Source organism: Astyanax mexicanus, unplaced genomic scaffold, assembly GCF_023375975.1.
Source record: "Astyanax mexicanus isolate ESR-SI-001 unplaced genomic scaffold, AstMex3_surface scaffold_59, whole genome shotgun sequence".
NCBI lineage: Eukaryota > Metazoa > Chordata > Actinopteri > Characiformes > Acestrorhamphidae > Astyanax > Astyanax mexicanus.
In genome coordinates this window covers 72233-142786 of record NW_026040069.1, presented here as the reverse complement: position 1 = coordinate 142786, position 70554 = coordinate 72233, and the positions used below count along the sequence as shown (strand labels likewise).

The window sequence follows — 70554 nt, the reverse complement described above, 5'->3', positions numbered from 1 at the left end:
ATATGTTGTCCAAATGTCATCTTTGGGGTTGTCTGTAAAGTTTCGTGTTACTGAAGTCAACGTAGGCCAAACTCCTTACCCCGACATCCCAGAAGTATAATTGTAATATGTTGTCCAAATCATACCTTTGGTGTGGCCTGTAAAGTGTCGTGCCACAGAATTCATCGTAGGCCAAACTGCTTCCCCTGACAACGCATAGGTCTGTAATTGAAATATGTTGTCCAAATGTCATCTTTGGGTTTTCTGTAAAGTTTCGTGTTGCTGAAGTCAACGTAGGCCAAACTACTTCCTCCGACAACCCAGAGGTCTGAAATTGAAATATGTTGTCCAAATGGCACCTCTGGTGTTGCTTGTAAAGTTTCGTGTTACTGAAGTCAACGTAGGCCAATCTCCTTCCCCCGACATCCCAGAAGTATGAAATTAAAATGTGTTGTCCAAATTGCACCTTTGGTGTTGCTTGTAAAGTTTCGTGTTGCTGAAGTCAACGTAGACCAAACTTCTTCCCCTAACCGCTCAGATATCTGATATTGTAATATGTTGTCCAAAATGGCACCTCTTGTGTTGCTTGTAAAGTTTCGTGTTACTGAAGTCAACGTAGGCCAAACTCCTTCCCCCGACATCCCAGAGGTATGAAATTGAAATGTGTTGTCCAAATTGCACCTGTGGTGTTGCTTGTAAAGTTTCGTGTTGCTGAAGTCAACGTAGGCCAAACTTCTTCCCCTAACAGCTCAGATATCTGATATTGTAATATGTTGTCCAAATGGCACCTCTTGTGTTGCTTGTAAAGTTTCGTGTTACTGAAGTCAACGTAGGCCAAACTCCTTCCCCCGACATCCCAGAGGTATAAAATTGAAATATGTTGTCCAAATTGCACCTTTGGTGTTGCTTGTAAAGTTTCGTGTTACTGAAGTCAACGTAGGCCAAACTCCTTCCCCCGACATCCCAGAGGTATGAAATTTAAATATGTTGTCCAAATGGCACCTTTGGTGTTGCTTGTAAAGTTTCGTGTTGCTGAAGTCAACGTAGGCCAAACTTCTTCCCCTAACAACCCAGAGGTCTGAAATTGTAATATGTTGTCCAAATCATACCTTTGGTGTGGCCTGTAAAGTGTCGTGCCACAGAAGTCAACGTAGGCCAACCTCCTTCCTCCGACAACCCAGAGGTCTGAAATTGAAATATTTTGTCCAATTGGCACCTCTGGTGTTGCTTGTAAAGTTTCGTGTTACTGAAGTCAACGTAGGCCAAACTCCTTCCCCCGACATCCCAGAAGTATGAAATTAAAATGTGTTGTCCAAATTGCACCTTTGGTGTTGCTTGTAAAGTTTCGTGTTGCTGAAGTCAACGTAGGCCAAACTTTTTCCCCTAACAACCCAGATGTCTGATTTTGTAATATGTTGTCCAAATCACACCTTTGGTGTTGCCTGTAAAGTTTCGTGCCACAAAAGTCAACGTAGGCCAAACTCCTTCCCCTGACAACACAGAGGTATGAAATTGAAATATGTTGTCCAAATTGCACCTTTGGTGTTGCTTGCAAAGTTTCGTGTTACTGAAGTCAACGTAGGCCAAACTCTTTCCCCTTACAACCCAGAGGTCTGAAATCGTAATATGTTGTCCGAATAGCACAGTTGAGGTTGCCTGGAAAGTTTCGTGCCACAGAATTCATCGTAGGCCAAACTGCTTCCCCTGACAACGCATAGGTCTGAAATTGAAATATGTTGTCCAAATGTCATCTTTGGGGTTGTCTGTAAAGTTTCGTGTTACTGAAGTCAACGTAGGCCAAACTCCTTAACCCGACATCCCAGAAGTATGAAATTAAAATGTGTTGTCCAAATTGCACCTTTGGTGTTGCTTGTAAAGTTTCGTGTTGCTGAAGTCAACGTAGGCCAAACTCCTTCCCCCGACATCCCAGAGATATGAAATTGAAATATGTTGTCCAAATGGCACCTGTGGTGTTGCTTGTAAAGTTTCGTGTTACTGAAGTCAACGTAGGCCAAACTCCTTCCTCCGACAACTCAGAGGTCTGAAATTGAAATATGTTGTCCAAATTGCACCTTTGGTGTTGCTTGCAAAGTTTCGTGTTACTGAAGTCAACGTAGGCCAAACTCCTTCCCCCGACATCCCAGAGGTATGAAATTGAAATATGTTGTCCAAATTGCAACTTTGGTGTTGCTTGTAAAGTTTCGTGTTACTGAAGTCAACGTAGGCCAAACTCCTTCCCCCGACATCCCAGAGGTATGAAATTTAAATATGTTGTCCAAATGGCACCTTTGGTGTTGCTTGTAAAGTTTCGTGTTGCTGAAGTCAACGTAGGCCAAACTTCTTCCCCTAACAACCCAGAGGTCTGAAATTGTAATATGTTGTTCAAATCATACCTTTGGTGTGACATGTAAAGTGTCGTGCCACAGAAGTCAACGTAGGCCAAACTCCTTCCTCCGACAGCCCAGAGGTCTGAAATTGAAATATTTTGTCCAATTGGCACCTCTGGTGTTGCTTGTAAAGTTTCGTGTTACTGAAGTCAACGTAGGCCAAACTCCTTCCCCCGACATCCCAGAGGTATGAAATTGAAATATGTTGTCCAAATGGCACCTTTGGTGTTGCTTGTAAAGTTTCGTGTTGCTGAAGTCAACTTAGGCCAAACTTCTTCCCCTAACAACCCAGAGGTCTGAAATTGTAATATGTTGTCCAAATCATACCTTTGGTGTGGCCTGTAAAGTGTCGTGCCACAGAAGTCAACGTAGGCCAAACTCCTTCCTCCGACAACCCAGAGGTCTGAAATTTAAATATTTTGTCCAATTGGCACCTCTGGTGTTGCTTGTAAAGTTTCGTGTTACTGAAGTCAACGTAGGCCAAACTCCTTCCCCCGACATCCCAGAGGTATGAAATTGAAATATGTTGTCCAAATGGCACCTTTGGTGTTGCTTGTAAAGTTTCGTGTTGCTGAAGTCAACGTAGGCCAAACTTCTTCCCCTAACAACCCAGAGGTCTGAAATTGTAATATGTTGTCCAAATCATACCTTTGGTGTGGCCTGTAAAGTGTCGTGCCACAGAAGTCAACGTAGGCCAAACTCCTTCCTCCGACATCCCAGAGGTATGAAATTGAAATATGTTGTCCAAATGGCACCTTTGGTGTTGCTTGTAAAGTTTCGTGTTGCTGAAGTCAACGTAGGCCAAACTTCTTCCCCTAACAACCCAGAGGTCTGAAATTGTAATATGTTGTCCAAATCATACCTTTGGTGTGGCCTGTAAAGTGTCGTGCCACAGAAGTCAACGTAGGCCAAACTCCTTCCCCCGACATCCCAGAATTATGAAATTAAAATGTGTTGTCCAAATTGCACCTTTGGTGTTGCTTGTAAAGTTTCGTGTTGCTGAAGTCAACGTAGGCCAAACTTTTTCCCCTAACAACCCAGATGTCTGATATTGTAATATGTTGTCCAAATCACACCTTTGGTGTTGCCTGTAAAGTTTCGTGCCACAAAAGTCAACGTAGGCCAAACTCCTTCCCCTGACAACACAGAGGTCTGAAATTGAAATATGTTGTCCAAATTGCACCTTTGGTGTTGCTTGCAAAGTTTCGTGTTACTGAAGTCAACGTAGGCCAAACTCTTTCCCCTTACAACCCAGAGGTCTGAAATCGTAATATGTTGTCCGAATAGCACAGTTGAGGTTGCCTGGAAAGTTTCGTGCCACAGAATTCATCGTAGGCCAAACTGCTTCCCCTGACAACGCATAGGTCTGAAATTGAAATATGTTGTCCAAATGTCATCTTTGGGGTTGTCTGTAAAGTTTCGTGTTACTGAAGTCAACGTAGGCCAAACTCCTTACCCCGACATCCCAGAAGTATGAAATTAAAATGTGTTGTCCAAATTGCACCTTTGGTGTTGCTTGTAAAGTTTCGTGTTGCTGAAGTCAACGTAGGCCAAACTCCTTCCCCCGACATCCCAGAGATATGAAATTGAAATATGTTGTCCAAATGGCACCTGTGGTGTTGCTTGTAAAGTTTCGTGTTACTGAAGTCAACGTAGGCCAAACTCCTTCCTCCGACAACCCAGAGGTCTGAAATTGAAATATGTTGTCCAAATGGCACCTCTGGTGTTGCTTGTAAAGTTTCGTGTTACTGAAGTCAACGTAGGCCAAACTCCTTCCCCCGACATCCCGGAAGTATGAAATTAAAATGTGTTGTCCAAATGGCACCTGTGGTGTTGCTTGTAAAGTTTCGTGTTGCTGAAGTCAACGTAGGCCAAACTTCTTCCCCTAACAGCTCAGATATCTGATATTGTAATATGTTGTCCAAATCGCACCTTTGGTGTTGCTTGCAAAGTTTCGTGTTACTGAAGTCAACGTAGGCCAAACTCCTTCCCCCGACATCCCAGAGGTATGAAATTGAAATATGTTGTCCAAATTGCACCTTTGGTGTTGCTTGCAAAGTTTCGTGTTACTGAAGTCAACGTAGGCCAAACTTCTTCCCCTAACAACCCAGAGGTCTGAAATTGTAATATGTTGTCCAAATCATACCTTTGGTGTGGCCTGTAAAGTGTCGTGCCACAGAAGTCAACGTAGGCCAAACTCCTTCCTCCGACAACCCAGAGGTCTGAAATTGAAATATTTTGTCCAATTGGCACCTCTGGTGTTGCTTGTAAAGTTTCGTGTTACTGAAGTCAACGTAGGCCAAACTCCTTCCCCCGACATCCCAGAGGTATGAAATTGAAATATGTTGTCCAAATGGCACCTTTGGTGTTGCTTGTAAAGTTTCGTGTTGCTGAAGTCAACGTAGGCCAAACTTCTTCCCCTAACAACCCAGAGGTCTGAAATTGTAATATGTTGTCCAAATCATACCTTTGGTGTGGCCTGTAAAGTGTCGTGCCACAGAAGTCAACGTAGGCCAAACTCCTTCCTCCAACAACCCAGAGGTCTGAAATTTAAATATTTTGTCCAATTGGCACCTGTGGTGTTGCTTGTAAAGTTTCGTGTTACTGAAGTCAACGTAGGCCAAACTCTTTCCCCCGACATCCCAGAGGTATGAAATTGAAATATGTTGTCCAAATTGTACCTTTGGTGTTGCTTGCAAAGTTTCGTGTTACTGAAGTCAACGTAGGCCAAACTCCTTCCCCCGACATCCCAGAAGTATGAAATTAAAATGTGTTGTCCAAATTGCACCTTTGGTGTTGCTTTTAAAGTTTCGTGTTGCTGAAGTCAACGTAGGCCAAACTTTTTCCCCTAACAACCCAGATGTCTGATATTGTAATATGTTGTCCAAATCACACCTTTGGTGTTGCCTGTAAAGTTTCGTGCCACAAAAGTCAACGTAGGCCAAACTCCTTCCCCTGACAACACAGAGGTCTGAAATTGAAATATGTTGTCCAAATTGCACCTTTGGTGTTGCTTGCAAAGTTTCGTGTTACTGAAGTCAACGTAGGCCAAACTCTTTCCCCTTACAACCCAGAGGTCTGAAATCGTAATATGTTGTCCGAATAGCACAGTTGAGGTTGCCTGGAAAGTTTCGTGCCACAGAATTCATCGTAGGCCAAACTGCTTCCCCTGACAACGCATAGGTCTGAAATTGAAATATGTTGTCCAAATGTCATCTTTGGGGTTGTCTGTAAAGTTTCGTGTTACTGAAGTCAACGTAGGCCAAACTCCTTACCCCGACATCCCAGAAGTATGAAATTAAAATGTGTTGTCCAAATTGCACCTTTGGTGTTGCTTGTAAAGTTTCGTGTTGCTGAAGTCAACGTAGGCCAAACTCCTTCCCCCGACATCCCAGAGATATGAAATTGAAATATGTTGTCCAAATGGCACCTGTGGTGTTGCTTGTAAAGTTTCGTGTTACTGAAGTCAACGTAGGCCAAACTCCTTCCTCCGACAACCCAGAGGTCTGAAATTGAAATATGTTGTCCAAATGGCACCTCTGGTGTTGCTTGTAAAGTTTCGTGTTACTGAAGTCAACGTAGGCCAAACTCCTTCCCCCGACATCCCGGAAGTATGAAATTAAAATGTGTTGTCCAAATTGCACCTTTGGTGTTGCTTGTAAAGTTTCGTGTTGCTGAAGTCAACGTAGGCCAAACTTCTTCCCCTAACAGCTCAGATATCTGATATTGTAATATGTTATCCAAATGGCACCTTTGGTGTTGCTTGCAAAGTTTCGTGTTACTGAAGTCAACGTAGGCCAAACTCCTTCCCCCGACATCCCAGAGGTATGAAATTGAAATATGTTGTCCAAATTGCACCTTTGGTGTTGCTTGCAAAGTTTCGTGTTACTGAAGTCAACGTAGGCCAAACTTCTTCCCCTAACAACCCAGAGGTCTGAAATTGTAATATGTTGTCCAAATCATACCTTTGGTGTGGCCTGTAAAGTGTCGTGCCACAGAAGTCAACGTAGGCCAAACTCCTTCCTCCGACAACCCAGAGGTCTGAAATTGAAATATTTTGTCCAATTGGCACCTCTGGTGTTGCTTGTAAAGTTTCGTGTTACTGAAGTCAACGTAGGCCAAACTCCTTCCCCCGACATCCCAGAGGTATGAAATTGAAATATGTTGTCCAAATTGCACCTTTGGTGTTGCTTGCAAAGTTTCGTGTTACTGAAGTCAACGTAGGCCAAACTCCTTCCCCCGACATCCCAGAAGTATGAAATTAAAATGTGTTGTCCAAATTGCACCTTTGGTGTTGCTTGTAAAGTTTCGTGTTGCTGAAGTCAACGTAGGCCAAACTTTTTCCCCTAACAACCCAGATGTCTGATATTGTAATATGTTGTCCAAATCACACCTTTGGTGTTGCCTGTAAAGTTTCGTGCCACAAAAGTCAACGTAGGCCAAACTCCTTCCCCTGACAACACAGAGGTCTGAAATTGAAATATGTTGTCCGAATAGCACAGTTGAGGTTGCCTGGAAAGTTTCGTGCCACAGAATTCATCGTAGGCCAAACTGCTTCCCCTGACAACGCATAGGTCTGAAATTGAAATATGTTGTCCAAATGTCATCTTTGGGGTTGTCTGTAAAGTTTCGTGTTACTGAAGTCAACGTAGGCCAAACTCCTTACCCCGACATCCCAGAAGTATGAAATTAAAATGTGTTGTCCAAATTGCACCTTTGGTGTTGCTTGTAAAGTTTCGTGTTGCTTAAGTCAACGTAGGCCAAACTCCTTCCCCCGACATCCCAGAGATATGAAATTGAAATGTGTTGTCCAAATGGCACCTGTGGTGTTGCTTGTAAAGTTTCGTGTTACTGAAGTCAACGTAGGCCAAACTCCTTCCTCCGACAACCCAGAGGTCTGAAATTGAAATATGTTGTCCAAATGGCACCTCTGGTGTTGCTTGTAAAGTTTCGTGTTACTGAAGTCAACGTAGGCCAAACTCCTTCCCCCGACATCCCGGAAGTATGAAATTAAAATGTGTTGTCCAAATTGCACATTTGGTGTTGCTTGTAAAGTTTCGTGTTGCTGAAGTCAACGTAGGCCAAACTTCTTCCCCTAACAGCTCAGATATCTGATATTGTAATATGTTGTCCAAATGGCACCTTTGGTGTTGCTTGCAAAGTTTCGTGTTACTGAAGTCAACGTAGGCCAAACTCCTTCCCCCGACATCCCAGAGGTATGAAATTGAAATATGTTGTCCAAATTGCACCTTTGGTGTTGCTTGCAAAGTTTCGTGTTACTGAAGTCAACGTAGGCCAAACTCTTTCCCCTTCCAACCCAGAGGTCTGAAATCGTAATATGTTGTCCGAATAGCACAGTTGAGGTTGCCTGGAAAGTTTCGTGCCACAGAATTCATCGTAGGCCAAACTGCTTCCCCTGACAACGCAGAGGTCTGAAATTGAAATATGTTGTCCAAATGTCATCTTTGGGGTTGTCTGTAAAGTTTCGTGTTACTGAAGTCAACGTAGGCCAAACTCCTTCCCCCGACATCCCAGAAGTATGAAATTAAAATGTGTTGTCCAAATTGCACCTTTGGTGTTGCTTGTAAAGTTTCGTGTTGCTGAAGTCAACGTAGGCCAAACTCCTTCCCCCGACATCCCAGAGATATGAAATTGAAATATTTTGTCCAAATGGCACCTGTGGTGTTGCTTGTAAAGTTTCGTGTTACTGAAGTCAACGTAGGCCAAACTCCTTCCTCCGACAACCCAGAGGTCTGAAACTGAAATATGTTGTCCAAATGGCACCTCTGGTGTTGCTTGTAAAGTTTCGTGTTACTGAAGTCAACGTAGGCCAAACTCCTTCCCCCGACATCCCAGAAGTATGAAATTAAAATGTGTTGGCCAAATTGCACCTTTGGTGTTGCTTGTAAAGTTTCGTGTTGCTGAAGTCAACGTAGGCCAAACTTCTTCCCCTAACAGCTCAGATATCTGAAATTGAAATATGTTGTCCAAAAGGCACCTGTGGTGTTGCTTGTAACGTTTCGTGTTACTGAAGTCAACGTAGGCCAAACTCCTTCCTCCGACATCCCAGAGGTCTGAAATTGAAATATGTTGTCCAAATTGCACCTTTGGTGTTGCTTGCAAAGTTTCGTGTTACTGAAGTCAATGTAGGCCAAACTCTTTCCCCTTACAACCCAGAGGTCTGAAATCGTAATATGTTGTCCGAATAGCACAGTTGAGGTTGCCTGGAAAGTTTCGTGCCACAGAATTCATCGTAGGCCAAACTGCTTCTCCTGACAACGCATAGGTCTGAAATTGAAATATGTTGTCCAAATGTCATCTTTTGGGTTGTCTGTAAAGTTTCGTGTTACTGAAGTCAACGTAGGCCAAACTCCTTCCCCCGACATCCCAGAGATATGAAATTGAAATATGTTGTCCAAATGGCACCTGTGGTGTTGCTTGTAAAGTTTCGTGTTACTGAAGTCAACGTAGGCCAAACTCCTTCCTCCGACAACCCAGAGGTCTGAAATTGAAATATGTTGTCCAAATGGCACCTCTGGTGTTGCTTGTAAAGTTTCGTGTTACTGAAGTCAACGTAGGCCAAACTCCTTCCCCCGACATCCCAGAAGTATGAAATTAAAATGTGTTGTCCAAATTGCACCTTTGGTGTTGCTTGTAAAGTTTCGTGTTGCTGAAGTCAACGTAGGCCAAACTTCTTCCCCTAACAGCTCAGATGTCTGATATTGTAATATGTTGTCCAAATGGCACCTCTTGTGTTGCTTGTAAAGTTTCATGTTACTGAAGTCAACGTAGGCCAAACTCCTTCCCCCGACATCCCAGAGGTCTGAAATTGAAATATTTTGTCCAAATGGCACCTCTGGTGTTGCTTGTAAAGTTTCGTGTTGCTGAAGTCAACGTAGGCCAAACTCCTTCCCCTGACAATCCAGAGGTCTGAAATTGAAATATGTTGTCCAAATTGCACCTTTGGTGTTGCTTGTAAAGTTTCGTGTTACTGAAGTCATCGTAGGCCAAACTCCTTCCCCCGACATCCCAGAGGTATGAAATTGAAATATGTTGTCCAAATTGCACCTTTGGTGTTGCTTGTAAAGTTTCGTGTTACTGAAGTCAACGTAGGCCAAACTCCTTCCCCTGACAATCCAGAGGTCTTCTTCCTCATCTTCAAGCATCTTCACATCAAAGAGACAGCGATATATGGCAGATTCAATGTCAGTGTTCAACACTAATTGATGCTTGTTAGGTAGTGTTAAATAAAAGTTGTTTTAATGTTATTTTATCCATCATGAACTTTAAAAAATGGAATGCAACCAAACAATTAATAGTTATGCAAGGTTCTTTGCTATCAGGGAGAACACTGGGTTTAAGTTTCTGACACTTATATAATATGAAAAAGAATAGATTTAGTTAAACTGAATTAAAGTAAATTCAGATTCTTACCTGTTAAACTTGCTCTATCCTCTTATCCAGTTCAGTAACTCTGGATTCACTTCGCTGTTTGTTTGTTTGTTTTTAATTATCCATTAATAACTAACTACCTTCTACTACCAGATCAGGAGAATCTCTCACTATCTTTAATAAACTCCTGAAGACTGAGCTCTTCAAACAGCTCTTACTCTCCTAACACCTCTAACTAACTACCTTCCACTACCAGATCAGGAGAATCTCTCACTATCTTTAATAAACTCCTGAAGACAGAGCTCTTCAAAGAGCACTTACTCTCCTAACACCTCTAACTAACTACCTTCTACTACCAGATCAGGAGAATCTCTCACTATCTTTAATAAACTCCTGAAGACAGAGCTCTTCAAAGAACACTTACTCTCCTAACACCTCTAACACACTAACTACTCTAACCTCATTTCCTATATCGCATTTCCCTTTGACCTCCTTTAGGCCTTATCTAAAATGTTTTTTACCTTAAACTTATATTACTCTATTTCTAATAATAATTTTTAATAATGTACATTATTATAAGTCCCTTTTGTCAAAAGCGTATGCCAAATGTAATGTAATGTAAACTGTACTGCGAAACAAAATACCTATTATATAATATATAAAATAATAACCCCACTTGTAAAGAAAGTGTGAGAAGAAAAGCACTGAGTCTCTTAGAGCAAAGACAGAAACACACTTCATCCATGTCTTGGCTGATTAACTGCACTTACCGGGCAAATATTCTCTTTACACTGATGTAATAGCAAACCCTTGGCCACATGCTGGCGTTGTTTAACTACTGCTGAGCAGCACACGTTTTTTATTACTTATTCAGGAAGCAAGTATACAATTTACATCAGACAAATACCATAATATTCATGTTATTTGGTAGACTAAAGTATTTATGGATACAACCAAGGGCGTAGGAGCAGGCTTGATATTGGGGGGGACACATTTGCCAATATGAACCCTAGCCCACCCAATAGTTTCCTAGAACAACATTTGTGGAAATTACTTTTAATCATAAATAATCATAATAAAGGTGATTTTACAATCTAAACATATTACTCCACATTACAGTTACTATTGTTAGAAGAAAATATGCATGCAATGTCTGAATTATATACATATGACAAAAATGATCAGTTATCACCTAATATTTAAAATAATATAATAGATTTGGTTATTATTATTATTTTTATTATTAATAATATTATTATTATTATGTATTGGCATGTCAATTCTGTTGTATATTTACATTTTCTCCACTCTTTTTTCGTTCATTATAGCTCACAATAAGTCCTGTAATTCTAAATTAATAAACACAGTTTGAAAATGTAATAGTGATTAGCTGATCACAGGGCAAGTTGAACATTACATATATAATTTTTTTTTCTTTAACCCTGACTCCCAATCTAGCTAATTGCAAAGTTAAGCTAACTCATTAACACAGCTGCAGTTTATTAATCACAGTGGTTTTGATCTGTGTTTTAATTCAGTGACGTGTCTTTTTAACCAGCTATCAGAAACATATCATCACAGTTTACGTGGTTAGCCTACCATTACCTTTCTTTTAGAAAAATCTCCGTATATCCAGATCTGTTTTTAATCAGCTGAAGCTGCTGCAGCCCGATCCCGCTGCTAAATCTCACGGCGGGGGGCGGGGGGCGGGGCTTCTCCCACCAGCACACCGCGCGCCGTAAATCCAGCAAGCTGATTGGCTGTTTCTACTGGGAGGCGGGACTTAATACCTGAACCGGCTCCGTGATTGGTCCGGTCTGTCTCCTCATTAATAGAACAGCTGATCTGAGCGAAACGATATCATTTTTGGGGGGGATAAATCCACCTGTTTCTAATATTTGGTGGGACATGTCCCCCCCATCCCCCCGGTTCCTACGCCAATGGATACAACATACTCATGAAACAGGATAAATTCACAAAATAAGACAACATAATTGAACAAAGTGCAATAATAATAATAATAATAATAATAATAATAATAATAATAATAATAATAATAATATGCAATATTTCTGCTGGACTTTTTGGATTTGATGTATATTGAATTTTTTTATATTTAATTATTTCCCACTGTTCCTTTTATTTATTTCTTGTTTACTCTAATGACGCTGCTGGAATAATTTTTACCTTATTTACCAGCCACTTGTTGAAAAAAAAAAAATCCCAATCAGCCATAACATTACCACCACTCATGGGTAAAGTGAAAAACCTTAATCAGGGTGTCTCTTTGATGTGAAGATGCTTGAAGATGAGGAAGAAGACACCGCAGGCATTGCCTTAGGTGTAATACAATTATTTATTACAAAGACTAAGACAATATCTACAAGCTGGTCCTCGGCCGCCCTGGAGAGAGATTCCAAGTCCAATTCCTGCTCTCTCCCCTCACCGGACTTGGGGAGCTGTTTATACAGGGTGTTATGGTAAACATCTGGAAACACTTAAGACATACTCTTGACCAGGGGTATTTTATTAGAATTCAGTACGGTCCAGTTGGAGAAAATTTTGTCATATTTTTGTTTTATATATATATATATATATATATATATATATATATATTCTGTCTTTCTGTGTGTGTGTGTGTGTGTGTATGTATATATTCTAATTTTTCCGCCAGTTCTCGGGCTCCCTATCTCTTTGTTAAGGCGCTTTTTCCTGGCCGCGCCCCAATTCACTAGATGGGTCAGTGGTCTGCACAGATCTTATTGGCAGAGGGGGGCATTTGGTGATTGGTCTGTGCGTTTACTGCACAGATAAAAAAGAACAGCATCTCGTTCATACACAGCACTGAACTACAACTCCAGGCATTCTTGCTGGTGGCAGTTAAACTGCTTGGTTTCAGGAGACATGCCCCAAAGCGGCGAGTGAAAGGCGGAGAAAGCGATTAGAAGCGATGCCGCGTTGCTGCAGTGTGAACAATTAAATTTCCGCCACTTTAAAATTAAATCCTTCTCTGTAGTTTATCGGTTTGGGGTTCGCATTGGACAACGTCTGGGTCCGGACCCGGACTGCGGTCTGCCTATTAGTGACCCTTGCTCTAGACATAGGCTGCGTCCGAAATCGCGTACTTCCATACTAAACAGTATGCAAAAGCAGTATGCGAGATGGGGTAGTGTGTCCGAATGCGCAGTAGGCGAGTTTGAGGACGCGAAAAGTTCCCGGATGACGTACTGCACCGGGAGACATTTTTAAGTATACAAGCCCAGCACACTCCACCCGCTAATATTTCCCACAATCCACCGGGAGCCGCGCTGAGCTGAGAGACCCGGCAGTGAGCGGGGTAGCGGCAGAGGGGAGGAGAGAGGCACAGAGAGAGAAGTTTATAAGGTGAGAGGATAGTCAGATATCCAAACTATTTTGGTTGTTTGTGATATCAGGCTGTAAATGAAAGATTTATGAGGGTTAGTTTAAGTTAAAGTAGCGAGTTATAGGGGTGTGGGTTTATTATTAATGCTGTTGCAGACACAATAACTTTATTTTCGTATCTGAACTGCTTTACTGAGCAGCGTTAGCCCTGTGCTACTGAGATAAGTTAGCTTAGATAAGAGTTATCAAACTTATCACAACTCTTTATTAATCTTCTGTTCTACAACACCAGCGTTTACTAACTCACTACAGCCCTGTATACTGCTGCAGTGCTGAGGAGCTGGAGCAGGTTTCATTTAATACCGATCAGTCTGTATAAACTCATCTGAGGAAAAAGGCTGCTGATATCAGAGAGGCTTTTCAACAGACAGACAGACAGACTGGTTGCCAAAAATCACATTAATAAATTATAACCCAAATCTGACCATTTTATTTAGTTTTATTAAATAGCTAGCTAACCAGCCAGGATGGTAAGACTTTTATGTTGTTCTGAATTTATATTTTATTTGTTTAATGCCCAAGCTAAACTTTATGATTTAATCTGTGTGTTTTTCAGATTCAACTATCCTTCCTACTGGAGAGGATGAAGATGAAGAGAGGGAGAAAAATGAACAATAACGAATAAAAAAATAAATAAAATCACTTAAAAGACTTGTCATTCTTGTATTTTGTGGGAAATGTATTTGTGTAAATATGCACGTGAGGGAAAAATATTAAATAAAATTACTAAAATATTTTTTTAATTTACATTTTATTGCCAAATCTGACTGCTTCTAGCATATTTTATTTAAATCAGAAATGCATATATGTTGGCCTTTATGTTTAATGCAGTCAGTAAAAGATAATGTATAACAATAAGGATCATGTGTTTAAATATTTATGCTACAAAAGGGAATTCTGAGGTGAAATGGAAAAGCAGGAATTAATTAACATTTTGGTATTTATCTTTGAAACTTTTTGATAGTTGTTTTGTTGCATAAGCAAGTATTATTAATATACTTCATGAATGTTAAACAATCTGTTCATATTTATTATTAAATATTTCACATTTGAGGAAATATTAAGTTTTATTTACAATCAGTGTTTATTAGATAGAACTGGTTGGGGGTTTATTTATTAATAAGAGCTGATTAATTAGGTGATTTTAATGAAATTAATTAGGGTAAAGCTCTGTAAAGTGTGCCGCTGGTAGAGAGGGGTGAGAGGTGAAAGGGCGTCTAAGGTAAGATGGTGGATGTAGTGCGTCCGAGGCTGCGTGCGTACTGCGGTCTGGCGTACTGAAAAAGCGTACTGCTTTGCTCGACAAGCAGTGCGTACTCACCCCAATCCAGTACGTACTGCTTAAGTACGCGATTTCGGACGCAGCCATAGAGACAGCCATAGGATGGGTCTTCCTAGAAGAGTGGTTACATACATTAGTGAGAAAAATAAAGAGAAAATATAAGCTGAAAATTTACGACAACAGCTAAAGAAAACAGCTAAAATTAGAGTCTGACCAGCAGAGAGCCTGTTCTTACTGGGGTTTGATCAAGTATGTGACTCAAATCAAACGCTACATACACTGCAGTATGCTGAGTGGGTGGAGCTAAACTGCTGTAGGTTGAATGGGTGGGGTTAAATTGAGGAGGCTGAATAAATGGGTGGAGCTAAACTGCTGTAGTTTAAATGAAAGAGAAAAAGGGAATGACAAGAGACTCACTGATTAGTTTATTTCACAATTCACCTAAAACACACCCATAATTAACACACCGACACACCTTAAATCCAGTTTCATGATGCACTATAGATCACTAAAATAAGTCCCTTACTCACCAATTTACTAATTTCTGTAATCAATCACCCCCCCCCCCCAAAAAAAAACTTTTTCTGCTATGTAAAATAGGTAAGTGGGTGTGGTTTAGAATTGGTCTACAAACACTGTAGTGTGTATATAGCGTGTGTGTGTGTGTGTGTGTGTATGGTGTGTGTAATTGTGTGTGCATGTATTGTGTGTACCTGCAGCAGGGGGCTGGTGTGTGTATGTACACACAAGGACAAAATTGTTGGCCCCCCTCAGTTAATGAAAGAAAAATCCGGAATAGTCACAGAAATTTACTTGAATCTGACAAATGTTTATTACACAGTAAATAGTAATAAATAAAACTTCTATGAAAACAAACAAATGAAAATCCGACACTGATTCTGAACCGTGCTAAAACAAAATTATTTAAAAAAATTAACTCATTAAACAGGACTGGACAATAATGATGGTACCCCTGAAAATAATGTGATCAAAGGGAGGTGTTAAATCAAGGTGTGTCACGAATGAGCATCACAGGTGTCTTGTAATCAGTCAGTGGGGCTGTATTATATTATATTATATTATAGTATTATTTTATTATAGTGGGTCTATATATAGAGCTACAGGTCGTTACTGTGTTTGGTGAGGAACATGAACCAGAGGAAGTGAAGGAAAGAGTTTCTGAGGAGATCAGAAGGAGAATTATAAAGAAGCATATTTAAAGTTCAAGGCTATCAGACCATCTTAAAGATGCTTGATGTTCCTGTAATGGTTGTAGGAGGAGGAGTTGGTTGGAGGAGGAGCTGATTGGAGGAGGAGCTGATTGGAGGAGGAGCTGATTGGAGGAGGAGGAGCAGGTTGGAGGAGGAGGAGCTGATCGGAGGAGGAGGAGCTGGTTGGAGGAGGAGGAGCTTGTTGGAGGAGGAGCTGATTGGAGGAGGAGGAGCTGGTTGGAGGAGGAGGAGCTTGTTGGAGGAGGAGGAGCTTGTTGGAGGAGGAGCTGATTGGAGGAGGAGGAGCTGGTTGGAGGAGGAGGAGCTTGTTGGAGGAGGAGCTGATTGGAGGAGGAGGAGCTGGTTGGAGGAGGAGGAGGAGCTGATTGGAGGAGGAGGAGGAGGAGGAGGTGGTTGGAGGAGGAGAAGGAGGAGCTGGTTAGAGAGCACTAGGCAGATGAGAGACGCGATGTCGGCGCTGAGCACCGGGCGGGCGGAGGGAGGGAGGGGTTGAGGCCGGGTGGTGGAGGTGGATGTAGCGGGATCTGATCGCTGTATATTTTTATATTAAGGTTATAATTTGGAGCTGTTCTGACCGGAAGCTCTGCATCTCTGTAGCCGCGCAGTGCAGCGGGCAGGCCGGCCGCCACAGCAGCTCAAATACACAGTTTTGGGTCTTTTGTTGTCGTGATTTTTCACCCCCGGCGTCGTTAAGGGGTTCCAGAAGATTGTTCTGCTATTTTGTATTTTTTGCCTGTTTATTACCGGACGCGCGCGCTGAGGATGATCAGCCTCCGTATCTTAATCCGCTCGAGCTTTCCCGGCTAAAATATTCTCTCAGGCTTTTTCTGACGTGGTTTTAATAACCCCAGCATCGACAAGGGTTTCCAGAACACCGAGACTGAACCCTTTTAACCCTTTATCCTCGAGTTTTATCCCGGCCTGAGTTTCTGGGGAGCCGGATGCTCCGGACCAGCAGGATGGAGGAGTTTGTGACCGAGGAGGAAGAGCCCTGGTACGACCAGAGAGACCTGGAGCAGGGTGAGTCCTCCACACATTTACAATTTAAAAATAAAAGCGTGATGTGAGGAAGAAACAGCTATCTGTAGCCTTCAGCACAATGGCTACAGATACAGATGTGTGTTAGCCTGAAGCTAAAGGATTTAAACAGCAAATCCTCGCATCTCCACCCATTGTTAGGATTCTCCATCCTCGGTTGATGCCCCTCTAACAGCACAGTAGAACACAAATGGCGTCTTTAGCGCGTCTTCAGCATGAACTCAGCATTCATTAGGGAGCTGGTGTTGAGGGAGTGAGGTTGGTAACAGGCCTGGATACTCCAGTGTGTAACTAACACTTTACAGCTCAGTGTAATAAAGAGACCACACACAATTAGACATTACTGAAGGACTCAAATATATAACTTACAGGTCTATATCTATAAAATTTCCACTGGGTTGAAGGTACATAGAAGACCCATGATCAACATAAATCTCGAGTAAAGCTGATAAACACATGGCCAAAAGTTTGGGAGACCTAATTATTCATTGTTTATTGAGTCCCGGGTATAAAGGCTATGTTGTCAGTTTGCTGAGGTGTAGCTGTGATTAGATCTGATAATTAGAGCTGGTTAATTTTTTTTTTTTTTTTTGTAGGTAGGTTTTCATGTTTGCTCCGGACATTAACATGTGATTTTATATATTCAGCCACAGCAGCAGAATTAATTTAGACTATTCAGTACTCCAGTTTTCGACAGTGCCTTGGTTTATCATGTCCAAACGATACGCAATGCCTGATTCAGGCCAGTCTATAAAACCAAATAGCTTGAGTTTGCTTGGTTTCGTGCAATGGCCTCAATGTTTCTCTGTCATTTTCAACCACAGCCTGTCAGACTGTGTTATTCTCCAGTCTGCTTTATTTAAACTGCCTCCCTCCCCCAACCTTCTCTCTTCAGCTCTCTACCTTCAGCATCTCCATCACTTCTCCTCCTCTCCTCTTTTCTTATCTCTGCTCCTCAATCCTGAATACCTATTATTTCAATCTTGTCAAAACAGACACAGAAATGGACTTACAAATTAATCTATTTCTCTCTGTCTCGCTCTCTCTCTTTCTCTTTCTCCCTTGTTTAAATGATGTCATTGCCTTTTGTCTGCCCTCTGCTTATAGTGCTTTGTCATAAAGTGCAGGGTTACAGGACAGCCTGCCTCTGGTTTCAGTGCTGACTATGGGAAAACTAAGAGTCTTTTTTGTGTTTTTGTCTAATTTCACACAAATTAAAAGCAGTGAAGTATTATGTTCTCTTTATATGCAGCACTCAGCTTAAAGAAACAGAGGCCAGTCTGATCTAGTAGAAAAAGCAATGGAATGTTTGGGGAGGGAATTCTCATCATTTGTGGATTTTCTGGGCTAAGAAAGACATTCTTGGCTCTGAATGTCTGCGGAGGAGTTGGGAGAAAAGTCAACTTGTTTTTAACAGCTGTGTGAACAGATCAGAACAGTGCTGAATTGTTGATGCTTCATTGCTTATTTATTGTGTTTATGCATATAAAGGGGTCATCTGTATTCTTATGGATATCTGTAGGGGTGTACCAAGTCACAATAGCTCACTATATAAATGTTTTTTTTCTTCATTAAGTACATTCATGACACTGATCTAATGATAATAAAAAACTAAATACTTCAGTTATGTGTTTTTTTTTTTAAAACAACAACAAACTTTTAATTAGTAAGATTATTTAGACATTGGAATTTAAATATAAAAAGCTTTCATTTTCGACATACCAGCTCATTCACACAATGGGCATTTTTGCCAAGTATACATAATGGGCGATATTGAGGTCAGTAAAATGATGAATATTGTAATTATTGTGATCATTGTGATGGGCCTAACCATACAATAATCCCAAAATAACATGCAAATCATGCAAAAATCTGCGTTATGCAATTATAATTACAAATCTCTACTAAGGACTTTTAATTTAACAAGAGGGCTACAGGAAGTGCACAAAAGGGGGAAATGAAAAAGAGATTACCTTAACTCAAACTAGATAACATTAAGTCAAGTTAAGAAAAAGATTGATGTGAAGTACAGGCGCTTTATGACTGAGCACTCTTCCGTTCCTCAGGTGAAAGTGAAAGGGGAGAGAAGAAAGAGGGACAAATTGCAAAAGGAGAGAAAAACATACCTGTTTTTAAATCATTTATTTTCCATTTACATGCTCATTACATTACTCAATCTCAACTAAGTTTAATATTAAAGTTTCATGCTTCAAAAATTAGGAAAATATTTTTTACAACTTATATACAATTATTTTCAAAGCCAATATTTTGCAGATCACCCAACATAACAGGAGGGTTTAGCATCATGTAATAACCAAAACAAAAAAAATCAAGGCTATTATCATATATTAGGGAAATTTTGTCTTGTTAATTATTACACCAAAAGTAGTGTTATATAATTATTGTTTTTCCTATTTCAGACATCTGGGTACTGCAGTAGAAATGCATCATAAAATTACTGATTTTAGGCACACTTGTTTTTTTGTTGAAATACGTTCACTTTATAGTTAGCTGCTTTAATCTTTGTCATGGTGTCAAATTTGGTATCAAGAATTGTAGAATTTTAGTGGTATTACTTTTGACTACCTGATACTGTCTTATATTATCACATCCCTTGTATAAACTCCCTTGTATAATCTAGAGGGCAGGATCATAATTTCATTATTTACACATTAAATCACAGTTACAGATGAATCTAGAGTTATTCTGTTAAACCTTCTACACTGTACGACCGCCTGACACTGCTAGTGTGCTAGTGGAGGTTAGCTTAGCGTTCCAGCTGCGTTTGATACTCTTCCTTAGTGAATCGGCTAACCGCTAAGCTAACGGTAATTTCACCCGGTCAGGTCTTACTTTAAATAAAGTACAGGCAAAACCAACCCTGAAAAACAACTTAAATCAGTGTAAAATGTGGTAGTTTGATAAATACAGGGAGCAGTGAGTGGAAATAAAATTAAAAAAAAGAAAATTACTTTGTACAGAAACTCCCCCGCAGTATCGACTCCGTCCGCCATGTTTTTAAATCTAAGTGCTGAAACTCTGATCTGGTGAAATGTGTTACATCTCATCCTGCTTCAGAATCAGGGGAAAATAAGGACGCTGACCATGAAGATCATATGCTGCTCTCGGAATGGAACAGTTATTTTCTCAGGAGCACAAAATACTGTCCCAGTCCGGCGGCTGCCGTCAGAAAGGAACGCAGCTCTTGTCTCCTCCTATGGAAAATTGATATCGATCTGGCTCTGGTGCTCCCTGCACTCGCAGGAGAGGAAGAGGGGGAGGAATCAGTCAGAGGGAAATGGCAGTTTTATTGCCTGTGGAGGGAAATCCAGTTCAGTGGTTAAAGTAGGTCAGTATAGAAGAGAAGAAGACGGCAGATATCTGGAATTTCACTCCAAAACAAAGTAGCTGCTCTGAAAAGTGTTGCTCGGTCTGGATCTAAAGAACCACAGTCCAAACCAAGGTTCATGTGTTTGTTACATTATGTAATTTTCTTCTTGTTAGTTTCAGTTTCACACTGCAGTTTAGTAACTGAAAGCAAATTTACTACAACGTGTCATAATTATTTACCTATGTGGGCGGAGTTTCACCATGCTCAACACTGAATGGGTTGTAGAATGTTGTTGATTCAGTGAACTGTGTTTGGAAGTGTTATGTCGAATTTTGTCTCACTGCAAGAATTGGGTTCTATTTCATGTGCATGACAAACCTGCACTCCAAGAATAGAGACACAATTTAGCAAAACACCTGCTGAAAAGCAACTCCCTTTCACAAACCAATCAGTGTAAAGTATAGTGAGACTCCGCCCATGTAGGTGAGTAATGATGACTGAATGTAATAAAGTTGTTTATTCGCTCAGTCACTAAACTGCAGTGGGAAACTAAAACTTAAATAAACATAATAAATACAGAACAGAACAGTTTCAGGACTTTCAGGTGTAAAAACGCCTCGGTTGTGGGGTTCAGTTTGGTGAGCTTTAACTGGATGATCATGATTTTGCCCTGAAGTTGGATTTACCTGCTGATGGAGGAAACAGAGCTGCTTAGTCTCATCATTTCCAGCCTCTGGAGACAGAAGAGTGGGAGATCATGCAGTCGGCGTGGCTTAGCATCTCTCTCTGCCTCTGCATTATTCAGTATCTGATTAAGTGGCATTAAGGCTGGGTTGATCTGATTACAGACGGTGGGGATTAAGTCTGTAGGGATGGTGGGTGGGAGTGATTGGCTGCGTCCATGTCCAGCAAGACAACACCACAAAAACCTTCTCACTAAGAGCATAAAATCACAGGATATGTGAGAACAGGATCGAGATGGTGTTGAAATACTTGCATCAGAGACGCTGTGGCTCTTAATTACAGTTTAACAGTTAAAGTGTTTTTAAAATCCGCTGCAAATATGCTGTTTATTCTGACGCACAATTGCTTAAAATAAAGGATATAGACGACATTATATTATATACTGTACTGTTTCTATAGGGTTACAGAAGTAGCTCAGTGTTATGCTAATGTTCTGGGCTGCTCTTCTAGAGTACAGTTAGTATCATTTATCAGATTGAACTCTGCTGTGAGTGTGTGTGAGTGTGTGTAGATAGATAGATAGATAGATAGATAGATAGATAGATAGATAGATAGATAGATAGATAGATAGATAGTCAGTAATTCTGTTATTGATGATGTGTGTTATTGTGTTGTTGGAACATTAACAGTATAAAAAGTTCTTTACAGTTTTAGTAAAGTCTGATGTCTGATGTTGGTGTTAAATGGTCAGTGAGATCTTATTCGCTGTCAGCTAACACTACTGTAGTTATATAGAGCTGGGGGCGGGCCTATAAGTAAGTTATATATAAATATAAAATATAAATTACACACACACACACACACACACATTATGTGTATTATTTTTTTTTTCATATCGCCAAGAGTACCATTATCGCTATAATATCATGAAATATCGTGATATTATTTTAGGGCCACCCCTAGTTTTTATATGTTTTGATGTGATAAATGATGTATTCTAATTTTGTGGAGCAAGTCAGCTTCACTGTGACGGAGAACAGGCCGAGTGTGACCCACTTCCGTCTCTGAGGTCAGATCAGCTCACATTAATCAGTGTGAAGATTAAAATAACCTGCTTATGGGGAATTAAATCATCTCCTATAGGGAACATCACATCCAGAATCCTCAGCCTCCGTCTTAAAAAGAGCTTTTTACTTTTACAACATAAAAAAATCTAACGTTAAGGGTTAACATGATGTTGAAATGTGTCTTTATGATCATTTTTCTCGACAGCAGCTTTAAATACGATACAGAATTTAATATAAACTTTAACACACAGCCTGTACTAACAGTCTCTTAAAAGGGGGCGTGGCCAAATGAGGTGGATACAGGTAAATATGGAGAAATTGGGGTGTGAAATCCGTCTGCTGTTGAATTATTAATGTTGCTGTTCTGTTTCCCATCATGCTTTGCGTGTCTGTGTGCAGATCTGCACTTGGCGGCGGAGTTGGGGAAAACGCTGCTGGAGAGAAACAAGGAGCTGGAAGATTCTCTGCAGCAGATGTACATCAACAACGAGGAGCAGGTGCAGGAGATCGAGGTACGCCAGGCCACGCCCTAATGTTTAGAAACCACACTGATCATGTGATCAGAAGGAGAGTGTTGATTGGGTTGTTTGTGATCATGTGATCAGAAGGAGAGTGTTGATTGGGTTGTTTGTGATCATGTGATCAGAAGGAGCGTGCTGATTGGGTTGTTTGTGATCATGTGATCAGAAGGAGAGTGTTGATTGGGTTGTTTGTGATCATGTGATCAGAAGGAGAGTGTTGATTGGGTTGTTTGTGATCATGTGATCAGAAGGAGAGTGTTGATTAAGTTGTTTGTGATCATGTGATCAGAAGGAGAGTGTTGATTGGGTTGTTTGTGATCATGTGATCAGAAGGAGAGTGTTGATTGGGTTGTTTGTGATCATGTGATCAGAAGGAGAGTAGGCTTGTTCGAGATGCGGCTGCAGAGATTTTTTTGCAGACCAGCTTTTCTGTCCTTTGTTCTTGGAAATAAATACATCATGCTCATTTACACAGCTTTAATTGTTTAGCGCATTTCACAACACAAAAACAATAGAAGAAAAGAAAAGTAGATCTCAGTATAATAGTTATGTAGGTTTAAAGATAATTAATAAGAGCAGTTCAGGGCGCTTTATAAAACAGTAAAAATGATAGCAGTTGAGTTTTAATATGATATAAAATGCAGATTATGAACAAATAAATATTTTTGAATACTGCATGAAAATGAACTGTCTTGCTACTAGATATGACAGTGTAAATACTGTGTTTTTTAAGGGGTTTTAGAGGAGATATATATTTTAAAATAAAAAGATTCACACGTGATAGGTGTCGGTGGATCTTCTAACCAATGGGGATTAAGCTCTGTCGTCATCAGGGCGGCTCTAGGCTCCCGCAGTTGGTGGGAAGCAACTGCAGCGCCTGGGTCAGACGGCTGCAGGCAGATTTCACTCGCGGGACTATAATGCCGGAAGTCATCGTCACGTGATGAAGGCGCAGACGCAAGTCGGACAAAAAAACGAACCAGCATGCACCATACCGAGCCAGGCGGCGATCGGACTGCGCAGCGCCGGGTTAAGTCGAACAAGCCTAGTGTTGATTAGGTTGTTTGTGATCATGTGATCAGAAAGAGCGTGCTGATTGGGTTGTTTGTGATCATGTGATCAGAAGGAGCGTGCTGATTGGGTTGTTTGTGATCATGTGATCAGAAGGAGCGTGCTGATTGGGTTGTTTGTGATCATGTGATCAGAAGGAAAGTGTTGATTGGGTTGTTTGTGTGCAGTATTTGTCGAAGCAGCTGGAGATGCTGCGTGAGATGAACGAGCAGCACGCGAAAGTGTACGAGCAGCTGGACGTGACGGCGCGAGAGCTGGAGATCACCAACGAGAAACTGGTGCTGGAGAGCAAAACCTCGCAGCAGAAAATCGACAGGTGAGTCTCAACACAATACTTCTCGTTTTAATAAAAAAAATAATAATAAAAAGAGTTTATGTAGATATTGAGCAGCTAAACCCCGGCTCACGCTGTCTTTACCCTGCTGCTCTCTATGTTGTCATTTTGAAATACGGTAATTTTTGTTTTTTGTTTCCGCTCGGCTCGGCGCTGGCTGTGCTGCTGCTGATAAAAAGCATGTTTTCTAAAACAGATCTGAGATCAGCGTTTTGTTGTGTAGTGTATCTACAGCGTCTCTGAACGTCAGATTAAAGCTCTGAATTCTGTTATCTGTATAAGATCAGGGGATTCGCTAATCGTTAATCAAGTCGTCTTTTTGTTTGCACTACAGTTTTTTTTCTGTTTGTTTCTCAGAGCTGAACTTGGTAAGGCGTAAGAGGTAGCACAGCAGAGGCGTGGCTGTGGGCGTGGCTGTGGGCGTGGTAACGCAGGGCTTTCAGCACCAGGAGGAATCTGCTCTAAGAGATAAATGTGGTTCAGCGTTCGGCGGCGGCGCTACAGCCTGTAAAAACACCTTTACTGTTCAACCTGGACTCGACCTGCAGCCGTCAGCAGAATATATATATATATATATATGCTGAGCCTGAGAGGAAACACACATACAGTTGTGCTTAAAAGTTGGACCCATTTAGAATTTTCAATATTTTTGCATAAATTTGACCTAAAAATTTATCAAAAAGCTAAGGCTGAAATATCAAATGTCATTCAATAAGAGCAAAATAAATCTGGCATATCTTCATTGTCTTAATACACATTTTCCACAAGGGGGCAGTGTTAGCCTTTATTTCTGTGGCCCTGAATGAAGAAAAAATGTAAATAAGCACTAAAGCACTAAATAAGAAGACTTATTTATGTACACTACCCTCAGACGTTTGGGATCACTTACAGATTTCTGTCTTTTCCAAAGAAAACTTATTTTTATGCAATTCACAAACAATTGTGTCCATTGCACAACCAGTTTTATTTTATCAGATTTTTAAAGAAAGAAAAAGTTTAAAAAGTCTAATTTGTGTAGAGGCATATTTTGCTTATTGTTTTGGTGCTGATAAGTGAGCATAGAAGTGATGCCAATATTCTAGGTTAGTTAAGTATATGGAGCATCAGCAGTTGTCAGGATGCTTATAGGCTCAAAATGGTCAAAAAATAACAACTTTCTTTAGAGAGTCGTCAGGAAGATATCAGCTAAAAATGAATGAAAATATCTTTTCATGCTGTTAACTACTTCCTTTAGAGAGTAACTCTGAGTGAGGCTCCAACAAGGAGAGAATAAGGAGTGGGAGGCCCTGATGCACAACTGTGCAAGAAGATAAATATCTTAGAATGCAGTTTGAGACAAAGACACCTCATCAGATTGTCAACAGACAGCTGCACTAAATGGAATGCATCAAAATCACAATCAAAGACTAAGTGGTGCCTTTAGGGTGCTGGACTTCATAGCAGAATTGTCAATAAAAATAAAAGTCTGCAATGGGTTAAAGAGAAAAGATATTGGACACTTGAAGACTGGAAGAAGGTGTTATGAACTGTACGTTTTTTGGTTCAGATAAGAATATGTGAGTAGCAAGAACAATGTAAAGATACAAGATCAATGCTTGGTGCCATCTGTGAAGCATGGTGGAGACAGCATGATGGTCTGGTGATGCTTTGGAGGTAGTAAAATAGATTTATATAGGGAGGACAGACCCTTAAGTAGGAAGACTTCCACGCCGTACTCTGGACAGAGCCTGATTTGGGCCAATGAGTCAGCAGAGTTCTGACTGTAATGGAGTGAAACTCTGAAGTTCAACCCTATTGAGATGTTGTGGGAGGAGCTTAACTGTTTGGTACAGAGGAAGCTGATCCATGTTGTGGAAGGCTTTTCTGGAAGACAGGGATGAAATTACATCAGATTACCTCCAAAAAATTAACAGCTAGAATGCAGAGGGTCTGGCTTTTTGATGAAGAAATGTGCATATATATATATATATATATATATATATATATATATATATATATATGCAGACTAAACTTAATAAATAATATATTTGAAATAGTTAACTCTTCAGCATCCTGAAGATATCTTACTTTCTGTTTGATTTGCTAAAAAAAACTTGCTAAAACGACACTGCTGACATTTTACTCCAGCCACTCTGAGAGAGAAACTGTCTGATTGATGTAAAAGCTGGATGTCTGGAGTAAAGGCTGGATGTCTGGAGTAAAGGCTGGATGTCTGGAGTAAAGGCTGGATGTCTGGAGTAAAGGCTGGATGTCTGTGTTTGTGTGCAGGTTAACCGGTACGATGGAAATGCTGCAGGGTCAGGTGGACATGCTGACGGCTCGAGTGGAGGAGCTGCGGACTCTGGAGGAGCTTCGGGTTCGGCGAGAGAAGAAAGAGAGGAGGAAGACGGTTCATTCGTTCCCCTGCCTGAAAGAGCTCTGCACCGCCCCCAGGTACCGACCCCTCACTGGAAACCTCCCTCATTTCTGTCTTTCTCTTCTCAACAAATCTCTCAGCATCACATAAAAAAACACACCTGACATATTTTCCGTTTAAGGACAATGATCAGATTTGGGTCACATTTACACGATGTGTAGACGTAGCTTTAAGACAGCAGTTAAAAAGTAATAGTAAATGACCTGCAGGTGCTAAATCGACTGAACTGAATGTACCGTTAGCTGATCTGTTTTTTGTCCAGGTACGAGGATGGCTTCGTTGTGTCGGACCCAGGCAGCGATGACCTGCAGGTGCAGAACTCTGCAGACGAGGAAAACGAGCGTCTGCGCGGCGCGGTCGCGTCTCTCCGGGCGACCGTCGCGGCCGAGCGGAGTCGCCGGGAAAACGCAGAACGCGAGTGTGCCGCTGTGCTGCAGGAGTTCGAGCGGCTGGAGCAGAGGCTGCTGGGAGCCGAGGGCTGCCAGCGACGGGTACACGAGCTCGAGGCCGAGCTGCAAGAGATGCAACAGCTGCGCAGGTCGCGCGCCCGACTCCTCACCGGCGAGGACGGCCTGGAGCAGACGCTGCTCAGCAGCGCTCCGGAGACCGACACGCCAGAGGACGCAACCGCTGCGGCACAAGAGGACGGAGGGTCTGGGGAGACGCCGGTGCGTAAAAGCTGTAGTGACACAGCTCTGGACGTCATCTCCGCCGTGGACGCCTCGGGCAGACGCAAGGGCAGTTACGCGCTGCATGCCAACGGCGTTCGCAAGCGCGGAATGTCCATTCTGCGTGAGGTGGACGAACAGTACCACGCGCTGCTGGAAAAGTATGAGGAGCTGCTGGGTAAGTGCAGGCGCCACGAAGAAAGCCTGCGGCACGCCGAGGTGCAGACATCCCGACCCGTATCCAGAGACCCGTCTATGAAGGAGTGCCGAGCCGCCGAGTCCCGGGAGCCGCCGCAGACGCCACCCTCCACGCCTGAGGCCATGGAGGGCATCAGCAGACAGGTGGAGGCTGTGGACAAGCGGCTGAGCCAGAACACCCCTGAGTACAAAGCCCTGTTCAAGGAGATCTTCTCCCGCCTGCAGAAGACCAAGACCGATATCAACTCCACCAAAGGGAGAAAGAGTGGAAAATAACCGAATAACTGCGGATTTTGCGAAACATAACGCGCCACAAGTTTTACTTTCTAACCCAGGGGTTCTTTACTCCATGGGCACCCACTGTCCTCTATACCTTTCCCTGCTCCAACTGCTGATGAGGAAGATCAGCTGATGAGGAAGATCAGCTGGGTGGGGAAAACTGTATATTGTTTCAGTCAGTGGGTCCTCATAAGTACACAGGATGGGGGACTTCCTTCTAACCAACGGTGACTCTGTTTACACCTGATTCAGGTTCAAAAGTCAATGTTAAAATTCAGATGTACGAATTACACTAATAAATTATCTGAAACAGTTAATGAAATGATTTTCATTCATTTGGTTTCAGACAAAAAGTGTTATTTCTACTAAAGCTTTAAAATTGTGTAGCAGAAACTCTTTTACAGCACAGGAAGCGGCTAAACGGATACATAACTACTTTCCGCATAACGAGTAGATTTGCATATTACGCTGCACACAGATTTTAGTCCTGTTTTAAAACAAAAGTGGCTAAAAATCTTATCAGGATAAAATTCAGAACCTAATCACATTGGTGTGATTAAAAAGTGGTTAAACAGGTATAAACAGAGTCTTCTGTTGTGTTCTGTTTTAACTCCAGCAGGGCGGATTTATAACTCAGAGCCCCACAATCCCAAATTTTGAATCCAACATGGCCACCCTGCATCTCAACAGTAATAAAGCAGTATTAATATTATTACACAGTTTATTATCATTACTGTATAATTATAATCTATCCACTATTAAATCAGTCCAACAAACAGTACTGTACTACTCAAGTCTGTGATTATATGGGGTTTAATATCTGCTAAAAAAAATGCTTTAGCTAAAAACGCTATTTTGGGACAATGATAATCTGGGACATAAAAGTGGAAATGTGTTGGTTAGATTCACCATAAGACACTGGAAAGGAATTAAAACACCTGTATGACGTAGTGTAAAATGATATGAATGTTTATCTGGTTAAATTTAGCTATGATGTCACTCCAACTCCAGCATTTGAATTCTGATGTAAACAGAACCCAACATTTAATAATAACTATAAAAATTCAGAAAAGCTCATTAAAAGTTAATTTTACTGCAGTGCACAGTGGCTATAGCTAGATTAGCATACTGTTGCTGCATCTCAGATCAGGAAGCGAGTTATCAGAGTTCAGGTCTTTGGTTGTTCATGTTGGTTTGAGTTGTGTTTCCAGTTCATTGTTACTCTTACTGGAAATTAACTGGGCAAGTTCTGAAAAGATACAGCAGTTCTCTGCTGAAAATTTCCTCTCTTTTCACACTGTATCTGAATCTGCACGACTGTGTTTAACTACGCCTCACTTCTGTACTCGGATCTTTCCAATATTAAAGACGCTTTGCTTATAAAGAGTTGTGTGTTTTTTACTTGGAGAATGACTGAATGAGAAGCAAAATAAATAGTAAAAATGGGAGGAATGTCCACGACCAGTGACTGTATATAAACATCAACAGTGTAGCGCCTCTGCTGACTGGTAGCTCCACCCATCCCATATATTCACTTCCATCTCTTCTAAACTCTCCTACACTCGGTAGTATTAGTACTCGTCCGTATTAATACGTTCTTTTGGATCAGACCAGAACATATTTAAATGCGAGGAGAGCCCTGATCAACAGTGTTTAAAACTTGATTCATTTTATTGATCGCTGGAGAAGATCCTCTCTGCTGCTGAGGCTTTAGGATGCACTACAAACTCATAGAGTGGGTGAGTCTGGCCTTTACTCCACTGACTGATTATAAAATGAAAAACACTGATTTGGATTTTCCTAAATTTGTATTAAACTGAAGGGAACAGAACCTCAGTGTTTAAATACAGTCACTGCGCCACAACAAGCAATGAATGTAAACAGAAAAAAAACACACACAATCCAAACACACTCCATTCTGAACACTTTTAATGTTGACACAGATGAACAGTAATCTCCAACAACACAGTGATCGCAGTACAGAAAGACCAACTGAAGAGAAGAAGCAGCAGCAAAACAAATCTCCACCCGACGCTTCGGGCAAGGCCGTTTAGAGAAAGTAAGAAAAACAAAGACAAATAAAAGTAAAAGGAGTGTATAAATAAAACACCGGGCACATCTTTACTTTACTGATCCCAGTTTAAACCTGGAGGAGATCCACGGCCGGACTGGAGGGTCGAGAGGATTCGGATCGTTCAGATTCGAGTTTAGACTCGCGAACCTCGTTCCTCTCAATCTTCACTAAAGCAGGAGCGTCCAGTCTTATCAGGAAAGGGCCGGAGTTCATTCCACCCAATCAGAAGCTCAATTAATCCCTACAAACAAATATTCTCAAATTTATCCTTTCTTCAATTTTAAATTATTTAAATGCCTTAATGAACAATGAAATAAATCAGTTTAGAACCAAAACCTGCAACACTCCGGCCCTCAGCCGAAAAGACTGAACAGAAACTTACGGCCTCGCGGATTTCCTGCGGAGACGCCGTCCGGAAGCGAACGCAACTCTCGAGAACTCGCAGGACGAACGCCGAGGCCTTTAAAGTTCTGACTTCAGGTCAGACGCCTCTCAGGTTCCACAGATGTTTGTAAGCAGCTTGTGATTGTACATGGAGGAGGCACAGTCAGTGATGTCTGTAATTCGTCGGTGGTGCAGTAAGTTTAAGGTCTGCGAGTGAAAACAGCCCTTTCTGCTTTGAGTAAACTCAACAGCACTTGCTGACCACAAGGCGAAGAGCACATTCCACAGATTTAAACTCCTGCCTTTTGTAGAATCGGGAAATGTTCATAAAAATAACAAGAACAAACCAAAAAGAATAAAGGTGTGGTTGGTGTGGTGCAGCGGATAACACCGCTAACGGCGATACTGCACTACACCAATACGACGAGTCCACTGACTCCGAACACTAAACTCCGCACCTTCAATCACTCTGGATAAGAGGCTCAGCTGGACGCCGGAAGGAGGGGCTGAAAGTGTTTTTCAGAATCACGGTTTTACTTCTACTGGCCTTTATAATTGGTCCATCCTGAATCAAGCCAATTGGACGACGAGGCACCGAACGAAACGGTCGATAAGAGCCGAGTGTTTCCGACGAGGAGCAGCATTATGAGCCGGGGGCTCCGGGGGCGGGGCTTCAGCGATCTCATACCGTTTTTTTTTTACACTTTAAAAAAGGCAAAGAGCTCCTCAAAATCACGCTACCAGGAATTATATTAAGGCCACATGGCGAAATAAACGGTCACGGGAGAACACACACACACACACACACACACACACACACACACACACACACACACACACACACACACACACACACACACACACATTACTAATGATGGCAAGAGGCTGATCATACACCCTATACGTAAAAAAAATCACGTACAAACGTACATCCTCACGTTTCCATTTCAGCCAAACACAAACAGGACCCGCACGCCGTCGTCAGCCCAACGTATATTAATACACAGTTCTACAGACGTCAGCTTCACCACTGTACACAGATCATCATCATTATCATCTTCATCATCATCATCTCAAAAGGCATAAAGACAAGACATGTTCAGTACTGTTCCTCCGGGTGGAGGAGGAACGCCGCCGGATCCGAGCGAACGCCAGCGACATGTTAGCATTATTATCGGCACCATTACTCCACATTACTCTCATCACAAGGCAGATCATGGTAATAATGTAATTAATATACTTAAAAAAGAACGAAAAATTAACGAAAAGGAAAGGAATGTTGACGACAAGGAAGAAAAGGATAAAAAGAGCACGAGAGTGGAGAGGGGAGGAAATCTGGGTAATTTTGGATTTAGGAAACGGGAGGGAAAGGAAGTGTTTAGTGAAGCATGTGAAGAAGATTACTAATAACAGCCATGTCAAAAGCGTCCAGGTATTTTCGTTCAGTTTTTGAATACGTTTTCCTCTCTCTTTTTTTTCTTTTTATATTTTTATATAACAAACAAACCAAAAACACAAAAATTGGATTGTGCACGTTTTGTTTGCTTTTTACATATATATTTTTCAAAGCCTCAATACTCAAATGTAGGTGGTGGATGGGAGAACGAGGGAGAAAGGGGCGGGGCAAAGGGATAACGAGGGAGAAGATGACATGGAAGGTAGGAAGGTGGACGGAGTGAGAGAAGAGAGAAAGAGAGCATTTTGATTTTTTGTTGAATAACCAGATAATCCATTATGATGATGAATGATGGAGGCATACTGACGAAGAGGAGGAGAGGAGGAGGAAGAGGAGGAGGGAAGTCAGAGAGGAAAAAAAACTAAAGAAAAAGTGAAGCGGCTGGAATTCAGGAACGGCTCATTCCTTCCAGTCCTTCTTGATGTTCAGGTTCCATTCCCAGGACAGGTGGTCGTGCTTGTCGTCGTCGGTGAACTTGGACTTGATGTTGTAGGTCCCGCGGGCCAGCATGCCCTTCGGCGCCTCCTCCAGCGGGGTCAGGAACTCGTACTCGGCCGGTCGAGGCCCGTAGCTTCCCACCATGTAGTCGGACTTGTCAACTAAAGGAGTGAAAATGTGAGAAAATCAATCTAAAGGCTTTTTAAAGAACAACTCACTACTAAAGCTGCATAAATCAGACCTGTTCACAGAACAGAAAACAGATCAGATATTTCAAAGTAAGAAACAACTAGAAACGCCAGATTGAAGCATGTTTCAGAGACACAAAGCTAAACCACATACTGCACTCGTTACAACAGCTCAGCTTTACAGAGGAATTGACCTTCCACCAATAAAAAAACAAATTCACTAAAGAACTGAGATCAGCTAAAACCCCACCCACTGCTGATCAATAGACATAACAGTTCTATATGAGTTCATGTTTTTCATTAAAAAATTAAATGTCTCACTTTCAACATCTACTGTATATTTTATTGTGAAAAATATGAAAAATATAATGTTCCAACTTGAAAGTGTAACTAAAGGGAAGTAAAGGGAGTAAAACTGGGCCAAACTTACGCTTCACTCCTTTCCTGTACGTCTGCTGTACGTACTTCAGTCCTGAGACGATCTCTTTATTCACCTGAAAAGATTTTCACAGAACAGAACATGAGCTTTACGTAACCCACCGGACTCGCCCCTCAAAAGTGGAATCTCGGGTTCAGTAACAGCGGCGAGTGGAGATACACAGGAAGTAATTCTACAACTGGATAAATTACCAGCTAAACTCAGTAGCATGAAACTGGGATTAGCGAGTTTAATAAACCTGTTAAACATGTTCAAACCCCATCAGCTCCTCTTTCTACAGCAGAAATCACTTAAGATAAAGAATCCAGGAAAAATACTGGTTACTGTGGGGAAAAACAACAGACTGAGTCTCACCTTGAAGCTGATCTTTATCCTGTATTCCACTCCTTCTTTCAGTATAAACGACTGTTTCTTAAAGCTCTCCAAGTCTCCTGAGGAAACACAAACAAAACATGATCAATTCAGAGTGGAATATTACCTTCTAGACATACTGAATCAGATCTCAGGCATCTAAATAAAGATCATTTTCAGCTTTAAAAAGAGAAAAGTAGCTGCTGCACTTCCCCCTCTGGCCACCGGAGGGCAGTACTATATATCTCTGTAGATTAAAGTAAATCATTAACTCCTTCAGGAACCAGAACTTCACTCTGATTCTCAGGCCAATCCAGGAACTGTTAACTCCTGAAGCTTTTCAGCAGAAGAGTGTGTTAAATTCATCATCAGCAGCACCTACCCCTCCTCTTTCACTGTTCACAGAACAGAACAACAGACTGATTAACCCTACCTGCAGCCTCTGCTGTGTTCTAACAGTGCTAGCTAACATTTCTGGAGAACATTAGTTCCTTAATTATGAAGTTTTATACTTTATATACAAAAAATGTGACCAAGTGTAGGTCTTTGGTACTGCAGTACTAACACAGAAGATTCTGATTAGTTCTGCCTTTAAATTTGACTTTGATTAGAGATCTCGGGTTTGGGTCGTATCAGTTCGGTTGTAGGCTGAAGAAACGGGTGGTAAATTCACTGAATTCAATCTTCGAGCCGGGTCAAGCGTACGGCCGTATGTTTCCCTCTGGTGGTTCAGAGTGATTGAAGAGGCCGTGGTGAGTCAGTGTGGGATTCAGGATCAGTATAATGCTGATTATATACCCAGCATGCTTTACAGCTCAGTGAGGACTAATGATGGGTAATCTAATAATGACGCTTAATAGATAATATTGCCTCCAGTTGAGGGTGAAGCTAAACTGAGTGCCTCTTTACATTAGACCAGACCAGCCCACCTCACATCACTTACCCTGAAGGTCGAGGGTCAGAGGAGCAGGAGCAGTTTCACACATCAGAGTTAGCCGTGTCACCTGGACGTTGGGCGCGGAGGGATCTGAAACAGAAAGTCTAAAATTACAATCAGTTTTTATTTCATGTGTTACAGGCAGATATTTTTGGGTAAATCTAAAAATAATTGAGCAGCTCCAACAGCTTCAAACAGAGACGCACTGAGGATCTGCTTCTAGCAGCTTCTGGAAGCTCCGGTCACCTTCTGTACTTCTGCTCCACACCAAACTCCAGGAGGTGTTTAATCATGAGTCCTGTTCACGTGCAGGTTTCTACACCATTACCTTCTCCAGCGCTCTTAAAGGGGAAGCGCTCTAACGCCTCCGAGAGAGCGTCTAACGCCTCCGAGAGAGCGTCTAACGCCTCCGAGAGAGCGTCTAAAGCATCCGCGAGAACGTCTAACGTCTCCGCGAGAACGTCTAACGTCTCCGCGAGAACGTCTAACGCCTCAGAGAGAGCGTCTAACGCCTCCGCGAGAACATCTCTAGGGGTGTGATCTCCTTTTGGAGTTGATGACCTGCCATCCACAGATACGGATGTGTTCAGGAACAGAACCCCGTCTGAACAGCGCTGCCCAGAGTCTGCAGCTCCGCAGATCAACAAAACCAGGTCATATAATCAGCACAGCACTCCAGACTAGAACACTCACTACACACACACACACACACACACTACACACACCCCTCGCTCTCTGTCCAGTTTGTCTCTCAAATTAATGGGAGTATTAATTTTTTTACCAATATTTGTAATGTAGTGTGAATGTAGCTGCAGGTCTGGAGACAGCAGAGACACTGAGCTGCTCTATACAGTACAGGTTTAGAGATGGCCAGTAAAGATTAGCTGATCAATATTGACCGATTGATCGATCGATCGATATTGATTAAAATTATCGATCAATATTGACCTGGGGTGGGTTCATGCTCTGATTTTTCTGTGTTCGATGTTTCCGCTCTACACTGAATGGGGTGGAGTCATGTGACTACACACTGTAGTGTTTTATAGTAAATATGTTTTTGTAAATTACAGTAAATATTAAAATACTCAGGCTGAGAATTCTGTCCAAATCTAAATCTCATTCTCTGCAGAAATTCACACTCTTTTCACTTTACTCACTACAATAATGAACACTTCTAACAGTGGTGAACTATATTTAACTATTGCAATATCATTCCAATTTAATAATAAAAAAAGGAACATGCAATGATCATGTGGAAAATAGTGAAAAAGGTGACTGAATAGTATATTGTGTGTGTGTGTGTGTGTATTTCACAGTGATACTTACCTATATCTACAGATGCTGCGCCCAACAAAGCCTCCTTGTATTTGCGGAGGCTCTCGTCGTCCTTGTCCAGCTCCTGGATCTCCTGCAGGCTCTTCTGTGCCGGGGGCTTGTAGTTCACAGCCTCGCTCTCCTCGTTCTCGGCAGCGATGGCCGCTAGCTGCTCGGGGGTGGGTTCATGCTCAGCCATGATCTAGACTGAACACAACAAAAGAAACCGTCACACAGATGATTAAATAACTATAATAAACATAAATGTTTGCTCTTTCACTTTCTCTACTTTCTGCTCCGTTTTCCTGCTTTTGCACTACAGGGGAATCTGATTTAAGGAAGAACGGTAGAAGAGGCACAATTTATTCAAATATTCTGTCCTTTCTTCACTCAACACAACTGCTTTTAATTTAAAGAAAGAATTCTTTGAGACTGCAGTTTACTACCAGATCAGGAGAATCTCTCACTATCTTTAATAAACTCCTGAAGACAGAGCTCTTCAAAGAGCACTTACTCTCCTAACACCTCTAACTAACTAACTACTAACTACATCTAACCTCATTTCCTTCTTCCCCTCCTTCATTCCTCTATCCCATTATTTCCATTTGACCTCCTTTAAGCCCTATCTGAAGATGTTTTTACCTTCTATTACTTTTGTACTTCACTTTTGTAAGTCGCTTTGGACAAAAGCGTCTGCCGAATGTAATGTAATGTAATGTAACGGTAGTCAACCGTCAGGCATGAATAGTAAAACTTTGAGTAATGTTTGTGTACTTTGTTGTTGGTTCTTTGCATTCTAATATCGACAGTAGCCAGATATTTTCAGCAACAGCTGGAATTCATGAATTTCCAATGAATTAATTTTGCAATCTGCTCAACTAACTACTATTCGTTCTGCTCAACGGTTGATTTATTGTGACTTAAGTCAAGTCAAGTCGTGTTATTGTCAATACTGCATATGTACAGGACATACAGAGAATTGAAATTAAATTTAAGATGGCAGCACTCTGAGATGTATCTACACTATGGGATGTAAGCAGTGTTTTTTATAAGCTTCTTGTGCAGTTTTAAAGTTCGAAATGCCTCGTTTTAAATGTCAGGGTTCTCCGGATTTTACCAATGAAGTGTGGAGCTACTTTAAGCTGAATAATGGTGGAAAAAGTTTGCTTTGCTTTTTTCTGCAGGGGAAAAATATGCCCTGTATCACTCAATACAAAGCCTGTTTGGGCAAAGTGCACAAAATACTGGATCTCAGAAAGCTGCAAGAGTTAAATAGCACAGAGGAAATCCCATAATGCTGATATTCAGATCCTGATTTAATGACAGCAAGTGTTTTTACACTGCAAAAGCTGAACCAGACTGTGGTGCCTTTCACATCTGGTATTTTGATATTTTGATTTGGATCAAGCAAAAAAAGTCGAAAGACCTGGACCAACAAACAGGCCTCAAAAAAGAAACCAAAACAGTATTAAAGCATCAGATTACATGTTCTGCCAGGTCACCAACTCTAAATCCTGAGAGGGGAAAGGTCTGCACAAACTTCAGCCTGGCATGTGATTTCATTTCCACTGATCCACAAAAAAAGAAGAGAGTGATATGAATAAATAAAGAATCGAGGCATAAAGCTCACTGCTGCAATACTCTGCTGCAATGCAGTTCCCTCACACTGTTCACTGCTTCCTCAATAAAGTACAGTGGAGCAAAATAAAATGAAATGGAGTAGAGTACAGTAGAGTATAGTGAAGTAGAGTATAGTAGAGAAAAGTAGAGTAGAGTATAGTGAAGTAGAGTATAGTAGAGAAAAGTAGAGTAGAGTATAGTGAAGTAGAGTATAGTAGAGAAAAGTAGAGTACAGTAGAGTAGAGTGAAGTAGAGTATAGTAGAGAAAAGTAGAGTAGAGTATAGTGAAGTAGAGTATAGTAGAGAAAAGTAGAGTAGAGTAGAGTATAGTGAAGTAGAGTATAGTAGAGAAAAGTAGAGTAGAGTATAGTGAAGTAGAGTATAGTAGAGAAAAGTAGAGTAGAGTAGAGTATAGTGAAGTAGAGTATAGTAGAGAAAAGTAGAGTAGAGTAGATTAGAGTAGAGTGAAGTAGAGTGCCACTGTTCCACACAAAATATAATTTTAGCATCACAGCAACAATGAACTGACTTATGGGACAAAATCGAGAATTTTGATTTAACATCACAATATTTATCACAAAACAACTAAATATCTGTATTTTTTCCCCCAGTATGGTGCAGCCCAGAGCTGGATTTAAGAGGTTTTGCCTCTCGTCTGCAGTTTCCTGTACTGTGGTTGCATCACTGCTTTTGCTCAGAGCAGCTCGCAGGCGTGCTCTCTTTGCCTTACATGGTATACGCTTTTAACACACTCAACTCCATCACTTTCAGAGCTCAGTTCACAGGATGTGCAGAGACACTGCCGACGTAAAATTCAGAAGAAAGGTGCCTTAATTATACATACATACAAAAATACATATTATTTCTATTTCTTTTCTAGTCCATTAATTTAACAACTAATTCATTACTGTAAATGGCTTATGTTCGATTTGAGCAGAAACATTTGAAAGATTTGTAACCATAAAAATTACAAAAATAAAATGTATAATTTACCTTTTTTTTAGGGACTGGGCCAATTGACACTTATGCAAACATTTTTCCGTTAAGTAGGGTGTACGTTACATTGACGAGTCACTCCAGATTTTTGCAGATTTTAATCTCAGCCACACAAACAGTATTTATTCATTCGTTTTAAACACTGTGTCTGAATGTCACAATGAATAGAAACAATTAAATTTTTCCACTGACTTCCAATAAACTGAGATATTTAATAGTAGTACATGTAGTGATTTTATTTCCCAACAGGCAATTCAACAACAAAAAAGCAGGAATATAAAGTAAGTTTTGTTTTAGCATTACTGTGGAGTTATGTGAGAGAGCTGACCTCACTGCAGCAGGAAGAGACGCCAGGAGAATTACACCGTGTTCCAGAAGACGTACCAGATGCTTCACTACTGCAACTGGCTGCTATTCAAGTCTTCAAGAGAAGAAATTAGAGAATCCAATGAGCAAATAAACCCATAAATCTGCAGCACTGCTGTGCCAGCGTAAGTTACAAACAGATGTAGGCACTACTACAGAAGAATGCCACCTGTAAAATCAGTGCCTATACCTCAACAAAAACCTGAAATTCCTCAGATAACCAGTATAGATGTGATCTGTGCGCTCGGAGCACACACACTCCCATCAAACCTTGGCCAATCATCTCAGCTTCTCCAAAACATGGATGGGAGGGTGGGGAGCTGGAGCAGAGCCAGACAAGAACTACGATTGCAGCATTTTTCCATCTAGGCCTCGGCGTTCCCATACGAGAAGAAAATCCTGTTCGGCCTGCAGCGATCTTCAGCCTCAGAGCCTCAGGGTGCATTTTACAGCTGAGGGGTTTAAAGAGACTGCAGTCCAAGACTAGGCTTAATCCCCGTCTGAAAAACTGACCCTAATTTGACTCAATTTATCTACAACTGCGATTAAACTTTGGCACTGGATGACAATTTAGCACATACTGGTCATTTAAATGTCAGAAGACAGGATACTGCTACATACTAACTGCTGCCCTCCACTGCATCACCAAGTTTACTGACACCGACCCACACTAGAGTCCAACAGCTGGCAGCCTGGCACTGTTAAAGGATTGGCACAGCGCAGAGGGAGGGGGGAGGGGGGGGGGGGGTTAGATTGAGGAGAGAGAACATGCCCATAATAATAATAATAATAAACAAAGAATCTGTGCAAGCTTTAATAAAAGACCTCCAGAACATGTCAGCTGAACTCATTCCTCAAAAACCACAAGCAAAACAGGACACTGCTGCATCCACACTCTAAACTGGGTGCTGGCAGATCAATGTATTGATCAGGCTGACTCGTTTTGGATGAACTGAAGCCTAGAACTGATATATAAGCTGATGATGATGCAGCTGCTTCTGTACTTGATTTCGCAAAGAACAGACTCAGATCAGCCGTCGTTCATTCATAAAGTCTTCACAGACAGGAACTTCTCACAAGCTGCCAGGAAAACTATAAATATTAGCTTCAACATTTGGCAGCTTCTCGGATTTGCAATTTGCAAGTCAATTTCACCTCTACCCTACTATTAAACTCCGCAGGACACTGAACTGTTCTCCAGCGTCGCTCCTGCGTAAAGCTCTTAAAATTCTCCCACAGGCTGGTGCTCTGTAACTGTAAATAACTGCCTGAAGAATCTCATGGACCTATAAACAGCAACACTTACCTATAAGAACCTGACCTGGCTTCTGCACTCCAGAGCCATTACACACAGTTCACGCGCTCACCATGAAGGAGAATACATTAACTATTGTGCACCCCCCCCCCCACCCCACCCAAAAAAAAAAAAAAACAGATTAGGGTCTGTTCCTTAGCAACACCTACTAAAAAAGATTAATACAGGATTATAGCTAATAAAGATTGTGAGGAAGAAAGTAATGGGACAGACTGAAACACAAGACCAGCCATCTGATGAGCCTCAAGAGACGCAATTATTCTCATAAAGCATTGTGGGGTGTCGTGTCTCTAAATGCAGGGTATCAGTTTTGTGTAAAGCCTCTGTCACAAAGTTCTGCTCGTCACACCCGATACGTCCGGAACAGCCCCGAGTCACATTAAACAACCAATCCCAATATAACACTCTATACTCCCAGTCCTTCCCCATACTACCCCATACTTTTTCTGCATCATTTTTAGACACATTAAGGTACATCAAACCATCCAAACATCGCACAAAATTAGTCTAGTGTTCATTATAGGGCTCTAAGTTTAGTTCCCTGCATTTAGACTGAGCACAGACAGCAGAACACTATAGGCTTTCATCTCTCAGTGCATAATGGCGTACATCTCAGGTTTTTGTTCCTATGGATATTAAAATGTTCCTGTATTAAAAGACATTACAAAAATATGATATGAATTCTGGCTATTGTCCAGCCCAAACTGTCTCCATACAGTACTGATAAGCAGCTTCTATTGTCATTTTATTTTTACTGAAACAGCAGAAACAACCCATGGATGGTTTCCTGTCCATAAAGAAGTGAAGTGAAGAGGGAAACAGAATCCCTTCCTCATAAGTCCACTGGAACATCAGGGCTTCATTTGAGGACAGAGAATAAAAATAAGTACCAGCAGTCACTCTGACCTTTCATCCGACTCCCCGAATCCCTGCTGATCTTCACCTTTAGAATTAGGACACTTTAAAAGAGCACCATGACAGAGAGACGGACAAAAAAGGCAGAGGATGAAGAGAACGGGCCGGCGGATGAGATCTGAGAGCCCGTATCAGTCAGCTGCACCGTGAAAGTCAATCGACAATTAGCCCAGCTCTCCGTCAGAGCAGAGTGCGGGAGAATAACAGTCCAGCAGAATGGAGCTACTCAGTGTAATGAGCCATTATATAATCAGAGCTCCATCCTCAGCGTGGGCCGAGGTAGACTGACCTTAATTACTACAGAAACTCCAGGAGTGCACCTCAACACACTACCGGCCTGATACGCTGAGGAAAACAATACTACTGGACCAGACTTACAGCATTAGGGACTAGCTGACCTAATGAAGGGGGTGAATGAAGGGGCATTTCAGAGACAGCTAGTTTTACAGTTAGAAACCTGCTGTCTGTCTCTGTCTCTCGTTCAGAAATTAAAGTGGACTGCAAATAAGGAATCAGTGTTTCTGCTACACTGATTATTGCTGCCGCTGCTTTAACACACAAAACACAGTTCTAACACATCAGATCAGTCAGTGCACCCCGCGCCGTATCCACAGTAATACACCAAATTAAATATGGAGATACAGAAATGAGTAAACTGTTACAGAGCCTGATCATTTTACAATTAGCACAGCCTGCTCTCTCCCAATTAAACGTGTTTTAATAAGATTTTTTTATTAAACCCCAAAGTTAAAGTTCAGGTTCAACCAGTGCTGTTTCTCTGAAGCTAAAAGCTTTCCCTATCCGGTTTGGGCATCTTTTCCTTGGCACGCCTACTCCCTCTTCCTCCGGCCTGCTCTGCACTTCCTCAGTTTATGGCTTTCTATTTGTCTTCCTCAAGCTGCCTGCTGCCTTTTTCCAACACAAAACTCTCTGATCACATTCCTCCATTTTTCTATTCACTCTCTGCAGTAGAAAAGCTCAGAGACAAGACAAGAGCATACGACTCATCTTCACAGAGATCTGAGATCCTGGACATGATTACACATTATTAACTGGTTCCTCATTCAGGAGCCTGCTTACTTCCCCTCTATAAGATACAATCAGACCCACAACCAGTCCGATCAGCTCTGTAATAAAGACTGAGACGTCTGACTCAAATATAAGTAGGTTAAATTCAACGATTAGTCAGAACAATGAAAGTGCTGTAGCATTAATTTCACCTTGATCAGTGTGTTTATTCCTTGTTATAAAGGTAATTTCCAGGGGTCATGTGATCTACTGTGGTTTTCTGTGGTCTCAATAAGGTTATCTTATCCTAGTATCAGATCTGCCTTTTTTTTTTACTTATTCAGCACACACTGGACGCTGATTTTCGGCCAAATAATTTTGGGTGCTGATTATGTAATAGTGAATTCTTATAAAGAAATATCTTTTTTGGCACCTTCACAACTTTATTATTCTAAATCACATCCAGAACCTTCAAAGCACCCACCGAATTTCACCACACAACCAACATTACATTCTTGTTTTCTCACACACATCCGCCGTGGGCCGACTGCGGCCGCTGCTTCCTATCTGCTATTTATATTTGATTATCCAGATCTCTGATTCACAACTGTAGTTAAGCTACACCACAATCCTCCCACAGAAGATCATCAGAATCAGAGGAGCAGGTGAAGTGAAGCTGAGGAGGGGCTGGGGAACATCAGGAGCCAATCAGACGAAGGGAGGAGGAGGAGTGAAGGGAGCGCCTTGCTCTGTGGAAGGTAACGAGTAAATAAAGGAATTATAAAATACAGAGAGCCGAGCTGCAGGAGGTCTGGACTGAATGGAGGCGAGCCTGCCGGTGCCAGCGAAGAGGCTGGAGCTCATTTTTTCAGATTTAGGGGGTGAAATCAGCAGGGGCTGCCTTTCCCTGGCAACAGCCAGACGGTGCAGACACAAGTCTTCATGGTCACTTTACGTTCAATAACGCTTACCACATCAAAAACCGTCAGCTGAGCATTCACCAGCAGCCAACACCATCAATACTCCAGCATAAAGACGTGAACGCAGGGCAGCTGCACTGACGGGAACTAAAGCTGGATCAATCATTTCTGTGCTGATCCGTTTTCAGTACTGTGTACTGGCAAGAACTTGGCAATAGAGGAATTATATATAATTCCAATATATAAACTTGATTACAACATACAAACAAAATATTTAAATACTTTGATATAAACATTTCCTTAAACCCTTAGAAACATCTGGTCTGTTTAAAATCTCCTAAAAAAATTAAAGATTGCGTAGATTCCCCTGAAGTAAGTGAGAAAGGCAGTGTGTCCAGAGGATGTGTTAAAAGTCTCTGTCCTCAGGAAATTTAGGGGAGGGAGGAAGGATGGGGGCTGTCTTTTGTTTAAGCTGAGGCCCAGCACTCCTGGGACAGGCTTAGGCCATCTGAATCGCCTCCACTCTGATATACTCAAATATAGACATTTAAAAAGCGCACTGGCCCAGTTCTAAAAGCTCAGGGAAGAAATTAAATACAGAAGAGGCTCCTGACTGACAGCCTCCTTCAGAAAAAGGAATTGGAGGGAGAAAGAGCAGGAACAGATAAAACCTTCAGCTCCGAACAGTGACTCCCAGCTCTCCCCACCGTCCTGAACATGCTCTGATTAATCTGACAAACAGAAACAGAGAGAGAAACAGCAGCTCCAAACCTCAGGCTGTTTTACATCTCCCTCATTCAGTCCAGACAGCACTGAGCTAAAAATCTACATCCAAAATGTTTAACAGAAATTATAATGTATATGATACAGTATGGTGAAATTCTTAAACTATAACAGTAAAGTATCAGTAATGATTTGGAACAATAAAAATATTGATATTTGCTATGCTCCATAGTTTGCGCATGACCCCTAGCCCATTATTTGCTAGGAAGGGGAATCTGTTACACTCAATCTGCTGCAGGACAAACCTAAACTCAATCTGCTGCAGGAAGGCAGACAACAGTCTACAAACCAATCAGTGCTGAGTATAGAGAGACTCCGCCCAAATAGGGGACACAATGTACAACACAGTGTAGTAAAACACTGAACTGCAGTGTGAAACTAATTAAAACAGGATTAAATATTATAACACTCACACAGCTGGTATACAGACCCTCGCCCTGATTCACAGTAAAGCACTGCTAAAGCCATGTGCTCGAGCTGGGCGGGGAAATGCATTCATTCTGCTTCCTGTTACTTCAATTTCCTTTACCAAACCTCCTTCTTCCTCTTACAGCACACTTACAGAATGGGGGGGTGACTTTTTAAGACTAAATACACAAAACTGGATTTTTCATCCATTTTTTGTTTGTAAGGTAGAGGTGTACTCTGTTGTGCAGTGAACGCTTTGTTCATGACTGTATCTTCTGAATGACAATTATTTTTCAGTTATAATATTAACATTCCCACATGCTTATGCGCACGATGTAGACATTAGTACGCTATCAGTGCGTAGCGGTCGTATTAAACCGGATCTTTCGGTTTGGTAGGAGCTGCGGTCAGTCCGGCGGTGTTGAGCAGTGTAGGCTGAGTGCAGGTCAGTCTGTAGGGTAAAGTGAGGATAAGAACACCAGCGAAGCTCCATCATGTTTCAGTGAGAGGTAGATCAGATTACTGTACTGTAAAGATAAACTAACTGGTTTTATCTAAACTGGTCCAGATGGCTAAAGGTGGCGAACACACACCTTGTGCTGGTAAGCTATCAGGTACAGCAGCATGGCATTAGGCTGGTTCATCAGCGTGGTCATATTGAGAGACTAATGACTAAACATAACACTCAACTTTACAGGTGAAGCCACAAACATCGAGAAACAGCTTCAGTCTCATTACAGAAAGCAAACGAAAGTTCTAGAAACAAACAAATTCAGGTCATATAATCTGCGTGAGGATGCGGCAGCAGAACTAACAAAAGGAGGCAAAACCCCCACTGTTTCTTATAGGAGTAATGAAATAGATATAAATCGAATTATCATTTTTTAAAATACTTTTTTGATTATCAAACACAGTATTTATTGTTATATTAGATTGGGGTAAAGATTGGTGGCAGACAGTGGATGACCCCACCAACAAGATAGCAGTGTTATACTATGTTTCTAGTCCTATGTTATGATTAGACTAACTTTTACTCTTTAATATATTTATATAAACTCATTATTGCTGACAAGTAAATGAAATGAGCTGCGTTTTTCTCAATGTCTTTAAAATTTGACTCTAAAACTCTAAAATTCTCAAATGGGGTCACAGGGCCAATCAGAATTAGTTCAAAGACAAATCTCAGTTCAATAAAAGTGAAGTAAACTACAGGATGTGCAGGTGGGAAAAGTCCTGGTGAGTGTAAATCACAGATGTAAAAAACTTGTAACAGAATGAGCCCTCGTACATTCACAACAGCTCTATGTTCCTACTACAGTGGAGAAGGACTGACTGCGTCTAACCTGCTCTTGCGAAACCATTATCTATTCAATTTGAAGAAAATACTCTCGAATTAAGAAAAACAGAATTGCTGTGTCTAAAACAAAAGGTAGCTGTCTCGATAACTTGCTGCCTATGGTGTTTAATAAATCAGTACAGCATTAAATACGATTGTCCCGATAACAGATTCACTCTGTAATGTCCTTTGAATACAGAGTTCACAATATGTTTATTTCAAAAGTCTATATGTTCCCGAAATAGACTAAAGAGATTTAAAAAAAAAGATTAAAAAAGGAGACTCAATAAAAAAAAAAAAAAGAGATTTAATTCAAAATCACTCCAACTACTACAGGAAGTGGTACGAGAGGCATTTGGGCCACATTTACAGCACTGCAAATCCATCCATCCATCCATCCATCCATCCATCTCTCCAAAACTGCCTACTGAAGTACTACAGAAATTGCAGAATTATATACACTGATATTTAAATATTGCTCATCCCTAATGCAAAGGCATGGAACATGAACATAAGAGTATCAGGTACAGAAGAAGTTCAGAGAGAGAGAGAGAGAGAAAGCCAGCAGCCACCGCCCATCTCGGCTCGGCTCTCCTGAGAGAAGGAACTAGAAACTCTACTGCAACGCAGGAAGGAAGAGCAGCTCGGCCCCAACTCCAGTATAACAGAAGAGCAGAGCAGCTTCTTTACACTGTTCTAATTCACAACCTGTTCCAAAAATGACGTTACATTGGCTATTTTAATTTTGTTGGTCCTAGTCCACCTTACAGCACAAAACATCTATCTAGCCCTGGAGCAGGCCAAACCTCAGCTCCAGGTAGGATAGCACAATAGTGAAAAACAATAACAGTACAATATTTATTCTCTTGTGACACAAATTTCAATATTATAATATTCAGACCAAATTCAATTTTCACTACAATTTTCAGTAGATAAGTGACATTAAGTAGAAAAATTAGTAAATGTTTTAAAAGATCATGGAAAATTTAAATCTGTGCGAATTTTTCTTGTGCATCATACAGTAAAAAAATGTTTAAATGTAGTTAAATTTGTGTTATATTACATTACCTGTCCTGTTACGTAACTACTGAGCACCCAAACGTTACAACAGCGATGCTGAAACGATTTATTGTCCGTGCCTACTTCCAGATAACACTAGGCTTATCTAGAAAATCACGACCACCCAGTGGCAGGGCTTATTAAATCATCGTCTAAAGCAGATCACCACATACATTTTATTAAAACGTCTAATATTATGCAGTAATTAGTAAAGCCTACAAATCAAAGTAAAAGCACAATAACCCTATAAAAATAAAATCAGATAGCTAGTTACAAAAATGCTGCATATTTTCCACTTTTAAAACTTTTATAACTAAACAAACTAAGTGCTGAATAAAAAAAAACAACTCACTAGATTAGATACATTTAAAAGACATTTAAACTGTAGAAATACCTTAACTGTAAAAGCTTAAGATAACTAAACTGAATAAATTGCAGTTCAGGAGCTTAATGTTACAGGAAGCAGAACAGAATCCTGCTCTGTGGCTAAGCTAAGCTAAGCTAAAAAAACGCCCTTAGTCTTACAGAATGGGAAGTTGTAAAAAGTTACATAAAGCCCAAAATCCACTCGACATTAAGAGACAGTAATGAGGAGAGCTACTGTAGCCGATAATAATGATAATGATTATAGAAAGAGTTTATTTAATAAAAGCTGTGGGAAATTTTCGCCCGGTCATTTCCTCCTCAACCCCCTCAGTTAGCTTAGCTTAGCTCGGTTAGCTTAGCCAGGATAGTTAACGCTAAAAGTAGCGCTAATACAGCTTCAGTTAACGCATTCTGATTTTATTTGTTAATTTCATATGCGCGTCCAATGCTTTTTGTTTTTTTAAACATCCGATAATCACCATTTTTTTCCGTCAGAAAACTGAACTGAAGCTCGGTCCTCAGATTTACCACCCGTTAAATTACACATCCTGAATCTAAGCAGAATACTGATCTAACCCGAATAAGATAATTATAAATATCCTGAGTGTAATAATAAGGCTGATTAAATAATAATATACTCTGTAGAACTGCTCATTTACTTTACTGCAGATCCAGAAGAGAGATCAGATAATAAATATTACTGTATTAACCCCAGTCTGATACTCGTCCACTTAACTAGTTACTGTATTTAACTTCTGGTTTATTCAGCTAAATAACACATCTATGCTTTAGATCATTAGCTGCTTTTTTAGGGGGAATAGTTTTTGAGTAAGTAAAAAGTTTCATGTTTTTTAGATGTTGCAAGAATAAAGACTAGTATCACTTTTCCCCTGGCTTTGTTTTTTTTTTCACTTTAAAGATGAATAAATACTATGTACTTTACCTAGTATGCCAGTTTAGCAGTTTCTGCTTTATATGTAATTGTCTGCTATAGAGTAATTAGATTTAGGTTATTTGTTTGAGACTGCTGTTTTTTTTATTATAACCCATCTCTCACAGATTCTGACTGATTCAGTTTAAAATAAGTGTAAACGCTGCTTCTATCTGCTGTATTTGGGTGGACTTATAATTTAGGGAATTTTCCAATCCGAATCTAAACATGTCTGTCGAACCTCTTACTGAGTAAAACCAGCAAAACCAGCGTTTCCTGATACAGAACTACAGAACTTCCACTTTCAGCTCGCAGAACATCAGCAGATCCACACCCAGCCCGCAGACCGGTACTCTAACAGATACTCTAAATAAATAATCATCTATTAAAACCGCTTAAATCACACTGACTACAGCAGACAACAGCCGCCTGACCATTACTCACTGACTATACTCTCAGCATGTGATCCTCACAGCCCGAACCCTCACAGCCCGAACCCTCACAGCCCGAACCCTCACAGCCCGAACCCTCACAGCTCCGGGTCCAGACACAGGTCTACCAGCAGAACAGGGGTGTTCGGGCCTGGGTGTCCCGGGGGAGGGTGTAATAAGGCGGTTACTGATCCGGTTAGCCGGGTGAAGCTGGGCTGGGTTAGCTTTAGCCGGTTAGCTTTGTCAGGGTCTGTAGTTTATTCGGAGCTGCAGAACTACAGACCGGTACCGACACCCCCTAACCCCGCGGGAAGCAGCACCGCTTACCGGAGGAGCGTGTCCTGGTCCTGCGGTTCTGGTTCTGGTTCTGCTGAAGCTTCTCGGTGTTTCTGCGGCGCGAGGAGGAGCGGCGCTTCCGGGAACACAGACGCGTGAGGCCAAGAGCGCGCGCAGACCTGCGCCTGCCTGCTGCTGCGCATGCCCGGAACAGCACCTGCGACTGATGCACACCCGATTCACTCAGCGAACCGATTCACCAGAATCATTACAAAACTTAAGTAGTTTAAGTAGTTTAATTGTGAATACTGTATATGTACAGGACATACAGAGTATTAGGAAGGAGTATCTCCTTCCCAAAATTACAGAAAGTACAGAAAATAACAATATAAATATAAAAACGAGAGACACTAAATATACAATACAACAAGGACACCTATATAGACATGCATATAACAATAGTGTAATAGTGATGGGAGGCGTGATGACAGTACCAGTATAAACAGAACCCGTATAAACATTAGTGTAAATATAGAGGTATAAAGCTTAAGGCTGATAAAGTGAACGAGTGCTACAGTCCTTTAAACGTTCACAGTTTAATGGGAATTAAAGTGGGTATGTTTGTGCCAGTATAAACAGTAGTGCAGGTATGGGGTCATATTTTCATATCATCGAGTCCAGTGAAAAACAAGTATCTCCATTGTTGTAGTATAATATAATACACTCTTTTCAGAACGTTTTTGATGAATGGACCAATCGAAATTATACATAATGACAGAAAGAAACACTTTGGAATGGTTTTTATTTACCGTGTAAGGTTTTATCTCTACTATAAAGCTGCTGTTTTGGGGATACATTTTTTTAAATATTGGACAGCAGTAATATGCTTTAGGAGAATGACTGTATGTAACAGGCTATAATAATAAACGCTGAACACTGTATAATATTAACTCACATACCAACACTAATATAATCTCAGCTTTAATCGCCAACAACAAAACTCACTCATTTAATATATGTATTATTTATTACTGCGCCTCCCTGTTTTATGCATTATTATATAAGACTTTCTATTGGACTGTTGAGGCGACGTCAGATCAGTAGCAGGACAGAGATTGGGCGAGGGAGCTGGAAGCCTGTGTGTGTGTGTGTGTGTGTAAGCGTAGCCCGTGCCTCGTTAATGTGTCTGTTTAAAAAACTCCAATAAAAACTGCTGACGATATTAACTCACCGCGCATCATTTACACTGTATGTTTTATATGTGCTATATTAAACTTTATGTATTAAATATGTTTATATTGTTTGTATTCAGTTATTATAGCGACACTGTGTTCCTGCGGGGATTGATGGTAAAGGTGAGGCTTTTGGGAGATTGAATTATTGATAATAATCTCGTGAGACGTTTGAATCATCTTCCACCACAGTGACTAAATCTGGTGTTCAATCAGAATCATTACTTTCTTTACTTTAAAATCATCCTGCAGATCTCCATCTCACTAACGGGTTAATCATTAATAATAATAGTCATAGTAATAATAATAATGAAACCGGATTTTTGGACGGTCACGTGACTTTTTTATTTATTTATTTTTGACACGGACTTTGATTCAGTGCATCTAAACACTGATCCAAATGAATCGATTCAGTTCGAATAGTTGTTTGATATTACTCCCTGCAGTGTAGAAATGTACATTTAAATAGTAATAAATTAATAATTAATCGTATATCAGTAGAAGTATATTTATATTATTTGAGGGAAGCACTTTTTATCTGAAGCTTCGTTTAGTCTCATCCAGTCAAAACCGTTAAATAAACAATCAACATGAGAATTTTAGCACTCACTGATGCCTTTTAGCCAAATTAAGTGAAATAAAAGCTGATTTTCCATCAATAAAATTACAAACCGTTCCTCCTCATGTACCACAGTAGACGTGAATGATGAAGTCTCCTTAAAAAGACATTACACAACATTCAATGTTTTTTACTGTTAGGAAAAGCCCCCGTTTTTATAAGATTTACAGCACGCTCTCTACATAAAATTATCTTAGACTCTGCCTGTTTGATCTGAAGCTGTGTTTAACAGAAGCGCAGGAGTGTGAACTCAAATCAGAGCTGCAACTTTACCATCAGCGACTCAGAACCTACTTTAATCATTTTATGAATCATATCTGTATAGATTGCTGCTGCAGGATCAGGGTAATAGCAGAAACTTTGTAATTTATTAATTGTTCAGTGTGTTGAGCAAATTTTCCTCACCCTTTATATACCAGAGATTCCTGTAAGAATCAGGACGCTGTACAGAGCCAGAATAATCCACTGAAAAGCATCTTTAAAATACTGCAATTCCTGCAGTTCAATCTAACCCAGTAAACACCAGTGCAACATGTGGGTCAGAACCACAGCCCAAACTTAATTTAGACTTTCCTTTAAGGAGAACTGAGAGGAATTAAATATTTCACAGATTTAGATCTTATAAAAAGCACTGATTGAATTAGTAACCCACATCAGATGTTTATACAGATTCCCACTTGCAAATTACACCGGCATACACCAGCACTAATAGTGCAGGGAGGTACTCTTCATTTTGAAGAGACCCGTCTGACGCTGTTCTTAAATCCTACAGAAACTATATCAGTCTGAAATTGGGTATATGCACAGAGTTACCATCCACTCGAGGCCATGTATTAGAACCAGAGCTTCTATTCAAAACAGCTGGTGACCTCTAGTGGCTACAGAAACATTTCAATAATCTTTCTCCTGGAGGTAAGAATCCCACCTTCTTTTCTTTAAAAAATTAGTGAAGAGTTCTGAACATTAGAAGCTGCTAGAACACTGAACACACTTCCCATAGACCAAGAACTAAACCTATTCTGATCACCTGAAGCCCCAGAGAGTCTTCACTTGTGTAAACTGACAAACTGAAAGTTTAAAGAAATTTTTGTGGAAAATGTTACTCAAACTACAATTTACACTCAACATTTAGTAACAGGAAATAGTGACAAGTACTTCCACTTCCCAACCAATAAACTCCTTAAAGTAAAAGCAGACCGTAAGACCAAGAAATGCTAACTGAAGCATGAGACTTGAAAATTGCATTTATGTACAAAAATAAAGTGGATTGAGATACAGGAAGTAGAACAGAAAAGTTAGAACATTCCTCTAAACTACAAAACTGTGGCCATGAATTAACAGTACAGGTTATGCAATAAAATAAAAACGCAAGCCTGCTCATCACAATTAGGCAGTACATTTGGTATACAAAGTAGTCTTAATGATTTTACAAACCTGCGTAACTTCTGTACACAGACATTAAAACTGCATGTTCTGTACAAAAGGAAAGAGGCATTGCTTAGAATCTGTGGATGTACTGCAGGCTTTATTACAACGATCTACAAAGTGAGGGTAAAGACAAGCACCCCCATCAACTCCTACAGTCAGACCAAGTTCTCTCAAAAAAGAAGAAAAAAAAAAACTAAAAACAAAAAATTGGTAAAAAACACGAGATTTAAAAGGAGAAAATATTGGTACACAAGTTTAAATCACTTCTGAAGACGGTTAAGTGTAAAATGTCCACCATATTCAAAGCTGTAACAACCACCATCTCACACCAGGAGACATGAACACGGCTCGGCAGGTCAGCGTGGTTTAGCTGGTATCCATCTGAGGATAAAAGAGAACAGAATTCAGAAAAACTCATTTTACTCCTCGTCAAATCACTGTCCCAGCCACTTTATTCAGGAGCATAACACTACTTTAAATCTCCATTCCACCTTAAATACTGCTTGACCCCAAAGACAGGGTTTAGGGGTCTGAAGGAGACATGAGTGAGCCATAGTCAGGTTACGTACCCTGGCATTGTAGGCATCTAGCTGAGCGTCCAGTTCTTCTGCCGAGAGCTGCTGTTTGTTATTGCCTCTTCCACCTCCTCCTCTACCGCGGCCTCGGAGTCCTCCACCCCGACCTCCACGGCCTCGCTGTAAACCCCCGAAACCCCCGGTTCTGTTCCTGTTCATTCCTCCTCCTCCACCACCTCGATTCAAACTAAAATTGAAACAGAAATTATTAGGTGAACATAAATAAACCCTCACTAATTCAGACAGAGCAGGAGAACCTGTACTGACCCCTGCATCGGGGCTCGCCTCTGAGCGTCAATCTGTGATGTCACCAGCTGAATGTTCATTGGACGACCTGTGGAAAAAAATAATTACATTTAAAAACTTCGTAATAAGTGACAAGCGAATAAATCTGTAAAAGATTAGCAATTCCAACTAAACCCTACACCAACCATTTCTACCTTTGGGCAATAACACATCTGAACTCACTCAGAAGGAAGAAATGGCTGATTTAGGTTTAAGCTTCTCTGAAAAGGAACAAGTAGAATAAAATCAAAAAGCTCACCATCCAGTGGAACCCCATTGTACTGCTTCATAGCCTTCAGAGCGTCTGCTTTTCTCTCGAAGTGAACGTCTGCGGTGCCGAGGCTCCGCCCCGACCGGTCATAATGCACCGCAGCTTTCTTCAGAGTGCCGAATTCAGCGAAGAGTTCCTTCGGACAAAAACAAGCGAAGTCAGGATTCAAATCCAAGACTGTGCGTTTTAATACAGACCCCCCCCCCCAAATCTACTGCACCACTGTACCTGAATATCTGCGTCTGAGACGCCGAAGTCCAGATTGGACACCAGCAGTTTTCCTCCAGTCTCCACTCCAGCTCCGCCGCCGCCACCACCGCCACCTCCAGCACCGGCACTGTAGCCGTTATCGAACAGGTCATGCTGCCACTTGTCGGGGAGCTGCTTCGGCTGCAACAGACGAAAGAGAACGCACCTGCTGACTTCGGGTCCCGGCTGGCACTGACTGTCCACTCGGCAGGGTGCTGGGGCAAGCAGGGCCCCGCCTCAACCAGGCCAGCGCATCTGGCGCTCACCACGATTTCCAGCCACCCCTGCCCACCCCATCACTACACAAGTACGCCAGTGCAGGGAAAGGAGGCAACAGAGAAAACTACACACTGACTAAAACTGCAGTTTTAAACATTTTAAAAAGAGCCCTCAATAAACTCATACGTATGCAAAGAATAACTCAAACCAAATAAACAGATTAAAAAATGTAAGGCAGTTATAAGAACAGAACGTGACTTTTAAAAGTTATTGCCAAAACCAGTTGGCCCATGATTACGCCCCATTTTTGCCCACATGCTAGGCTACCATCAACATACAGGAAGCAGTTTTAGTCTAAAATAACCATTAAAAACAGTCCTAACCCAACTTTTAACTGTTACTCGTCAAAAACTGTGCCTTTACTACAGATTCACTGAACCATATAGCAACCAAAAGTACCATAAAATGATTTATACAGAAATACATTTTTTTTTTAGAAATCAAAAAGTCATTCAGGTTGTTTACGTAAAAGAGCAGATGTGGAAGTAAATAAGATGTGTTAGTAAAGAGCAGAACACCAGTTACTGCCAGCAAAAGAGTAAAAAATAATAAAATGATTAACTGACTAAGGTTTGCTAGTATTTCCAGGTAAATCTGTGGTAATATGCTAATCAGAATGTGTATATAACTGCAAACCAAACATTACTACTAGAAATTGTATTTATAATACAGATTGTGTTGGTGATTAATATCTGGATTGTGTTTTCTGATGTGATCTCAGGTTAAAACTGCTAAACTAACAAACCCCAGAGTCTTTAAATAAATCTCTGCAGGTCTTCAGAGTTCAGATCTCCAGAAGAAACAGGTGGTGGATTCAGCCAGTCCATCAAAAAATTAAAAATGGAGATAAAAATAGAGTCCAGTGCTGCCTGATTAAAGCTCTTGAGGAACTGAAGAGATCAGCGTCCATTTTGAGAGCACGCCATTTTGACTGAGCTAACTTTATATAAGTGTTTATATAATCTCCTATAAACTCTAAACCTGCAGCAGAGATTAACACAGATTTAGAGATTAAAGAGTCCATTCTTCATAAGGAGAATCCGCGGTGAATCTGATATTCAGGCTGAAATTAAAGCCGTTTCTCTTCATCAGACTCCGAACAAAAGATCCGCACTCTTCAGCTCCCGCAAAAAACACAAAACACCGCCGGTCTCCCCGCTGATCTCCGGGTCTCCAGACCCGCCTGGACGCTGAGAGCAGAACTCTGGAGGAGAATAAAGCAGCAGATCCTCCGCTTCTCCCTTTTTTCTCAATCACTTCTTCACTATTTCTCCATTTCACTGCGCCCCGCTGCTGCTGTTCCAAAATGGCGCCGGCCTGTGTGCCCTAGTTAGGGCGCTTTAGCCACGCTGGATCCGCTCAGCTAAACCCCGTGGGAGAACCGAGGTTTTGGTTTTGGGGGGGAAGAGAGAACAATAATGCACAACACATTTTATAGGAACATTTTTCCGGAGAGGCCCGGGTTCGGGCTGAGCTAGGCCCGGGCCCTGCGGCCGCTGCTGCGGATTCTCCTACCCTGCTGTACGGCGCGGGTCTGCCGCCTCTGCCGCGGCCCAGGCTCTGCCGGCTCCGCATGGGCCCCACCGCTCCTCCGCCCCGGCCTCCGAATCCTCCGGCACCGAGTCTCCCCACGCTGCCGCCGCGGCCCCCGCCGGCTCCCACTCCCCGGCCCCGGCCGCCTCTCCCCCCGCGGCCTCCGCCTCCACCACCGCCGCGCTGCTGCTTATTCTGCTTAATAATGTCATCCAGAGACATGTCCATCTTATCCGCCATGCTGACCCTGCGCTATACTTCTCTTATACTCCGCTATATACTACACTAATACTCAGCTATACTCCTGTATACACCGCAGTATAAACTCTATAATCACGCGCCGCTGATACCCGGATCTATCACCCGCGCGCCCCGCCGACCGGAAACTGCTCCCTGCCGCCCTCACGCGCTTATAAGCAAGGAGACAGTGACGCACTTCCGCACAACATTACTTCCGCCGCTGGGCGGAGACAACTCAACAACAACAAAGATACATATATGTATATACACACATATATAAATACCTCACTAAAACATCAGGCCTAAATCATTAATGCTTTAATTTCCTGTTTTTTAAACCAGTTAATTTATTTCTGTTTAATCTTAACTTTACTCCAACACTGTGACTAAAGTGCAGCAAATCTGACAATAAATAATCTCCAGTGTTTTACAGTTATTTAAACTTTCCCTTTTAATGAGTTCTACTAAGAGAAATCTATCAAAGTTTAAAAACTAACTTCCAACTACCAAAATTTTATCTAGTTTCCTTACTTTAATACATACACAGTGAATAAACATGGAACAGTTCAACAGCACTGGAACTGGGGAACTTTTTTTTACATTGTGAGACGTAACTTCTAAAAATCTAATAATTCAAATAAAGCAGGGGTATGAAAATGTTTTCATCGGTTTTAAAGGAAATAAACACAAATCATACAATGCAAGATTTTCACTAATGCTTTCTTAAAATTCTTTAATTTAAACCCAATATTAACACTAACACTATTCTATTAGAGAGCATATGCGCAATAATTCTGTACTAAATTTCCATAGCAATATTTATTATAGTATATATGTATCATAGTTCAGGTGAGAATTAGAGCTTTTGTGTTTCTGTGGACCAAACTGAATTCTCACAACCAGAGAAAAAAGCCCATTTGCTGTATTATTCTTATTATTGTTACTTTATTCACTTTAAGGTGTTTCAGATAGATGGACTGTTTTACACATCTTATTAAGGCGATCACTCAGAGACTCAGAAAGCCATTGACAATTGATCAGGTGAATGGTCAGCTATTCTCACCTGTGCTCAGGTGAAAAGCAGCCTATTGTTCTTCCAACTGCCTTTACCTCCCCCAGACCAGAACCGATCCCTGCGGCAGTTTCTATAGTCCTGAATCATCATCAGCTAAAATACCGTCTGGGCCACAATTCCAAGTGTTGTACAAGCTTCTGTCTATTAAATATTAATATACACAGTAGAAAAACATTAAAGGAGATTTGTCCAAACTGCACACACACACCTGAGAATTTAATACTTAAAAAGTGACTTTTGTGGACAGTGACCTTCTCTCCTCAGCTGCACGGTTAATTTGTGCTCCTGGAAAATTATAATAAATTATAATATAATAAATCCGGGTCAGTGCGTTTAATGTTAGTTTAAATTGATGTAACTACTGATTATTGTTAGACTTGTGTGAACTCTCATTATCAGAATACCCAGGCTGATATAAATTATTGATTAGTGTTGAACTGTTCAGCAGTAATCAGATTATGGATTATGAAGTGCATGTTTACACTCTCAGTGTCTCAGTGCTGTAAGGAGAATGAAACGTAAAGAGATAAAAGTCTCTTTTTTTGTATTTTAAGGCTTATTTTTATTTATGATGCAGAAAAAGTAATTAAACTCTTTGAAAGTTTTATTTATTTATAAAAAAAAAGTTTCTTAATTAAAAACCTTTGGCTTTCCAAACTCGCCTCTATAATCATAAACTCGTCCGTATGATCACGTGTATAACCATAAACTATAAACTTTCTTTCCATCTAAATTCCTAAAAAAAAACTGCCCCTCCAGAGTAACATGGTTTAAATGAGTTTATGGTTTTTAGATCGTCGAATCTTCAGAGTCTGTCCCTCACTGTCCGACTCCACGTTTCTGAATAAATACACTTAACAACGAAAAAAATCCAATTCCAAAAACCAAAAACCAGGAGCCGAGAGAATCCCTGAAATCCGACTCCGGGCCGTCCCGAACCCGCAGCCCGAGCAAAGCGCAGGGGTTCGACTGGGTCCTGTCCGGAGGCAGAGCGGGGGGTCAGTTTACCCCGAGCGCGAGTCAGAGACTCCGGACTGAGGGGGACAGGTCCATGTCCCGAGGGCAGGAGGGAGTAACAGAGGGACAGGACGGGGGGACGGGACGGGGGGACGGGGGGGGCTGGTGATCTCGGAGGACAGGGGGGAAGAAGATCTAGGAACTCTCTGTGTTTCGCTTCTTCAGGTCGCCAAGGTCAAATGGGGTAAAAGCTGAAACACAGATGAAATTAAGATCAAACACTTTAACAGTGACACAAAAACACATTTACTAACTAAATATATGTACATGTTCCCACCCGATAACAACAGAGCTGAAAAACCCTTCTGGATGTTTTTAAAGTCGTCTGGTTAACGTGTTGATGCTTTTATAGTGAGGAGCTGCTGCAGGTGGAACTTCGTCCCAGTTCACTCCCATTTAATTTAAATGGAAAGTGCAGCAGATGAGATTTCTAAACTAAAGTGAGAGAGGCAGAAAATAACATATTTTATATTTAATTTTTTTTTCTAATTTTTATTTTATTTCCCCCCTAATTTTGCTGTCAATTACCCATCACTAGTGATGGCCCAACACCAGGATGGTAAAGACTAGCACACGCCTCCTCCGATACATGTGAAGTCCGACTCCGCCTCTTTTTGAACTGCTGCTGATGTAGCATTGTCGAGTAGCATCACAGCGCTAACACTCGGAGGAAAGCGCAGCGACTCGGTTTTGTTTGTTTGATCAGCAGAAGAAACCTGGACCCAGATCCCGAACAGTAGATAGAGAACGCCTGGCGTCTCAGACCGTCTCTACAATTTAATTATATAATTATACATAATACTATAATACTATTAATACTATAATTATCACACAGACACTCAATCAACTACGCGCCGTTATAACGAGCCGGTATCAGTATAAACAGTGTTGGGAAGTAACGGATTACATGTAACGGCGTTACGTAATCAGATTACAAATTATGAGTAACTGTAATCCGTTACAGTTACTGCTTCAGTAAGTGGTAATCAGATTACAGTTACTCTGCTAAAATTAAAGGGTTACATTGCGGTACTTTCCTATTTTTGCTCTTCCAATCCAACACTGACAAAACGCAAATAACATTTTGCGGTGAAATCGCTCTGATATGACAGGGAACTCTCTGCCCCTCCTCCCGTCTCGCTGCACACACACACACACAGGGAGGAGGGGCAGACAGCGGCTCCGCACACACAACGAGACGAAATTAACTGACATTTTGGTCAACGAATAAAAACGAGACGAAAATGTTTGGCAGGGACGAAATCCAATCAGAACTAATTTAGGTCTGTGAAAGGTAGGGACCAGCTAGGAAGAGATCCAATCACTGCTACTTTAGCGAAGGTGGAGTACCCGCCTCTCCTGCAGCAGCGCCGCGCGGAATTAAACTGTCGATACGGAGCTCGACTGGAAGTTAACTCCACAGAGTTCAGCGATATATTTCTCTTTTGACGTCGCGAAAAACAAGATAACGTGTAAACCGCGTGGAGCGACTCCATCTCCGGTAAAAACACCACTAATCTTTCAGCTTCTGCAGACCAGAGTCACACAGATCTCCATGCAGAGATCCGCGTTTTAATACTGATGTTATTTCATGAGCTGATGTGTTTAACTCGGCAGTGCACTAAAACACAGAACTGATACAGAACTCACTCATTAAGATCCGATCATCTGTTTAGTCTCACAGTGGGAAAGATATAGCTAGTGTTAAAGCAGGAGCAGCTCAGAAACTCAATAATATAACCAAAATAAAACAATAAAATAAGTGAATCTATGAACCCAAAAGTCTGTGTAAAGTTCCTTACAGCACTTTCTCATCAGTTTCTCACTTTAACTCATGAAGTCTCTCAGTACATCCTGAGAGCATCTCTACAGGACAGTGTGTGAATGTGTGTTCATTTATAGACTGTAGCTCCAGTAGGTGTGCTGGGTTAATGCTGGAGATAAAACTAGATCCTTTAAAAGTTTTTGCATCTACAGCTCTGTTTAAACTATAATTTAACTATTCAGATGTTTTATGACCTGATTTCTAGAGCTAAATTTTAAATGTAAAATATGTATAGTCACACACCTACAATAATAATAGTAATAATAATAATATACATTAAATCATATATAAATATATTTCACTTTCAAACATTAACAATATTACTCAAGTGGTTATTAAACGTTTCATTTCGTATACGTGTAGAGTTAATAATTCAAGGGAACTGATGAACAAGCATTTACATTTACACCCTTTACATTTTAGTCAACTAAATTTACTGTAATTTTAGTCGACTATATTCTTATGACATTAAGTCGACTAAAACTAAAAACATTTCAGATGACTAAATTGTGACTAAAACTAAATGCTATTTTCGTCACAAGACTATAACTAAGACTAAATCACAATTTGTTGTCAAAATTACACTGGAGGCAAACCTGCAAGTAGATAGCTTACAGTTGTTGTTACATTGTTTGGTTTTAAATGGTTTTATCATCAATTTATAGAAGTGTTTCATAAAATTGTTTGATGAAATGGTTTCATAAGTATTTTTATAGAGTGATTGAAAAGGCTGTTTTATTTGTTTATCTATTTGTTACATTCATTCAGGCTTAAAAAAATGACAATATTTAAAGTAATCCAAAGTAATCAGATTACGTTACTCACTTGAAGTAATGTAACTGATTACGTTACAAATTACATTTTGAGTGATGTAATCAGTAATCTGTAAGGGATTACATTTTAAAAGTAACCTTCCCAACACTGAGTATAAACCGTATCAGACGAAAGTGAGAGTTCATCTGATTCTACTGACCAACTGTAAAAACCACGACCCAACAGTCCCCAACAGTCACTGATCATCCCGATAACGGTGTAAAATAATCTGATTATTAATCTGCAGGGATTAAAGGAGCTGCTCACAGTGAAGGTGAGGGTTTGGGTTCTTCTCTACGTACTCCTGAGGTCCACGCTCTCCGTTCTGCAGGGATTTAATATCTCTGAGAACACACAGCCACGCTGAGAACGCAGAGTTACAGCCAGTTTATAAACATCATTAATCATTAATGTAATTAATAATCATTAATCCAGGTGGATGTGGAGATACTGACTGTCGTGGATGAAGCGAACGTTTTCCTCATGCGCCGGCGTGAAGAGTTCACCAGTGCTGGTGGGAGAGCGAGGGCTGGAGGTGCGTCTGTAGGTGTGCATTCTGGGAGCAGAGGAGCTGAAAAACAAGACGTGAGAGATTTTATTAGATTACAGAATTTAATATAATTACAATTATTCACAGATCAGCTGGGAAGTGTTTTAATTAGTTGTGATAAATAATAATAATAGTATTATTAGTATTAATAGTCTGGTGATAAATATTGCGGTAGTGATTCACAGTGTTTAGTTCTGACACATCGTTTTAATCAGTTAAATAATTTAATTACATTAACTTTGGCAGACGCTTTTGTCCAAAATGACTTACAATAGTAAAAAAAAGTAAAAGTAAAAGAAGTTAAAGGTAAAACATTTTTTATTCAGGGCTTAAAGGAGGTCGAAGGGAAATAATGGAATAGAGGAGTGAAGGAGGGGAAGATCATTGAAGAAACACTGAGAAGCTGCTTCACATTTTATTAAAAATGAGTTTTAACTGATTAATTAGCAGCACATTTTGAAACATATGGGACAGTACCTGTAATTTTGTCTGTTAATGTAAATTTCTGCACGTCACAGTGCTGAGATAAATATTATTATAAGAATCTTTTAAGATGTTTTAAAAATATTGTGATATAATGTACTATATATAAACACCTATCACCCGCTTCTGTTTGTAATTCTGCCTTAATAAAAATGTAATAAAGAAAGGAAAATGTGCATTTTATTAACATGATTTTATACTTTGTCCAGATTCCATTTACACTTTAAAATTAAATCGATCCCAGTGTGATTTAACTTTACTGCATAAATAAACTAAAACAAAAAATTAAATAAATAAAAGTTTAAAGATAATTCAGCTTTAAACTCAGCTGCTGATCTTTAGAAGAATAGAAACCCCTACATTTATCTATAGGGATGGAAATAAAGTGAAACGACAGCAGTTTACACAAAACCACAAAACAATAGACAATTCACACGTTCTCCCCACGGCCAATCAGACGGACCATTTCACCCACACTGTACTGAATTACCCACCAGTAAATAAACAGATAAATGTTTTATATCTTCGGATTTCAGTAAAAACTAAAATAAGAGGAAAAAACTGCCATAGCGATATTTTACTGCTCTGAGAAAAAATATACTGAGCTTAATACTGAGATAAATAACGCTGTATATACTGAGATAAATACTGTAGATTCCACCAGAAGTGAATTATATAATATGATATTATTAAAGCACACTGTGTATTGAAGATTAGTGTAAATGAATGCTATACTGGGCTGATATAATTTAACTCTGATAATTGAAATGTTTTTAATTATATTCACTCTGGCACGTTGATGCTTCACTGTGCAGCTCAGCGAGAGTATAAACCTCATTATTATTTTATTTGTTTAAGTTTATAAAGAACCTGAACAGTCCTGAGTATCAGAGACTCACCTGGTCATTCTGTAATAAATAAACTACTGAAACTCTGCAGAAAATCCTGACGATTCCTAAACAAAAAGCAAAAAAATTCCAACACTATAATATATCCACAATAAATATTCACACACTAAACACAACAAATATATTCATTATATCACTGCGGCATATTCACAATTCCCACAGCTTTATCCTAACTGAAAAACAGCAGCTCATAAAATATTATATATATATATATATATAAATAATGGCTTTTATTTACATCCAGCTGTTAAATACAGTATTGCTGCTGGACTAGTCTTATAACCAACAGGATTATGTTTATGCCTTTAAACACATTTATAGATCTGTGATATATTTATATTATTAAGTGTTTTGCCTGATTTAATTCATATTTATTCTATGACTGAACACGCACACGCACACACACACAGTGAGTTTATTGTTTATTTACTGAAAATCACCACAGATTCTGCTCACTGACCGCTCAGCCCGGTCCGTCCTCTGGGTCCCGGCGGGTCCGGGTTCGGGTTCGGAGAGGGGAGATTAGCGGAGCTTCGGGTTCGGTTTGGGTTCAAATCAGACCCGGTTTTGTTCCTCAGCGCCGCACACTGACTACATCCGGGGCAGCACATCAAAACAGGCCATGCGCATGCGCACAACAGCGCGCCAAAACTCATCCACTCAGCAACTCTACGGTGCAATCCCATTTTTCCTCTGTACCCTACCCCTAGTTCCTACTGCCCACAACCCCTAGATTTATACTGTACACTACTCCTACATTTATACTGTAAACTACCCCTAGATTTATACTGTACACTATTCCTACATTTATACTGTACACTACCCCTAGATTTATACTGTACACTACCCCTAAATTTCAAGTGTAAGTCTAACCCTAGTTTTATACTGTAACTCTACCCCTAGATTTTTTTTTTGTAAACATTTATTTTGGTTTTATATGCACATGCTGTCATGCGGTCCTAAACCCTCTGCATAAAAGTGATAAAACTGATTTACCAGGCTGTGATTTATTACAGCTTATTAAAATACCATTCGAATATTATTGTACAGGATTGTTTGCAGTCAGTAAAGGTTTAGAAACTGATGCAGTTTTTGTTAAAACTCTACAGTCCTGCAGGCGGCGCTGTAGCTCTCTTTAACCCCTGCAGTAGAAACTTTTTTATAGTAAAATAAAATAGAGTTTATAGTAAAATAAATACACATAAGTTTCACAGTTAAATAAACTGCTGTGGTTCTGCAGGGAGATTTATTTATCTCCCCACTCCTCACGTCCTGTTAGTATAAAATGGGTTAGTTAATATTTACTAATCTATAGTAACACTATATCAAGCAGATTAGTTTATAATATATGTATGTTTAGTATATTTAGTTTATTAGTGTTTAATATATTAGTGGTAAGTACATAAACAGAACACAGCCCTTAATTTGTAGTGGATGTTAATGTATGAAGTCATTTTGGAACATTTCTATTGGCCGACTGGAGTGAAGATTCTCCAGTTTGTAATAAATCTGTAAGAAAAGGATTTAATTGTTTAAAAACAATGTTCCTCAAAGAAACACGATGAGATATTTGCATATTTCTCCCTCTACAGCATTAGCGTTAGCATTAGCACTGGCTCTACTGATACAGCATTAATGCAGAAAATACACCTGCATTAAACTCATAATCGCTGGTTCTGTTGATAAATGCTGTGGAAGGTGTTGCAGGGCTTAAATGCAGGAATAGGTGTTTATTAGTAATTTATATAAGTTATATAAGGGAAGTTGAGCAAATAAAACATGAGAAAATAAACAAAGCCAAAGTCGACGTTATAAAAAACACCTTTATTTATGAAAACAGTAAAAAAGAAAAAACATAAGACTTTTATAGGAGACAGGAGTCGGCGAGTACACTGTAAAAAATGATTTTTTGACTTTGTAAATACAACAAGGACAATTAAAGTAATTTCTACATGAAAACATCAATTCTGAGAATTACTCAAAAATGTAATGTATAATTCAGTGTAATACTTGGAGTTTCTGCGTAATTGTGTGTCTTCCCATTTAGTTAAATACATTCAGTAAATTTAACTGTAGTAACTGTAGTAAAAATTACTGAAATGTTGTCATCATTACATTAACTAAAGAAATTCAAGTAAAATGTTGCCAAAAGAACGCTCGTGTGACGTCAGACGTTAGACACGCCCCAACTTAATGCGGGGCGCTAGAGTGTGGCTCTGGGATAACAGGTACTGCCTGTCAGATGATTGCTGAACGCGTCTTTCTTCATCCTTTTATCCAGGTGGGAAATAAGTAAATGTTGAAGTGTATAATGTGATATGGGTATAAGAGTGTTGATATGGGTATAAGTGTGTTGTGTGTAATATGAGCCGCCCCGGTATCGTGTTAGCGTTAGCTACCGCGGCTAATTAACTCGGCGCCTGGCCACCGCTATTGTTTGCTAATTTCTCCGGATAGCATTTAGCTAACCCCCCAGCTTTATGACAAAGTGCCCTAGTCTATTCTCCCGCTAGCATTAGCTACCTCCTCTCAGTTACCATGAGGCTAGCCATGTTTACTGTGTATTATATGACTCCCGTTAGCATTTGCTAACTCCTCAGTTACCACGAGGCTAGCCGAGCTTACTGTGTAGTCTATGGCCCTCACTAGCATTAACTGCTTGCCTCAGTTACCACGAGGCTAGCCGAGCTTACTGTGTAGTCTATGGCCCTCACTAGAATTAGCTACTTGGCTCAGTTACCACGAGGCTAGCCGAGCTAGTATATGGCCCTCACTAGCATTAGCTACTTGGCTCAGTTACCACGAGGCTAGCCGAGCTTACTGTGTAGTATATGGCCCTCACTAGCATTAACTGCTTGCCTCAGTTACCACGAGGCTAGCCGAGCTTACTGTGTAGTATATGGCCCTCACTAGCATTAACTGCTTGCCTCAGTTACCACGAGGCTAGCCGAGCTTACTGTGTAGTATATGGCCCTCACTAGCATTAACTGCTTGCCTCAGTTACCACGAGGCTAGCCGAGCTTACTGTGTAGTATATGGCCCTCACTAGCATTAACTGCTTGCCTCAGTTACCACGAGGCTAGCCGAGCTTACTGTGTAGTATATGGCCCTCACTAGCATTAACTGCTTGCCTCAGTTACCACGAGGCTAGCCGAGCTTACTGTGTAGTCTATGGCCCTCACTAGCATTAGCTACTTGCCTCAGTAACTATGCCCTTGGCCAGCGCTTTTCCGCGGGGGTTTCACCTTTTGCCTCAGTAATTACTTGTGTGTGTGTGTGTGTGTGCGCGCATGTGCGTTTGTGCACCAGAAATATAATTTTACAAGTTTTTTATTTTTATTTTTTACCCTAGGTGTCCCACCATGAGGTGGCTGTGTAAATGCCCATAATTTTTCTGTGTGTTTTGTGTTTAAAAATAAAATTATATTTTGTGGATATTGTGTGTCTTCATTTTTCAGGGAGGTGTTTTAAGCAGTGCCCATTATTAACAAAATACTTGGAGTTTTTAGTGTAATATGTGTACTAGTTTTTTACCAGAAATTTTAATCAAAATGTAACTAAGTAAAAAAATACTTGCTTTCAGTGGTAAATTTTACTTTGGTATTACTAATAAAAACTGTAAGGAGATGCAAGTAAATTTTACTTAAAAAAATGCTATGTTAAATTTACTTAGTATTTCTGTGTGTAAAACGTGTACAAGGTTTTTTTAAGTAAATCCTACTCCACATTTTTTTCAGTGTATATAAATATATACTGTGCTAATTTTTAGCACAGCAGAAGCAACATTTTACTCAAATACATACGGCATCATCACATCTCCAACCAGAGACCCTGAACTGATCCTGCCCTGAAGAACCTGAACTGATCCTCAGTGTTTCTCAGAGCTCCTGATCTGCAGCACGTTTAGATATAATACACAGATCAGCACCAGCAGCTGCAGGTCCGATTTAGAGCCGCCGGTCTATTTGTGCTCCTGATGACGTTACTGGGTGTCAGGGAGCTTTCAGCGCCGGGTAACTGGAGCTCGGGGAGGTTAGCAGTAGGAGGCAAGCAAAGATGTAGCTTACAGGAATATATAAACAGTATATTTAGAGGACGGCCGGTGCACACGGACTCCTCTGTGTTCTGGTAAAGTACCAGCATGAGTGGGTTTGTATTGTGGTGTTACTGGAACCAGTTGCGCTTCCATAACCCATCTAAGCCCATCTCACACAGCGTGCAGCGTCCCAGACCACGCCCAGGTTTAACCAATACTGGTCCCATCACTGACCAAAGTAGAGTTAATCACTGACCCGGGTGGCTGTTGTTCCCCTGCCGGGCCGAGCGGTTCTGAGCGCAGAGGGAAACTAGAGCAGTGGATTTTCCACACAGACCTTAGCCACACTTTGGACCCCAGATCTGTTCAGTGGGAGGGACTAAAGATGTAGGGATCCACTGCTTGGCTAGTTGGGTCTTGCTAACACCCTGGTAGGCTGCTGGTAGAGATCTGAAGCTGTCAAAATCAGGGCATAATCATAAATCATAATTATTACGAGACGAGGTGCACTTTTCGGTTCTGATTTGCCATTACAGCAAATGGAAGAAGAAACCGCACTGGTCCAACCGGTCCACTCTGACCCCACCGTGGAAAAATGGCCCATATGTGGAGCCGACATGGAACCCATGGATGAAACTGTCTGGGACCTAGCTAAACTAAAGCCCCCCTAAAAAAACAAAACAACAGTAGAAAATTAAAAGCGAGAGCATCTGCTTTCACAAACACACAGAAACATTCAGACAGCTGGAGCTGGAGTCCAATTGGACATATTTGTACCAAAACCTCTGTTGACCAGATTAAACAGTTCAGCAGCTTCAGCGTGGACCCGTCCTCTAACTCAGGCAGAGACTGAATCCGGTTCTTTAAACACAGCCCACTTCAAACAGCTTGCTCAGCTCTCGGCAGTTGGGGTCGATAAGGTCAGCTGGTTTCTCTCCATTCTCATTCTCAGCCTCTGCACTCGCGCCCAGAGAGAGGAGATACCTGCAGAGACAGTGCTGTCAATGACTCAAACCTACAACCTGAATTACAGCCCGATCTACAGCCCGATCTACAACCCGATCTACAACCCAAACTACAGCCCGATCTACAACCCGATCTACAACCCAAACTACAGCCCGATCTACCACCCGATCTACAGCCCGATCTACAGCCCGATCTACAACCCGATCTACAACCCGATCTACAACCCAAACTACAGCCCGATCTACAGCCCGATCTACAGCCCAAACTACAGCCCAAACTACAGCCCAAACTACAGCCCGATCTACAACCCAATCTACAATCCGATCTACAACCCGATCTACAACCCGATCTACAACCCAAACTACAGCCCGATCTACAGCCCGATCTACAGCCCAAACTACAGCCCGATCTACAACCCAATCTACAATCCGATCTACAATCCTATCTACAATCCGATCTATATATTTGTGAGATAATGAGGTATTGAAGAGTTTGATGTTACCGTGCTATCTCAGGATATCCATCACTGCAGGCCATGTGAAGGGGAGTCCAGCCGTCCTCGTCCCGCTGGTGAACATCAGCTCCGTACTTTATCAGAAGCTTTACACACTCCAGGTTTCCTGAGAGAACGGCTTCGTGAAGAGCCGCCATGCCTGTGGTCAGAAACGAGTTGAGAAAAGAGAATTTTTTTTTGATTGGCTAGCTCATTCCCACATGCTCACAGATTGTTTTTTATCTTTATTTTAGACAGTGTTACTTTACTCTCTGAGATTCATTAACTTTCCTTATTTAACTGTGGTAAAACTATTTCACCTCTGTTTGGCAGATGTGAGACGGATCCCCGGATCCCCAGCTGTGATACATCAGCTAACAGACGCCTGTACCGATCAGCATCACAATGCAAAGAGAGCAGTGAGACTTTTTCACCAGAAGGGGTCTCCTAATGCTGAAATCCCCCAAACCTGTCTGTCTAGACTATCGCTTTAATAAGGAAGCCATATTTATTTCTTATCAAAGTGCAAAAGAAGAAAAGTTTACTTACCAGAATGAAAAATAGTGTCCAGTCTCACTTTCCTCGCTCTCATGAAGCGGCCGATCAGTTCCAGCTCTCCGTGCCGGATGTGGTCCTGGAACAGAACGTCGTTGGTGAAGCGAACAGCCTTGGCGGGTTTGACGGGTACGGTTGGCGCTCGCTGGGCAGGAGCGGCGCTGCCTCTGCGGGAGGGTTTGGAGGAGATGGGGGTGTAGGTGGAGGTGGTTTTGTAGGCGGGGGTGTAGGAAGGTGGGGTGTAGTAGGTGGGGGTGTACTTTACGGAGCTGTAGCTGCTGGGCGAGTAGGAACTAGTGGAGTACTGCTTGTGCGAGTAGAGGCTGGGCGTGTAGTGCGTCGCTGGGGTGTAGGTACTGGGGCGCGTGTACTGGGACACCGGATATTGGTAGCTATACTTCATTCCTGCCGTCGCTCTTCAGCCCCCCCTTCTGCTCGGAGGCAGGAGGAGGCAGAAGAAATCCCAAAACTGTCCTAAAGGAAAATCCGGAAACGGTAATCCTTTGCGCTCGCTTAGCTCCCTATCGGTCCCGAGACCAGTCCAGCGTTGTTTCTGTAAAAACTGTTCGTAATGAGCTCTTCCTCTGGACTGTTCTCTCCTCGCTGGTCCTGGTTGGGTTTTTATCGTCCTCTCCCGTGTCTTTGTGCTGTTCTGGCTGCGCAGGATTTGGCGTCTCTTTATATCCTCGGCTGGGTTATTTTGGGAAAGCCGCTCTGTTTATGGAGTGACTGCAGCATGGCGGCGGGTGGTCGCATTAAACACACTTCTGCATGCTCGTCACATGAGCTGCGACCTCTGACCCCCCACTCTCATTTAACCCCTTCAGAAACTGGGGCAGCATTACATCATGACCTCGACCCAAACCTACTGAGAGCATTAGCATAAAGAACACAAATCTTTTTATTTGTTATCCAAAATGGTAACAGGTGTTTTATTTTAGTTTTTATTTGTAATGTTAGTAAAAAAATCTGATTGTTCCTGACATGCTCCACCTATGCCTCAACTATAAATACTTTAATACAGTACAACTCTAACCCAGAAAAACATGAGATATAGTACTGAAATAAATCAGTGTTTAAAATGTGATGTTTATTTTTATTGTGTACCGTTTGTGTTACTTACATTTCTGCATTTCAGATACAAAACACATTCCAATCACTGATCCTTCTCACAACATTTAAAAGACATTTAGGCACTGAAAGTTTCAGTTATTTTGTCCAATGCTTCCTGTAAACAGGTCTTACGGTGTGTAACAGTATGGGGTTATCACATTTTACATTTCTAAATTCTCCACATGTTATTCTCACATGTTATTAATATTGTCCTGTTGAAGAATGCACTGATGTCCCTGTAAACAAATGCGGTGTTGAAGTTAGTGACTCTCCCCCAAACCCATGACCTGAGAACTGTAACGCGAGGTGAGACGGGAGGCGGACGTTTAAACGGGTAAGACATGACTTTATTAAATAACAAGTAAACAAGTAAACAAAACAGGGGAATAACGAATATAAATATGTACATAAACAAACAGCGAAACTAACAAAGAGCTAAACTAAACAGATAAGTAGCTAAACTAAACAGATAATAACAAAACAAGGTAAGGGAATATATACAAAGGAATAATACGTAAATATATACAAAATAAACAAAGAAACAAACAAGAACTAAACGTGACTAGAAATATACAAGAAATAAAGGGAACTAGAAATAAACAAGAAACAAGCAGAGCGTGACGAAACCGTGAATAAACAATAGCTAACGTGGCGAGACAAAACGACAGAGGAAGGTGCAAAGACCGACCGCAAACGTAGACTAACAAGTACTATTTATACTAAACATGAAACAATGAACACCTGGGGAAACAGGTAACGAGGGGCGGAGCTACAAATTACACACACGTAATGGAAAAGTACAAGAGAAACACACTAGGAAACGGGGAAAACACAGGAAAACATAGCGAGGGCGTAACAAGAACAGTCTCATAACGTTAATTTCTTACTAAAATATCTGGATTACTGATTAATTTGGCCACAATACAAGTTTCACTACAATACACTGCATTTTATTTTATCCATATTGTCACAACCTTTTCTGATTAAAGACTGATCAGATTAATTCTATAACAGAATTATATACTATAACTATAACAGAAGGTTAGTTTAATGTGTATTTGAGGTAAATGGATGGTTATTTAGTATAGCTCTGTTTATGATCCTGTGGATCTGATGAACAGTGTGTACAGGGTGTAATATTAACTGCTGTAAACCAGCGCAGGACGAGCGGCACTTTCAGAATGTCCTGAAATGATCACATGGTTTCTCTGGAGGAATTCGCTCGCTGTTAAACTCCCTCTTCTTCCTCCTGCTGCCTCAGAGCTGAAGCTGTGTTTATGGTCTGGGTTGTTTTCAGCTTCTATAAGTAAACGCTCTGAACCAGAGATACAGAACCATAGAAGGACAACTTTTAGTTTCCAGCCTTAAATTAGATCTGCGAGTTTAAAACATGTAGTTTTAGACTGTCTGCAGAGAAACATTTAAAGCAGAATTTTTCACTGTTTATGTGAAAAGAATATAAATCATTTAGTGCCTCATTAAACTGCATCACAAATTATTACAATCAAATAAAAAAATGTTCAGACAGTTTGGAAAAAACAAACTTACATTTATATATTTAAGGCATTTATCTGACACTTTTTTTATCCAAAGTTATTTGGTACATTTATATTAGTCTTTTATTTGATTGCAGACAGTATGTGATATTTCTCAGTATTTCAGCATGTCTGTATTTCATGCTTTATCTGTTCAGCTAATACCACTTACAATTTACTGTACAGAACAGAAGCCTGAACTGTGATTCTGCAGCTGAAGTTCTCCTCACTCTGATCCGAGATCAGTCAGTGTCAGCAGGTCTTATTTAATGTGGTTGGTCACATGGTGGATTAACAGAACAATTTTTTGGATTTGTTTTATCTACATATAGTCAGGGTCTGTATCCTAATTATTCCATTTCTGATCTCTTGTGGTTCCATCAGCTCTTGTTAAATAGGGGTTGATGTTCTTCACTGATCAGATATTAGTGCTGCTGATTGAGGTCTGGATCTTGTGAAGGTCTGACTTCACTCTGAGGAGGAGGTTCTGGAGTGAAGAGGTTATAGTGTGAGGAGGTTCTGGTGTGAGGAGGTTATAGTGTGAGGAGGTTCTGGTGTGAGGAGGTTCTGGTGTGAGGAGGTTCTGGTGTGAGAAGGTTCTGGTGTGAGGAGGTGCTGGTGTGAGGAGGTTATAGTGTGAGGAGGTGCTGGTGTGAGGAGGTTCTGGTGTGAGGAGGTTATAGTGTGAGGAGGTTCTGGTGTGAGGAGGTGCTGGTGTGAGGAGGTTATAGTGTGAGGAGGTGCTGGTGTGAGGAGGTTCTGGAGTGAGGAGGTTCTGGTGTGAGGAGGTGCTGGTCTGAGGAGGTCCTGGAGTGAGGTGGTTCTGGAGTGAGGAGGTTCTGGTGTGAGGAAGTGCTGGTG

The 70554-nt window shown here is 41.0% G+C and overlaps 5 protein-coding genes and 1 long non-coding RNA gene across 10 annotated transcripts; 2 read left to right on the top strand and 4 right to left on the bottom strand.

Annotated features, from left to right (window-relative positions):
- The first annotated feature begins 12858 nt into the window (after window positions 1-12858).
- Window positions 12859-13839, top strand: LOC125798505 (uncharacterized). The gene is made up of 2 exons (XR_007437307.1): window positions 12859-13142; window positions 13738-13839. It is a non-coding gene; the product is annotated as an uncharacterized LOC125798505 (long non-coding RNA).
- Window positions 13840-16172: 2333 nt separating this feature from the next.
- On the top strand, window positions 16173-28686 carry cdr2l (cerebellar degeneration-related protein 2-like). Its single transcript, XM_022671457.2, has 5 exons — window positions 16173-16715; window positions 22215-22327; window positions 23575-23723; window positions 26010-26174; window positions 26420-28686. The coding sequence occupies exons 1-5, from the start codon at window positions 16637-16639 to the stop codon at window positions 27297-27299; spliced, it is 1386 nt and encodes a 461-aa protein (XP_022527178.1). The 5' UTR covers window positions 16173-16636; the 3' UTR covers window positions 27300-28686.
- A 528-nt stretch (window positions 28687-29214) lies between these two features.
- On the bottom strand, window positions 29215-47812 carry arhgdia (Rho GDP dissociation inhibitor (GDI) alpha). 2 transcript variants are annotated; one of them, XM_022671459.2, is made up of 6 exons: window positions 47665-47812; window positions 34896-35090; window positions 33576-33659; window positions 32636-32712; window positions 32273-32336; window positions 29215-31815 (listed from the first exon to the last, which is right to left on the bottom strand). In XM_022671459.2, the coding sequence occupies exons 2-6, from the start codon at window positions 35080-35082 to the stop codon at window positions 31616-31618; spliced, it is 612 nt and encodes a 203-aa protein (XP_022527180.1). In that variant the 5' UTR covers window positions 35083-35090; window positions 47665-47812; the 3' UTR covers window positions 29215-31615. The 2 variants fall into 2 exon arrangements, with proteins under 2 accessions (XP_022527180.1, XP_022527181.1); XM_022671460.2 differs by lacking the exon at window positions 47665-47812 and adding an exon at window positions 47351-47374.
- Window positions 47813-50693: 2881 nt separating this feature from the next.
- On the bottom strand, window positions 50694-54489 carry alyref (Aly/REF export factor). Its single transcript, XM_007241718.4, has 6 exons — window positions 54067-54489; window positions 52252-52413; window positions 52012-52159; window positions 51735-51801; window positions 51462-51654; window positions 50694-51273 (listed from the first exon to the last, which is right to left on the bottom strand). The coding sequence occupies exons 1-6, from the start codon at window positions 54322-54324 to the stop codon at window positions 51259-51261; spliced, it is 843 nt and encodes a 280-aa protein (XP_007241780.3). The 5' UTR covers window positions 54325-54489; the 3' UTR covers window positions 50694-51258.
- Window positions 54490-55985: 1496 nt separating this feature from the next.
- Window positions 55986-61618, bottom strand: mcrip1 (MAPK regulated corepressor interacting protein 1). 4 transcript variants are annotated; one of them, XM_049474149.1, is made up of 5 exons: window positions 61426-61618; window positions 60987-61042; window positions 59510-59625; window positions 59322-59417; window positions 55986-56607 (listed from the first exon to the last, which is right to left on the bottom strand). In XM_049474149.1, exons 2-5 carry the CDS (start codon window positions 60992-60994, stop codon window positions 56552-56554), a joined length of 276 nt encoding a protein of 91 aa, XP_049330106.1. In that variant the 5' UTR covers window positions 60995-61042; window positions 61426-61618; the 3' UTR covers window positions 55986-56551. The 4 variants fall into 4 exon arrangements, with proteins under 4 accessions (XP_049330106.1, XP_049330105.1, XP_049330104.1 ...); XM_049474148.1 differs by having other exon boundaries at window positions 61436-61618; XM_049474147.1 differs by having other exon boundaries at window positions 61456-61618.
- Window positions 61619-64723: 3105 nt separating this feature from the next.
- ppp1r27a (protein phosphatase 1, regulatory subunit 27a) lies at window positions 64724-67807 on the bottom strand. Its single transcript, XM_049474154.1, has 3 exons — window positions 67040-67807; window positions 66500-66650; window positions 64724-66015 (listed from the first exon to the last, which is right to left on the bottom strand). Exons 1-3 carry the CDS (start codon window positions 67446-67448, stop codon window positions 65895-65897), a joined length of 681 nt encoding a protein of 226 aa, XP_049330111.1. The 5' UTR covers window positions 67449-67807; the 3' UTR covers window positions 64724-65894.
- Window positions 67808-70554: the final 2747 nt, after the last annotated feature.

Bases quoted from the DNA above. Each gene is read 5' to 3' on its own strand.
- cdr2l (XM_022671457.2), top strand. From the start codon at position 16,637: ATGCTCCGGACCAGCAGGATGGAGGAGTTTGTGACCGAGGAGGAAGAG. The intron at 22,328-23,574 runs GTACGCCAGGCC...GTTTGTGTGCAG, and splicing joins AGCAGGTGCAGGAGATCGAG to TATTTGTCGAAGCAGCTGGA. The intron at 23,724-26,009 runs GTGAGTCTCAAC...GTTTGTGTGCAG, and splicing joins TCGCAGCAGAAAATCGACAG to GTTAACCGGTACGATGGAAA.
- mcrip1 (XM_049474149.1), bottom strand. The intron at 59,418-59,509 runs GTCAGTATCTCC...CTGCGTTCTCAG, and splicing joins CGTTCGCTTCATCCACGACA to CGTGGCTGTGTGTTCTCAGA. The intron at 56,608-59,321 runs GTGAGCAGCTCC...TCTGTGTTTCAG, and splicing joins CCCAAACCCTCACCTTCACT to CTTTTACCCCATTTGACCTT.
- alyref (XM_007241718.4), bottom strand. From the start codon at position 54,324: ATGGCGGATAAGATGGACATGTCTCTGGATGACATTATTAAGCAGAAT. The intron at 51,802-52,011 runs GTGAGCTTTTTG...TTTTTTCCACAG, and splicing joins CAATGGGGTTCCACTGGATG to GTCGTCCAATGAACATTCAG. The intron at 51,655-51,734 runs GTCAGTACAGGT...TTTCAATTTTAG, and splicing joins AGGCGAGCCCCGATGCAGGG to TTTGAATCGAGGTGGTGGAG.
- arhgdia (XM_022671459.2), bottom strand. From the start codon at position 35,082: ATGGCTGAGCATGAACCCACCCCCGAGCAGCTAGCGGCCATCGCTGCC. The intron at 32,337-32,635 runs GTGAGACTCAGT...AAATCTTTTCAG, and splicing joins GGATAAAGATCAGCTTCAAG to GTGAATAAAGAGATCGTCTC. The intron at 31,816-32,272 runs GTAAGTTTGGCC...TCACTCCTTTAG, and splicing joins GTACAGGAAAGGAGTGAAGC to TTGACAAGTCCGACTACATG.
- ppp1r27a (XM_049474154.1), bottom strand. From the start codon at position 67,448: ATGAAGTATAGCTACCAATATCCGGTGTCCCAGTACACGCGCCCCAGT. The intron at 66,651-67,039 runs GTAAGTAAACTT...TTCTGACCACAG, and splicing joins GGACACTATTTTTCATTCTG to GCATGGCGGCTCTTCACGAA. The intron at 66,016-66,499 runs GTAACATCAAAC...CTGTCTCTGCAG, and splicing joins GGATATCCTGAGATAGCACG to GTATCTCCTCTCTCTGGGCG.